The sequence below is a fragment of the Nicotiana sylvestris genome, chromosome 11 (genome assembly GCF_000393655.2).
Source record: "Nicotiana sylvestris chromosome 11, ASM39365v2, whole genome shotgun sequence".
NCBI lineage: Eukaryota > Viridiplantae > Streptophyta > Magnoliopsida > Solanales > Solanaceae > Nicotiana > Nicotiana sylvestris.
Genome location: NC_091067.1, coordinates 48,059,520 through 48,131,608, shown reverse-complemented (window position 1 = coordinate 48,131,608; position 72,089 = coordinate 48,059,520). Strand labels below are relative to the sequence as shown.

Here is a 72,089-nt window from a genome sequence, read left to right as displayed (position 1 = left end):
CGGTACAGGTCTTATATATATTGTTTAAAATGTTTCTGTGGAATTTGGTGAAAAACGGATGTCATTTGACGTGATTCAGACTTAAATTGCAAAATTGATGTTTAAAGAAGGTTTGTGAAAAAATTTCATTGATCTCGAGATTTAATTTGATGTTCATGATGTTATTTTGATGATTTGATGACACGAATAAGTCCGTAGGATGTTTTTGAAGTTTTGTGTACACTTGGTTTGGAGTTCCGAGGGCTCGGGTGAGTTTCGGGTAGGTTCCGGGGTGTCTTAGGCCTAAAAATAGAGCTGTTGCAGGCTCAAAGGGGTGTAGGACCTCTAAACAAGGCAGTGCGGTCCGCACAATATGGACCACGGCCGCGAAGGAGCTTGTGCGGCCGCACTAGTTTTGGTGCGGTCTGCGGTGAAGAGCACTTCATTGGTCTGACTTTGGAAGCCTATATCTTTTGATCCATAAGGAATTATGAGATGATTTAAAAATAAAAGTTGTAGCCCTTCATGTCTAGTTTCCAAAAAGCTAAAGAAATCACAATTTGGAAAGGTGTAGAGAAGGTTATGGCCAAAATACCAAGACCTATCACTGCAGAACACATGAAGCCTGTGCGGCCATGGTTGGTTTTGTGCAGTCCGCACAGGGCACCTGGGAACAGTATATTTAGACGGAATTTTCAGTTATTTTACATTTTTCAAAATCCCAAAAACATGAAAGGCGATTTTTCAAGCAACCTTTCTTCTCCAAATCAATTATAAGTCGTTTTTAACTAGTTTTCTTCAATCATTAACATCTTTTAACATGATTTCAACTTCAAATCAATGATTTTCATGGGGGAAATTGGGCGTTTTGGGTAGAACCTAGGTTTTTCAAAAATTGGGGATGAGTAATCAGGTTTTGGTTCAAACCTCGGGTTTTGACTACGTGCGCCCGGGGGCGATTTTCACTTTTTGGGTAAAACTTTGGAAAACTCATTTTCATGCATTCAAATTGATCCTTTAGCGTTTATTAATGTAATTAAGTAACTTTTGGCTAGATACGAGCGAATTGGCGGTGGAATCAAGGGGTAAAGCTGTAATTGAAAATTGAGTGGTGTTCGAGGCATCGAGGTAAGTGTTCGGTCTAACCTTAGCTTGAGGGATTAGGAGTTGTGTCCTATTTGCTATTTGCTTCTTGTTGAGTACGACATATAGGCATGGTGACGAGTATCTATACATTGGTGTCGAGCTTGACCGTGGAGTCTTAAATTGAAATTTGTTGAGTTCTTAAATGATACTACGAATGCTTTAATTGATGATTCACGATATTGAGCAAGGATTAAGTTTGTTTTCGTAGAAATTACTAAGTTGAGTATTGGTGATAGCCTAAATGGTTAGATGTTGGATTAAGGTTGGTTAGAGCTGTTTCTCCCTTGCCGGGACGTACTTATGTATATTGTCGATTCCCGTGCTGGGATAGTGTGGTTTGTTAGTGATCCCTTACCGGGATTGATGTTATGATAATTGTTGACTGCTTATTTGGAACGGGTTGCGCGCCGCAATATTTATATTATATATATGGATCGGGTTGCACGCCGCAACATTTATATTATATATATGGATCGGGTTTCACGCCGCAACATTTTTATATATGGATCGGGTTGCACGCCGCAACATTTTTATATATGGATCGGGTTGCACGCCGCAAAATTTATATTATATATATGGATCGGGTTGCACGCCGCAACAATATTAAATGATAAGGGATCGGGTTGCGCACCGCAACAATATTGTTATTGTATTTGTTGTAGATATTGAATTGTCCTTTCATATCTTATTAAGTTGCTGTTGGATTTCATATGTTCCCCGAAGCATGTAACCCCTCCCATTTAAATTGCTTATTCCTGTTTATTTCTGCCATATGTTATATAATTGCACAGGTTTATCTGGAGTCCCATCCTAGCCTCATCACTACCTCACCGGGGTTAGGCCAGACACTTACCAACATATGGGGTCAGTTGTGCTGATGCTACACTCTGCACTCTATGCAGATACCGGAGCAGTATTGGGATAGCAGTATCTTGGGAGCCAGCCTTCAGTCCACAAAAACTCCAAGGTAGCCCTGCAGGCATCCGCAGGCCCAACATCTCCTCTATCTTTTATTATGTTTTGTTTTCATTTGTAGCTGAGACAGACAATGATCTTTCTTTCACACATTTGTATGTAGTAATCATAGTTAGTCCGTGAATGTTGTGGTACCGGTTTCTGGGTAGAGACATATGTTGGCTTTCTTTTCCTTCGTATCGATTTTGGTATTATAATTGTCTAAGTCTTCCGCTTAATTTTATCTTCCGCTATTATTTAAATGTTGATCACCTAATAATTTATTTGGTTAAAAAGGGATAAAATAAAAGAGATTGAATTTTCCGCATTTCGTGGCTTGCCTAGCTTCTACGAGTAGGCGCCATCACGACCCCCGAGGGTGGGAAATTCGGGTCGTGACAAGTTGGCATCAGAGCTCTAGGTTACATAGGTCTCACAATTCACGGACAAGCTCAGTAGAGTCTGAGGGATCGGTATGAAGATGTCTGTATTTATCCCCCAGATGCTACAGAGTTAGGAAAAAACTTCACATTTATTCTTCCCTATCGTGCGGTTTGGTTTCTCAATGCTAATTGAATTTCTACTCCGTTCTTTCACAGATTGCAAGAACACGCGCTTCCTCATCCACCACTCAACAGCCCGAGCCCCCAGTAGCAGCTCCCACGAGGGGCAGAGGGCGAGGCTGAGGTCGTTCTAGAGGCCGAGGCAGGGGCAGAGCTCAACCCCGAGCAGCAGCACCAATAGCGGAGCCTCAGGTTGACTTTGATGATGAGGTTCTGGACCCAGCAGTTCCGGTGGGCCCAGCTCAGGTCCCAGAGGGGTTTATTATTACTCCAGTTCTTCAGGATGCTTTGGTCCGACTAGTGGGCCTCATGGAGAGTGTCACCCGAGTAGGCTTGCTTCCCGTAGCACCAGCCATCTCTCAGGATGGAGGAGGAGCCCAGACTCCTACTACTCGCACTCTGGAGCAGGTAGCTCCCCAGATTCAGACTCTAGCGGTTCAGCCAGTTGGAGCAGTTCAGCCAGGTATGGTAGCTCAGACCGACGATGGGGCGGCTATGCTCGCCAATGCTTTGTGGAGGCTAGATAGGTTCACCAAGCTCTTTATTACCACTTTAAGCGGTGCATCTACTGAAGATCCCCAGGATTATCTAGACAGTTGTCACGAGGTTCTCAAGAACATGGGTATTGTTGAGACCAATGGGGTCGATTTTGCTACATTTCGCTTGTCTGGATCCGCCAAGACTTGGTGGAGAGATTATTGCTTGGCTAGGCCAGCCGGATCGCCATATTTGACTTGGGAGCAGTTTATAGTGTTGTTTCTGGAGAAGTTTCTCCCCATTACTCAGAGAGAGGCCTACCGGAGGTAGTTTGAGTGTCTCCAGAAAGGTTCCATGACGGTTACCCAATATGAGACCAGGTTGATTGATTTAGTTCGCCATGCTCTTGTCATACTTCCTACCGATAGAGAGAGGGTGAGGAGGTTTATTAACGGTCTTATTTAGCCGATTCGTCTTCAGATGGCTAGGGAGGTTGGGAGTGAGATTACCTTCCACGAGGCGGCCAATGTGGCTAGGAGAGTGGAGATAGTTCTGTCGCAGGGAGGTGGTCATGGGTTGGATAAGAGGCCCCGTCATTCAGGTAGATTCAGTGGTGCCTCGTCTGGAGGCAGAGATTCGTATGGTAGAGGCCATCCTCCTAGGCCCTTTCAGTCAGCTCTTCAGGTTTCTCACGGTGCTCCAAGCGGCCGTGGTACTCACATGTAGTATTCTGATAAGCAGCCCTACAGTGCACTACAAGTTCCTATCAATGCACCGCCGCTCTAGAGTTTTTGGGGTGGTCATTCAGGTCGCCAAGGTCAGTCTCAGTTTCCTCAGTCGCAGCACTCAGGTGGATGCTATAAGTGTGGTGAGTGTGGTCATATCCGGAGGGCTTGTCCGAGGTTGGTGGGTACTCCATCGCAGCAGCAGGGTTCCCGTGATATGATTCAGGCACCAGGTGTTCCACAGACCGCCCAGCCAGCTAGAGGTGGGGGTAGAGGTGCTAGAGGTGGAGGTAGAGGTATTAGAGGTGGAGCTCAGGTAGCTAGAGGTGGAGGCCAGCCAGCAACAGGTCATCCCAGAGATGTAGTTCAGGGTGGTGGGGCCCAGCCCCGATGTTATGCTCTTCCAGCCAGGCCCGAGGTTGAGGCTTCAAATGCGGTTATCACAGGTACGGTTCTGGTTTATTATAGAGATGCTTCAGTGTTATTTGATCCAGGGTCTACATACTCGTATGCATCATCTTATTTTGCACTGTATCTGGTTATGCCTAGTGATTCTTTGAGTGATCCTGTTTATGTGTCTACAACGGTGGGTGATTCTATTGTGGTAGATCAAGTCCATCGCTCTTGTATAGTCATGATTGGGGGTCTTGAGATTCGTGTAGATCTGTTGCTTCTGGACATGGTCGATTTCGATATTATATTGGGGATGGACTGGTTATCACCTTACCACGCTATCTTAGACTGTCATGCCAAGACTGTGACCTTAGCCTTACCGGGTCTACCTCGTTTAAAGTGGAGAGGGACTCCTAGTCATTCTACCCGTAGTTTTATCTCTTATGTGAAGGCTCGACGTATGGTCGAGAAGTGGTGTTTGGCCTATTTGGCATATGTTCTTGATTCTAGTGCCGAGGTTCCCTCTATTGATTCTGTGCCAGTGGTTCATACGTTTCATGAGATTTTCCCTTCAGACCTACCGGGTATGCTACCAGACAGGGATATTGACTTTTGCATTGATTTGGCTCCGGGCACTCAGCCCATTTCCATTCCGCCGTATCGTATGGCCCCGCCTGAGTTGAAAGAGTTGAAGGAGCAGTTGCAAGACCTACTTGAGAAGGGTTTCATTAGACCCAGTGTTTCGCCTTGGGGTGAGCCGGTGTTGTTTGTTAAGAAGAAGGATGGGTCGATGAGAATGTGTATTGATTACCGGCAGTTGAACTAGGTTATGATCAAGAACAAGTATCCATTGCCGAGGATTGATGATTTGTTTGATCAGCTTCAGGGTGCCAAGGTATTTACTTGAGATTTGGCTACCATCAGTTGAGGATTAGGGCATCCGATGTCCCTAAGATAGCTTTCCGCACTCGGTACGGGCATTATTAGTTCTTGGTGATGTCATTCGGGTTGACAAATGTCGTAGCAGCTTTTATGGAGTTGATGAACCGAGTGTTCAGGCCTTCCTTGGATTTGTTCGTGATAGTCTTCATTGATGATATTTTGATCTATTCCCGTAGCCAGGAGGAGCACGAGCAGTATCTCAGAGTAGTTCTTCAAACCTTGAGGGATAGTCAGTTATATGCTACGTTCACAAAGTGTGAGTTCTGGTTGAGTTCAGTTGCATTCCTAGGTCATGTTGTATCAGCTGAGGGTATCTAGGTCGATCAGAAGAAGATTGAGGCAGTCAAGAATTGCCCTAGACCAGCATCAGCTACAGAGATTCAGAGTTTCTTGGGATTGGCAGGCTACTATCGTCGGTTCATGGAGGGGTTTTTGTCTATCGCAGCCCCAATGACCATATTGACCCAGAAGGGTTCCTAGTTCAGATGGTCGGATGAGTGTGAAGCGAGCTTTTAGAATCTCAAGACAGTTCTGACTACGAAACCGGTGTTGGATTTGCCTACAGGTTCAGGACCTTATACAGTTTATTGTGATGCATCACGTATTGGACTTGGGGCAGTATTGATGTAGGAGGGAAGGGTCATTGCCTATGCTTCGCGGCAGTTAAAGATTCATGAGAAGAACTACCCGGTTCATGATTTAGAATTGGCAGCCATTGTTCACGCATTGAAGATTTGGAGGCATTATCTGTATGGCGTGGCATGTGAGGTGTTCACGGATCACAAGAGCCTTCAGTATTTGTTCAAGCAAAAGGATTTGAATTTGAGACAGAGGAGGTGGTTGGAGTTGTTGAAATATTATGATATCACTATCTTATATCAATCGGGAAAGGCCAACGTGGTGACCGATGCATTGAGTAGGAAGTCAGCCAGTATGGGCAGTCTTGCTTATATTTCGGTCAGTGAGAGACCGTTTCCTTTGGATGTTCAGGCTTTGGCCAATCAGTTCGTGAGGTTGGATATCTCTGAGCCCAGCCGTGTGCTAGTTTGTACAGTCGCTCGTTCTTCATTATTGGAGCGTATCCATGATCGGCAGTATGATGATCCCCATTTGTGTATCCTTAGAGATACGGTGCAGCGCGGAGGTGCCAAGCAAGTTACCTTAGATGATGATGGAGTTTTGAGATTGCAGGGTCGAGTTTGTGTGCCTAATGTGGATGGAATCCGAGAGTTGATCTTAGAGGAGGCCCATAGTTCCCGGTACTCTATTCATCTTGGCGCCGCGTAGATGTATCAGGATTTGTGGCAGTATTATTGGTGGCGTAGAATGAAGAAAGATATCGTTGCATATGTGGCTCGATGTTTGAATTGTCAGCAGGTTAAGTATGAGCATCAGAGGCCTGGCGGATTGTTTTAGAGGATTGAGCTTCCCGAGTGGAAATGGGAGCGGATCACTATGGATTTCGTTGTTGGGCTTCCGTAGACTCGGAAGAAGTTCGACACAGTTTGGGTCATTGTTGATAGGCTGACCAAATCAGCGCATTTTGTTCCTGTGGCAGTCTCCTATTCATCCGAGAAGTTAGCTGAGCTCTATATCCGAGAGATTGTTTGTCTTCATGGTGTGCCTGTGTCTATCATTTCGGATCGAGGTACATAGTTTATCTCACAATTCTGGAGAGCGGTTCAGCGAGAGTTGGGCACTCAGATTGAGTTGAGTACAACATTTCATCCTCAGACGGACGGGCAGTCCGAGCGGACTATTCAGATTTTGGAGGATATGCTCCGAGCTTGTGTTATTGACTTCGGAGGCTCGTGGGATCAGTTTTTACCTTTAGCAGAGTTTGCCTACAACAACAACTACCAGTCGAGTATTCGGATGGCTCCTTATGAGGCTTTATATGGTAGACGGTGTCGGTCTTCGGTTGGATGGTTTGAGACGAGGGAGGCTCCGTTGTTAGGTACAGATCTAGTTCAGGAGGCCTTGGACAAGGTCAGGGTTATTCAGGATAGGCTTCATACAGCTCAGTCCAGGCAAAAGAGTTATGCCGACCGCAAGGTTCGTGATTTGGCATTCATGGTCGGTGAACGAGTATTGCTTCGAGTGTCGCCTATGAAGGGCGTGACGAGATTTGGGAAGAAGGACAAGCCTAGCCCTAGGTTCATTGGCCCGTTTGAGATTCTTGATCGAGTGGGAGAGGTGGCTTATAAACTTGCATTGCCACCGAGCTTATTAGCCGTGCATCCAGTATTTCATGTGTCCATGCTTCGGAAGTATTACGGCGATCCATCCCACGTGTTAGATTTCAGCACTGTCCAGTTGGACAAGGACTTATGTTATGAGGAGGAGCCGGTGGCTATTCTAGGCTGGCAGGTTCGTCAGTTGAGATCAAAGAATTTTCCTTCTGTTCGTGTTCAGTGGAGAGGTTAGCCTCCTGAGGCATCGACCTAGGAGTCTAAGTTCGATATACGGAGCCATTATCCCCATCTTTTTCCTGACTTAGGTACTTCCTTCTTCTGTCTGTTCGAGGACGAACGGTTGTTTTAGAGGTGGAGAATGTGATGACCCAAAAGGTCATCACTTGTGTTGCAATGAAATTCTACGTTTCGAGGCCTTAAAAACCTCCCTTAGCACCACCTCAATTTGTGTGCGCAGTCCGAGCGTATAGCCGGAAAGCTTAAATGTGAAAATCTGTGAAAAATGATAAGTTTTGACTCTAAAATGAATAAATTTGACTTCGGTCGACGTTTTGGGTAAACAGACCCGGACCCGTGATTTGACGGTCCCAGAAGGTCCGTAGGAAAATATGGGACTTGGGCGTATGCCCAGAATCGAATTCCGAGGTCCCAAGCCCGAGAAATAAATTTTTAAAGAAAATTGTTTTCTGAAATTATTTAAAGAAATTTGAAATGAAATTTTCTTAGAACATGTTGATATCGGGCCCGTATTTTTGTTCCAGCGCCCGGTACAGGTCTTATATATGGTTTAAAATGTTTTTGTGGGATTTGGTGAAAAACGGATGTCATTTGACGTGATTCGGACTTAAATTACAAAATTGATGTTTAAAGAAGGTTTGAGAAAAACTTTCATTGATCTCGAGATTTAATTTGATGTTCATGATGTTATTTTGATGATTTGATGACACGAATAAGTCCGTAGGATGTTTTTGAAGTTGTGTGTACACTTGGTTTGGAGTTCCGAGGGCTCGGGTGAGTTTTGGGTAGGTTCCGAGGTGTCTTAGGCCTAAAAATAGAGCTGTTGCAGGCGCAGAGGGGTGGAGGACCTCTGAACAAGGCATTGCGGTCTGCACAATATGGACCGCGGCCGCGGAGGAGCTTGTGCGGCCGCACTAGTTTTGGTGCGGTCCGCGGTGAAGAGCACTTCATTGGTCCGACTTTGGAAGCCTATATCTTTTGATCCATAAGGAATTTTGAGATGATATAAAAACGAAAGTTGTATCCCTTCGTGTATGTTTTCCATAAAGCTAAAGAAATCATAATTTGGAAATGTGTAGAGAAAGTTATGGCCAAAATACTAAGACCTGTCACTGCAGAACACATGAAGCCTGTGCGGCCGCGGTTGGTTTTGTGCGGTCCGCACAGGGCACCTGGGAACAGTATATTTAGACGGGATTTTGAGTTATTTTTCATTTTTCAAAACCCCAAAAACATGAGAGACGATTTTTCAAGCAACCTTTCTTCTCCAAATCAATTGTAAGTCATTTTTAACTAGTTTTCTTCAATCATTAACATCTTTTAACATGATTTCAACTTCAAATCAATGATTTTCATGGGGGAAATTGGGTGTTTTGGGTAGAATCTAGGTTTTTCAAAAATTGGGGATTTAGACCTCGATTTGAGGTCCGATTTCAAAACAAATTACATATTTGAACTCGTGGGGGAATGGGTAATCAGGTTTTGGTTCAAACCTCGGGTTTTGACTACGTGGGCCCAGGGCGATTTTGACTTTTTGGGTAAAACTTTGGAAAACTCATTTTCATGCATTCAAATTGATTCATTTAGCATTTATTGATGCAATTAAGTAACTTGTGGCTAGATACGAGCGAATTGGCGGTGGAATCAAGGGGTAAAGCTGTAATTGAAACTTGAGTGGTGTTCGAGGCATCGAGGTAAGCATTCGATCTAACCTTAGCTTGAGGGATTAGGAGTTGTGTCCTATTTGATATTTGTTTCTTGTTGAGTATGACTTATATGCATGGTGACGAGTATCTATAAGTTGGTGTCGAGCATGACCGTGGATTCTTAAATTTAAATTTGTTGAGTTCTTAAATGATACTACGTATGCTTTAATTGATGATTCACGATATTGAGCAAGGATTAAGTTTGTTCTCGTAGAAATTACTAAGTTGAGTATTGGTGATAGCCGAAATGGTTAGATGTTGGATTAAGGTTGGTTATAGCTGTTTCTCCCTTGCCGGGATGTACTTATGTGTACTGTCGATTCCCTTGCCGGGATAGTGTGGTTTGTTAGAGATCCCTTGTCGGGACCGATGTTATGATTATTGTTGACTGCTTATTTGGAACGGGTTGCACGCCGTAACATTTATATTATATATATGAATTGGGTTGCACGCCGCAACATTTTTATATATGGATCGGGTTGCACGCCGCAACAATGTTATGATGGATAGGGTTGCACGCTGCAACAATTATTATATTGGATCGGGTTGCATGCTGCAATAGTTATATATGTGGATCGGGTTACACACCTCAATAATATTAAATGATAAGGGATCGGGTTGCACGCCGTAAAATTATTGTTATTGTATTTGTTGTAGATATTGAATTGTCCTTTCATATCTTATTAAGTTTCTGTTGGATTTGATATGTTCCCCGAAGCATGTACCCCCTCCCATTTAAATTGCTTATTCCTATTTATTTTCCGCCATATGTTATATAATTGCACATGTTTATCTAGAGTCCGATCCTAGCCTCGTCACTACCTCGCTTGGGTTAGGCCAGACACTTACTAGCATATGGGGTCGGTTGTGCTGATGCTACACTCTGCACTCTGTGCAGATACCGAAGCAGTATTGGGACAATTGTAGCTTGGGAGCCAGCCTTCAGTCCATAGAGACTCCGAGGTAGCCCTGCAGAATCCGCAGGCCCGGCGTCTCCTCTATCTTTTATTATGTTCTGTTTTCATTTGTATCTGAGACAGACAATTATCTTTCTTTCAGACATTTGTATGCAGTAATCACAGTTAGTCCGTGAATGTTGTGGTACCGGTTTCTAGGTAGAGACATATGTTGGCTTTCTTTTCCTTTGTATCAATTTTGGTATTATAATTGTCTAAGTCTTCCGCTTAATTTTATCTTCCGCTATTATTTAAATGTTGATCACCTAATAATTTATTTGGTTAAAAAGGGCTAAAATAAAAGAGATTGAATTTTCCGCATTTCGTGGCTTGCCTAGCTTCTACGAGTAGGCACCATCACGACCCCCAAGGGTGGGAAATCCGGGTCGTGACACTGAGTCGGGAAAAAAATGGGGATAACAGCTCCGTATATCGGACTCGGACTCTTAGGTCGATGCCTCAGGGGGCTGACCTTTCCACTGAACACGAACAGAAGGAAAACTCTTCGACCTCAATTGACGAACCTGCCGGTCTATTATGGCTACCGGCTCCTCCTCGTAAGATAAATCCTTGTCCAACTAGACAGTGCTGAAGTCTAACACGTGGGATGGATTGCCGTGATACTTCCGAAACATGGACACATGAAACACTGGATGCATGACTGATAAGCTAGGCGGCAATGCAAGTCTATAAGCCACCTCTCCCACTCGATCAAGAATCTCAAACGGACCAATAAACCTAGGGCTATGCTTGCCTTCTTCCCAAATCTCATCAGGGCCTTCATAGGCGACACTCGGAGCAATACCCGCTCATCGACCATAAATGCCACATCTCGAACCTTACGGTCTGCATAGCTCTTTTGCCTAGACTGAGCTGTACGAAGCCTATCCTAAATAATCCTAACCTTTTCCAAGGCCTCCTAAACCAGATCTGTACTCAACAACCGAGCCTCCCCCGGCTCAAACCATCCAACCGGATATCGACATCGCCTACCATACAAAGCCTCATAAGGAGCCATCTGGATACTCGACTAGTAGTTGTTGTTGTAGGCAAACTCTGCTAAAGGCAAAAGCTTATCCCACGAGCCTCCAAAGACAATGACACATGCTCGGAGCATATCCTCCAAAATCTGAATAGTCCGCTCAGACTGCCCGTCCGTCTGTGGGTGAAATGTTGTACTCAACTCATCCTGAGTGCCCAACTCTCGCTGAACTGCTCTCCAGAAATGTGAGGTAAACTGCGTGCCTCGGTCCGAAATGATAGACTCGGGCACACCATGAAGACGAACAATCTCCTGGATATAGATCTCGGCTAACCTCTCGGAAAAATAGGACACTACCACAGGAATGAAATGCGCTGACTTGGTCAGCCTATCAACAATAACCCACACTGCATCGAACTTCCTCTGAGTCCGTGGGAGTCCAACAACGAAGTCCATAGTGATCTGCTCTCACTTTCACTCAGGAATCTCAATCTTCTGGAACAAACCACCAGGCCTCTGATGCTCGTACTTAACTTGCTAACAATTTAAACACCAAGCCACTTATGCAACGATGTCCTTCTTCATTCTACGCCACCAATAATGCTGCCGCAAATCCTGATACATCTTCGCGGCACCCGAATAAATAGAGTACCGGGAACTATGGGCCTCTTCTAAGATCAACTCTCAGAGTCCATCCACATTAGGCATACAAACTCGACCCTGCAATCTCAAAACTCCATCACCATCTAAGGTAACCTGCTTGGCACCTCCGCGTTACACCGTGTCTCTAAGGACACAAAAATGGGATCCCATCATGCTGCCGATCACGAATACGCTCCAATAACGAAGAACGAGCGACTGTGCAAGCTAGCACACGGATGGGCTCAGAGACATCCAACCTCACGAACTGATTGACCAAAGCTTGAACATCCAGAGCAAGCAGTCTCTCACCGACCGAATTATAAGCAAGACTGCCCATACTGGCTGACTTCCTACTCAAAACATCGACCACCACATTGGCCTTTCCTGGATGATATAAGATAGTGATATCATAATCTTTCAACAACTCCAACTACCTCCTTTGTCTCAAATTCAACTCCTTTTGCTTGAACAAATACTGAAGACTCTTGTGATCCATGAACACCTCACATGCCACACCATACAGATAATGTCTCCAAATCTTCAATGCGTGAACAATGGCTGCCAATTCTAAATCATGAACCGGATAGTTCTTCTCATGAATCTTCAACTGTCGCAAAGCATAGGCAATGACCTTGCCATCCTGCATCAACACTGCACCAAGTCCGATACGAGATGCATCATAATAGATTGTATAAGGCCCTGAATCTATGGGCAGAACCAACACTGGTGCCGTAGTCAGAGCTGTCTTGAGCTTCTGAAAGCCTGCCTCACACTCGTCCGACCATCAGAACTGGGCACCCTTCTGGGTCAATCTGGTCATTGGGGCTGCGATAGATGAAAACCCTTCCACGAACAAGCGATAGTATCCTACCAATCCCAAGAAACTCCGAATCTCTGTAGCTGATGCTGGTGTAGGCCAGTTCTTGACTGCCTCAATCTTCTTCGGATCAACCTGAATACCCTCAGCTGATACAACATGACCCAGGAATGCAACTAAACTCAACCAGAACTCACACTTCGAGAACTTAGCATATAGCTGACTATCCCTCAGAGCCTGAAGAACTACTCTAAGATGCTGCTCGTACTCCTCCCGGATGCAAGAATATATCAAAATATCATCAATGAAGACTATCATGAACAAATCCAAATAAGGCCTGAACACTCTGTTCATCAACTCCATAAAAGTTGCTGGGGCATTTGTCAACCCAAATGACATCACCAAGAACTCATAGTGCTCGTACCGAGTGCGGAAAGCTGTCTTAGGGACATCAGAGGCCCTACTCCTCAACTGATGGTAGCCAGATATCAAGTCAATCTTTGAAAATACCTTGGCACCCTGAAGCTGATCGAACAAATTGTCAATCCTCGGCAATGGATACTTATTCTTGATTGTAACCTTGTTCAACTACCGGTAATCAATGCACATTCTCATCGAACCATCATTTTTCTTAACAAACAACACCAGCGCACCCCACGTCGAAACATTGGGTCTAGTGAAACCCTTCTCAAGCAAGTCTTGCAACTGCTCCTTCAACTCTTTCAACTCTAGCAGGGCCATGCGATACGGCGAAATAGAAATAGGTTGAGTGCCCGGAGCCAAATCAATGCAAAAGTCAATATCCCTGTCGGGTGGCATAACCGGTATGTCTGAAGGGAAAACCTCAGAAAACTCACGAACAACGGGCACAGAATCAATAGAGGGAACCTCAGCACTAGAATCACGAACATATGCCAAATAGGCCAAACACCCCTTCTCGACCATACGCCGAGCCTTTACATAAGAGATAACACTACGGGTAGAATGACTAGGAGTCCTTCTCCACTCTAAACGAGGTAAACCCGATAAGGCTAAGGTCACAGTCTTGGCATGACAGTCTAAGATAGCGTTGTAAGGTGATAACCTGTCCATCTCCAATATAACACCGAAATCGACCATTTCCAGAAGCAACAGATCTACACGAGTCTCAAGACCCCCAATCACGACTATACAAGAGCGATGGACTTGATCTACCACAATAGAATCACCCACCGGTGTAGACACATAAACAGGATCACTCAAAGAATCACTAGGCATAACCAGATACAGTACAAAATAAGATGACACATACGAGTATGTAGACCCTGGATCAAATAACACTGAAGCATCTCTATCACAAACCAGAACCATACCTGTGATAACCGCATCTGAAGCCTCAGCCTCGGGCCTGGCTGGAAGAGCATAACATCGGGGCTGGGCCCCACCACCTTAAACTACATCTCTGGGATGGTCTACTGCTGGCTGGCCTCCACCACTAGCGGCCTGAACTCCACCTCTAATACCTCTACCTCTACCTCTAGCACCTCTACCACCACCTCTAGCTGGCTGGGCGGGCTGTGGAATGCCTGGTGCCTGAACCATGGCACGAGAACCCTGCTGCTGAGAATAGCTCGCTGTTCGAGGGCAATACCTAGCAATGTGCCTCGTGTCGCCATAAGTAAAACAAGCCCTCAACTGCTGGGGCTGACGACCCTAGAAACTCTGAAGCGGTAGTGCACTGATAGGTACTGGTGGTGCACTAAAGGACTGCTGATCAGAATACTGCATCGGAGGACCACAACTACCTAAAGCACCGTGAGAAACCTGAAGAGCTGACTGAAAGGGCCTAAGAGGATGGACTCTACCATATGAATCTCTACCTCCAGACGAGGTACCACTGAATCTACCTGAATGACGGGGCCTCTTATCCAATCCATGAACACCTCCCTGTGACAGAACCATCTCCACTCTCCTGGCCACATTGGCCACCTCCTGGAAAGATATCTCATTCCTAGTTTCCCTAGCCATCTGAAGACGAATCGGCTGAATAAGACCATCAATAAACCTCCTCACCCTCTCTCTCTCTCGGTAGGAAGTATGACAAGAGCATGGAGAGCTAAGTCGATGAACCTGGTCTCATACTGGGTAACAGTCATAGAACCCTGCTGGAGGCACTCAAACTGCCTCCGATAGGCCTCTCTCTGAGTAATGAGGAGAAACTTCTCCAAAAATAGTTGTGTGAATTGCTCCCAAGTCAAGGCTGGCGATCTAGCTGGTCTAGCTAAGCAATAATCTCTCCACCAAGTCTTGGCGGATCCAGACAAGCGAAAAGTAGCAAAATCGACCCCATTGGTCTCAACAATACCCATGTTCCTGAGAACCTCGTGGTAGCTATATAGAAAATCCTAGGGATCCTCAGAAGAAGCACCGCTAAAAGTAGTAGTGAAGACCTTGGTGAATTTGTCCAATCTCCACAAAGCATCGGCGGACATAGCCGCTCCGTCGCCGGTCTGAGCTACCACACCCTGCTGAACTGCTCCAATTGGCTGAACCGCTGGAGTCTGAATCTGGGGAGATACCTGCTCCGGAGTGCGAGTAGTAGGAGTCTTGGCTACTCCTCCAGCCTGAGAGATGGCTAGCGCTATAGGAAGCAAGCCTGCTTGGGTGACACTCTCCATGAGGCCCACTAATCGGACTAGAGCATCCTGAAGAACTGGGGTAGCAATAAACTCCTCTAGGACCTGAGTTGGGCCCACCGGAACTGCTGGGGCCGGAACCTCATCATCAAAGTCAACTTGAGGCTCTGCCTGGTGCTGCTGCTCGGGGCTGAGCTCTACACCTGCCTCGGCCTCTAGCATGGCCTCGGCCTCGCCCTCTACCCCTCGTGGGAGCTGTTGCTGGGGGCTCGGGTTGCTGAGCGGTGGATGAGGAAGCACGTGTTCTCGCCATCTGCGAAAGAACATAGTAGAAATTCAATTAGCATTGAGTAACCAAACCGCACGATAGGGAAGAATAAATATGAAGTTTTTCCTAACTCTGTAGCCTCTGGGCATAAATACAGACGTCTCCGTACCGATCCCTCAGACTCTACTAAGCTTGTCCGTGAATTATGAGACCTATGTAACCTAGAGCTCTGATACCAACTTTTCACGACCCGGATTTCCTACCCTCGGGAGTCGTGATGGCGCCTACTCGTAGAAGCTAGGCAAGCCACGAAATGCGGAAAATTCAATCTCTTTTATTTTAGCCCTTTTTAACCAATACATTATTAGGTGATCAACATTTAAATAATAGCGGAAGATGAAATTAAGCGGAAGACTTAGACAATTAAAATACCAAAATCGATACGAAAGAAAGGAGGCCAACATATGTCTCTACCCAGAAACCGGTACCACAACATTCACGGACTATCTATGATTACTACATACAAATGTCTGAAAGAAGGAAACATCGTCTGTTTCGGATACAAGTGATAACAGAACAAAGTAATAGATAGAAGAACTGTCGGGCATGCGGACGCATGCATGACTACCTCGGAATCTCTGTGGACTGAAGGCTGGCTCAAAAGCTACGATCCAAGAGCTGCTCCGAGATCTGCACATAATGTAGAGTGTAGTATCAGCACAACCGACCCCATGAGTTGGTATGTGTCTAGCCTAACCACGGCGAAGTAGTGACGAGGCTAGGACCAGACTACCACATAAACCTATACAGTTCAATATATACAGCAGAAAAGAAATACAGAAGTAAACAAGTAAAGATGCGAGGGGGAAACATGCTTCGGGGAATAATAGGTAAAAACCTAATATCACGAGGATTATAAAGGGATCAAAGTCCAACCACTAATAAGAATAAGGAAACAAAAACAGATTTCTCCAACCCGATCCCATTTCCTGTATCTTGTGGTAGGCGTACCACCCACTCCCATTTCATCATATCTTGTGGTAGGCATACCACCCGCTCCCATTCATCATATATTGTGGTAGGCATACCACCCGCTCCCATTTCATGATATATTGTGATAGGCGTACCACCCACTAGGCGTACCACCCGCTCCCATTTCGTGATATATTGTGGTAGGCGTACCACCCGCTCCCATTTCATTATATCTTGTGGTAGGCGTACCACCCGCTTCTATTTCGTTATATCTTATGATAGACGTACCACCCACTCCCATTTACAAGCCAACAATAATCACAAGGAATCCCGGCAAGGGAACAATAAAATCAACAAACATCCTGGCAAGGGAACAATGATATCGCAACAATATCCTGGCAAGGGAACAATGATGTTACGACCCGAATTTCCCACCCTCGGGAGTCGTGATGGTGCCTAATAGTGGAAGCTACACAAACCAATCAACTGAACTATCTACCTTATTTCCATTTTAATCCGATAATGGTTAAGAGCCAACAATTAGATAACAACAGAATTGAATAAGCGGAAGACTGCATTGTACAGATTTAATAATACTGCTAATACCAAACCATAACAAATCTACCCAAGACTGGTGTCACAACTTCACAGACTATCTAGGAGTACTACAAATAAACGTCTGAAAGAAATAAATACAATATTGTCACTGGAAATACATGAAAGAAACAGGAATAATAGATAGAAGGAGACGCGCCAAGGCGTGCGGACTACCTCGGATCGCCTGATGAACAAGAAAACAACAATCTCACTGCGGTCCGAAGTCTACAACACTGGGATCTGCCCAAAAGAGTGCAGAGTGTAGTATCAGCACAACCGACCCCATGTGCTGGTAAGTGCCTAGCCTAACCTCGGCGAAGTAGTGACGAGGCTAGGACCAGACTACCAAATAAACCTATACAATATAGCGTACAAAAATAATAGGAAGCAGATATCAATGATGGCAACAATGACCAACCAGTGATGTAAATAGCAGGCCACAAGAACACCATAAATGTTTCTCAACAAATAATAGATACAAGTGCAATCAATTCATCAAGTCCTTCAAATATAAATCTTTCGCCTATAAATCCTTCAAGTAATAATCTCCAAGATAATATGCTTTTCAATGAATATATATCGAATATATTTCCTTTAAATAAAATATCTTTCAAATAAGCATCTTTCGAATATAATTCTTTCGAGTAAATGTCACCTTGTGATGCCTCATTCACTTAACATAAAGTAGAGTACAACTTCCAACCCAATTAGGAAATCAACAAGAAAATATGAAGTTATTTTTAGAAATCATTTGATAAAGAAGATACCCTTTTCAATTAAGGTACAATATCGAATGAATCCTTCACCTTTAATACAAGAAATCAATAAATCAAAACATAGTAGAAATTCCTTTTTTTGTAAAGTACAACCTCAAACGGTTTAAGGAAAATTTAGTTGAGAAATCAATTGAGTTAAAAAAAATGTAACAATTGTTGAAATTTGGAGTATTGAACATATATAAAAAAAAGTAAAAATAGAATATCAAGAAAATTATAAAGGAATCAAAATCCAATCACTAACAAGAATAAGGGAAACAAAAGAATATTTCACTTTCTTTTCACATCTTGTTGCAGGCGTGCAACCCGATCCCATTTCATGTATCTCGTGGCAGGCGTGCCACCCGCTCCCATTTCATGTATCTCGTGGTAGGCGTACCACCCACTCCCATTTCATTATGTCTTGTGGTAGGCGTACCACCCGCTCCCATTTCATTATATATCTTGTGGTAGGCGTACCACCCGCTCCCATTTCATTATATATCTTGTGGTAGGCGTACCACCTGCTCCCATTTCATTATATATCTTGTGGTAGGCGTACCACCCGCTGCCAGTTACAAGCCAACAATAATCACAAGGAATCCCGGCAAGGGAACAATAATATTTCAACAACATCCCGGCAAGGGAACAATACTATCAAAACAAACATCCTGGCAAGGCAACAATAATATCAAACAAACATCCTGGCAAGGAAACAATAATATCAAACAAACATCCTGGCAAGGGAACAATGGTGATAATAATATATGAAGCGCAATAAACCATAACGGAGTAATAACAATTATAATACAAGACTCACGGACATGCTTGACACCAACGTATAGATACTCGTCACCATGCCTATACATCGTACTCTACAGTTAACATGTAGCAATTAAGACACAACTCCTAATCTCTCAAGCTAAGGTTAGACCAAACACTTACCTCGCTTTGCAACTAATTCAAAATTCCAACAAGCCTTTGCCTCGCAAATTCGTTCGAAGCTTTAAATCTGGTCATAATAATTCAATATACTCAATATAAATCGTACGAATTAATTCCATATGGAAATACTAATTTTCCAACAAAATCCGAAATTTAACTCAAAATTGCTCGTGAGGCCCATGTCTCGAATTCCGACGAAACTTACAAACGATAACCCATTCAACCACGAGTTCACCCATACAAATTTTATCAAATTCGGATAACAACTCGACCTCCAAATCTAAAATTTTTATTTTTGGAAGATTTTGGAAAAATCTTGATTTCTTCCATTTAAATCCGAATTAAACGATGAAAATAACCATGGATTTATGTAATATAAATACTTTCGAGTATAGGACAGTTACTTGAGTTGAAATCGTGAAGAACACCTCAAAATTGCCCAAAATCCGAGTTTGAAACTCAAAAAAATGAAAAAAAAACGTGATGTTCGTCCTTTAACTGCCCGGAATTTTCGGGGGCACTATTCATGTGTTTTTACTGTTCACGGGATACTTTTCACGTGGTACTATACATTTGGTACTGTTCATTGGTACTATTCACGGGGTACTATTTCTGCAAATCTTCTGCTATTTTCCCAAGTCCGAAATCACTCCGAGACACCTCCGAAACACTCCCGAGCCCTCGGGGCTCCTAAGCAAACACATGCACTAACTCAACAACATCCTACAAACTTAACCGTGTGATCAAATCTCCAAACTAACATCATATACAACGAATTAAGCTTTAAAATCCAAGAATTCTTTCAAATTTCATAAAACATCAAATTTTCCATTTTGAGTCCGAAACATGTCAAACGACGTCCGTTTTCAACCAAACTTTATAGAAAGTGCTTAAACCATATATAAGACCTGTATAGGACACCGGAACCAAAATATGGGTCCAATACCATCACTTTCTAATCAAATTTCATTTCCATTTTCCTTAAATATTTTCAGAAAACAATTTTACTCAAAAATTCATTTCTCGGGTCTGAGACCTCGGAATTCGATTCCAGGCATACGCCCAAGTCCCATATTTTCCTACGGACCTCCTGGGACCGTCAAATCTTGGATCCGGGTTTGTTTGCTCAAAATATTGACCGAAGTCAACTCAGTTGAGTTTTAAAGCTCCAATTCATAATTTAATCCATTTTTCATACAAAAACCTTCCAGAAAATTATTCGGACTGCGCACGCAAGTTGAGAAATTATTGATAGCTCTTTTCAAGTTCTTAAAACACCAAGATGATTATTTAATTTAAAGATGACATTTTGGGTCATTACATTCTCCACTTCTAAAACAAACGTCCGTCCTAGAACGTATTAAGAATTATTCTCAAGTTACCAAATTGATGATTTTACTTTTACACAATTATTCGCAGTTGATCCCACATTATCACATTCGACATAAGTCCGACAACACCATTTCAATTGAGATCATTTCCTTTATCCATATTCGTAAACTTCAAGACCAAATTTCTTACACTCCAATCATTTCTAGAAAGGTCCAATTTTTACGTCAACACACGATATTAGTCCCGACTGGCTATAGAAACTCGTGCCTATGCACCCATCAAATATGGGGTATTACATTCTCCCCCACTTAGGGCCATTCGTCCTTAAATGAGAAGAAGAGTCCGTCTTCAAACACATAATGTAACTTATCTCTTTCTTTGCACATCTCAATATCCCAAATTTTTCTAACTCCCAAATTTTTCAGAAATTTCGGCAGAGTCTCCCTTGTAATTAGGCATATCCACCTGTCAGAGTAACACCAAAACAACTCCTAACAACATGTCCACAACCCAACAACGCAACACAAAGTATATATCAATAACACTAATCTCCGCATTACAAGCACGGCATTATCACAATGATACCTTGACATAAAACGCACCATATGTATGACCATAACCACATCTCTGGTCTTAATGGTTGCTCATAATAGATTACAACAACGCCAATTAACCTCATGTTAACAAAATTTTATTTCAAACCTCCAGATTACTAACAACAAGGCATGGGGATCTTATAATTACTTACCCGAAGTAACGAATCACAATTTAACACCACCTGGGCTCTCACCTTGTAGGCTAAAACTCAATAGTTACAATACAATTTTGGCAAATTATGCACAGAAATATTCATACAAAAATTTGCATGCCGTCCACTTATATATGATATTATGGGATCGTGTGGCACGCCGTCCACTTATATATATATATATATATATATTTATATATCATGGGAACCGAAGTTTCTTCTATTTATTTCCGATATTTCATTTTTACCTGTTACTCCCCGATAGCATTTCCCCTCCTAGTTTTACTTTGTATTGTCTTGTTATTGTTTTTTTCTTGAACTTGTATATATATCTGTACAGGTTAATTGTGGTAGGTCCGGTTTAGCCTCGTCACTACTTCGCCGGGGTTAGGCCAGACACTTACCAGCACATGGGGTCGGTTGTGCTGATGCTACACTCTATGCATTTTTGTGCACAGATCAGGGAGCAGCTTACGGACCTCAGCAGTAGGACTTCTGGGAGCTATCTTCAGTCCAGGGACTCTCGAGGTAGCCTAGCTGGCGTTCGCAGGCCGAAGTCCCTTTCCATGTTTATCGTTTGTTCATCTTGTATCAGACAAACATGATGTATTTCCTTTCAGACATTATTTGTAGTATTCTGTAGTAGTCCGTGAGCTAGTGACACCAGACCTTGGGTAGTGATGTGTATTAAACTTCCGCTTAAATTTTGTCTCGTTTATTATATTGTTTGAAGAAAAGCAGGAAAGGTGTTTTAAATATTTGGCTTGCCTAGCTCCGATAGTAGGCGCCATCACGACACCCGATGGTGGAAAATCCGGGTCGTGACAAGTTGGTATCAGAGCACTAGGTTACTTAGGTCTCACAACTCACGGACAAGCTCAGTAGAGTCTGAGGGATAGGTACGGAGACGTCTGTATTTATCCCGCAGAGGCTACTGAGTTAGGAAAACTTCACCTTGTTCATTCTTGTCGTGCGATTCTATTTCTCAAGTACTGATTGTCTTTCCACTCTGTTCTTTCGCAGATGGCGAGGACACGTGCTTCCTCTTCTACCGCGCCACAGCCTGAGCCCACAGCAGCAGCCCCTATTAGGGGCAGAGGGCGAGGTCGTGCCAGAGGGCGAGGTCGGGGCAGAGCTCAGCCCCGAGCAGCATTTCCAGCGACGGCGCCTCAGGTCTATTTTGAGGAGGAGGTTCCGGCCCCAGCTATTCCAGTGGGCCCAGCTCAGGTCCCAGAGGGTTTCATAGCCACTCCAGTGCTTCAGGATGCTTTGGTCCGACTGGTAGGCTTTATGGAGGGCATTTCTAGAGCGGGTTTGCTTCCCGTAGCTCCAGCCACATCTCAGGCTGGGGGAGGAGTTCAGACTCCCGATACTCGTACTCCAGAGCCGGTAGCTCCTCAGGCTCAGGTTCCAGCAGTTCAGCCAGCCGTGGCAGTTCAGCCAGCTGTGGCAGCCCAGCCAGGTATTGCGGCTCAGTCCAGCGATGGTGCGGCTATGTCCGCGGATGCTTTGTGGAGGCTTGATCGTTTCACCAAGCTCTTCACAACCACATATAGTGGCACCCCCTCAGAGGATGCTCAGGATTTCATATTCAGCTGTCATGAGGTTCTACGGACTATGGGCATTGTAGAGACCAATGGGGTCGACTTCGCCACTTTTCGCCTGGCAGGATCCGCCAAGACTTGGTGGAGGGATTTCTGTTTAGCCAGGCCAGCAGAGTCGCCATCATTGACCTGGGATCAGTTTTCAGAGTTATTTCTGGGGAAGTTTCTTCCAGTTACTCAGCGAGATGCTCTTCGCAGGCAGTTTGAGCGTCTCCAGTAGGGTCCTATGATGGTCACCCAGTATGAGACCCGGTTCATTGATCTTGCTCGTCATGCCATTGTGATACTCCCCACCGAAAGAGAGAGGGTGAGGAGGTTTATTGATGTGTTGGCCCAGCCGATCCGTTTTCAGATGGCCAGGAGTGCCGGTAGTGAGATTTCATTTCAGGAGGCGGCAGATGGTGCCCGCCGGATAGAGATGGAACTTGCTCAGGGAGGTGGTCATGGGTCTGATAAGAGAGCCCATCATTCTGGTAGATTCAGTAGTACCTCGTCTGGAGGTAGGGATTCTTATGGTAGAGGCCATCCTTCGAGGCCCTTTCAGTCATCTCTCCAGGTTTCTCATGGTACACCAGGTGGTCGTGGTTCTCAACCGCAGTATTCTGACCAGCAGCTCTTCATTTCACCATCAGCACCTATCAGTGCACCACCACTTTGTTATTCTCAGCAGCCGAGGGCTTGTTATACTTGCGGCGATGTGAGTCATATTGCTAGATATTGCCCTCGAGCTTCCAGCAGCTCGCAGCAGTAGGGTCCTCGCCCGATGATCCAGGCACCAGTTGCCCCACAGCCTGCCCAGCCAGCTAGAGGCGGGGGTAGATGACATAGAGGTGGAGGTAGAGGTCTTAGAGGTGGAGCTCAGACCGCTAAAGGTAGGGGTCAGCCAGCAGCAGATCGTCCCAGGGATATGATTCAGGGAGGTGGGGCCCAGCCCCGTTGTTATGCTTTGCCAGCCAAGCCAGAGGCTGAGTCATCAGATGCTGTGATTACAAGTACTATTCTGGTCTGTGATAGGGATGCTTCTGTGCTATTTGATCCCAGATCTACGTATTCATATGTGTCGTCCTATTTTGCACCCTATTTGGTTATGCCTAGTGACTCGTTGAGTATTCCTATTTATGTGCCAACACCGGTGGGTGATTCTATTATGGTCGACCAAGTTCATCATTCTTGTATCGTAGTGTTTGGGGGTCTTGAGACCCGTGTTGATTTATTGCTTTTGGACATGGTCGACTTCGATGTTATATTAGGGATGGATTGGTTATCCCCGTACCATGCTATCTTAGATTTCCATGCCAAGACTGTGACCTTAGCCTTACCAGATTTACCCTGTTTAGAGTGGAGAGGGACTTCTGGTCATTGTACCCGTAGTGTTATCTCGTATGTGAAAGCTCGGCGTATGGTCGAGAAGGGATGTTTGGCCTACTTGGCGTATGTTCGCGATTCTAGCGCGGAGGCCCTTTCTATTGATTCTATGCCCGTTGTTCGGGAGTTTCCTGAGGTTTTCCCTTCAGACTTATCGGGTATGCCGCCCGACATGGATATCGACTTTTGTATTGATTTGGCCCCGGGCACTCAGCCCATTTCTATCCCGCCATATCGTATGGCCCCACCAGAGTTGAAAGAGTTAAAGGAACAGCTGCAGGATTTGCTTGAGAAAGGTTTCATTAGACCCAGTGTTTCGCCTTGGGGTGCCAGTGTTGTTTGTTAAGAAAAAGGATGGTTCCATGATAATGTGCATCGATTACCGGCAATTGAACAAGGTTACAATTAAGAATAAGTATCCACTGCCGAGGATTGAAGATTTATTCGACCAGCTTCAGGGTGCGAGGGTGTTCTCGAAGATAGATTTGAGATCTGGTTATCATCAGCTGAGGATTAGGGCGTCTGATGTCCCTAAGACAGCATTTCGTACTCGGTATGGGCATTATGAGTTTTTGGTCATGTCATTTGGGTTGACCAATGCCCCAGCAGCATTTATGGAATTGATGAACCGAGTGTTCAGGCCCTATCTAGATTGGTTCGTGATTGTTTTCATTGACGATATTCTGATATACTCCCGCAGTCAGGAGGAGCATGAGCATCACCTCAGAGTGGTTCTTCAGAACCTGAAGGGTAGTCAGTTGTATGCTAAGTTCTCAAAGTGCGAGTTTTGGTTGAGTTCGGTCGCATTCCTGGGTCATGTCGTATCAGCAACAGGTATTCAGGTAGACCCGAAGAAGATAGAGGCAGTCAAGAACTGGCCTCGACCAGCTTCAGCTGCGGAGATTCGGAGTTTCCTGGGATTAGCAGGTTACTATCGTCGGTTCGTGTAGGGGTTTTCATCCATTGCAGCCCCTATGACCAGATTGACCCATAAGGGTGCCCAGTTCAGGTGGTCGGACGAGTGTGAGGCGAGCTTTCAGAAGCTAAAGACGGCTCTAACTACGGCATCGGTATTGGTTTTGCCCACAGGTTCAGGGCCATATATGGTCTATTGTGATGCATCTCGTATTGGGCTTGGTGCAGTGTTGATGCAGGAAGGCAAAGTCATTGCCTATGCTTCGAGGCAGTTGAAGATCCACGAGAAGAATTATCCGGTTCATGATCTCGAGTTGGCAACCATTGTTCATGCCTTGAAGATCTGGAGGCATTACTTATATGGCGTGACGTATGAGGTTTACACTAATCACAAGAGTCTTCAGTATCTATTCAAGCAGAAAGAGTTGAATTTGAGGAAGAGGAGGTGGTTAGAGTTGCTAAAAGATTATGATGTTACTATCTTATACCACCCGGGGAAGGCCAATGTGGTGGCCGATGCATTGAGCAGGAAGTCCGCCAGCATGGGTAGTCTTGCTTATATTCCAGTCAGCCAGAGATCGCTTGCTTTGGATGTTCAGGCCTTGGCCAATCGTCTTGTGAGGTTGGATATTTCTGAGCCTAGCAGAGTGTTAGCTTGCACGGTTGCTCGTTCCTCACTATTAGAGCGTATCCGCGAGCGGCAGTTTGAGGATCCCCATTTGTGTGTCTTGAGAGACACGGTACAACGTGGAGGTGCCAAGAAAGTAACCTTAGATGATGATGGTGTATTGAGATTGCAGGGGCGAGTTTGTGTTCCCAATGTTGATGGGATTCGAGAGTTGATCTTAGCAGAGGTCCACAGTTCTCGGTATTCTATTCACCCGGGCACCGCGAAGATGTATCAGGATCTGAGGCAGCACTATTGGTGGCGTAAGATGAAGAAAGACATCGTTGTGCATGTGGCTCGGTGTTTGAATTGTCAGCAGGTTAAGTACGAGCATCAAAGACCTGGTGGTCTATTTCAGAGGATTGCACTTCCCGAGTGGAAGTGGGAGAGGATTACGATGGATTTCGTTACTGGACTTCCGATGACTCGGAAAAAGTTTGATGCAGTTTGGGTCATTGTTGATAGGCTGACCAAGTCAGCGCATTTTGTTCCTGTTGCAGCCACCTATTCGTCCGAAAGGTTAGCCGAGATTTATATCAGGGAGATTGTTCGCCTTCATGGGGTGCCGCTATCTATCATTTCGGATCGGGGTACGCAGTTTACCTCGCATTTTTGGAGAGCGGTTCAGCGAGAGTTGGGCACCCAGGTTGAGTTGAGTACAACATTTCATCCCCAGAAGGACGGTCAGTCTGAGAGGACTATTCAGATTCTTGAGGACATGCTCCGAGCCCGTGTCATTGATTTTGGAGGCTCGTGGGACCAGTTTTTGCCTTTGCCAGAGTTCGCCTACAACAACAGCTACCAGTCCAACATTCAGATGGCTCCGTATGAGGCGTTGTATGGTAGGCGATGTCGGTCTCCAGTTGGATGGTTTGAGCCGGGAGAGGCTCGATTATTGGGTACGGATCTGGTTCAGGAGGCCTTGGACAAGGTCAGGATTATTCAGGATAGACTTCGTACAGCTCAGTCCAGACAAAAGAGTTATGCAGACCGCAAGGTCAGAGATGTTGCTTTCATGGTTGGGGAGCGGGTATTTCGCCTATGAAGGGCGTGATGCGATTTGGGAAGAAGGGCAAGCTTAGCCCTAGGTTCATTGGCCCATTTGAGATTCTTGAGAGTGTGGGAGAGGTGGCCTATAGACTTGCCTTGCTGCCTAGCTTGTCAGCCGTGCATCCAGTTTTTCATGTATCCATGCTTCGGAGATATCACGGCGATCCAGCCCACGTGTTACATTTCAGCGCTGTCCAATTGGACAAGGATCTGTCATATGAGGAGGAGCCGGTAGCTATACTAGACTGGCAGGTTCGACAGTTGAGGTCGAAGAGTTTTCCTTCGGTGCGTGTTCAGTGGAGAGGTCAGCCTCCTGAGGCATCGACCTGGGAGTCCGAGTCTGATATGAGGAGCCGTTATCCTCATTTATTTCCTGACTCAGGTACTTCTTTCTTTTGTCCGTTCGAGGACGAACGGTTGTTTTAGAGGTGGAGAATGTGACGACCCGAAAGGTCATCACCGTAGTTCTTCCTTGTTCCGCGCTTTCAAGGCCTTGAAAACCTCGCTTTTAGTTGACTCAATTGGCGTGCACAGTTCGGGCGCATAGCCGGAAAGTTTTTATGTTAGAATATGTGAATTATGTGAAAAATTTGATGAATTTTGATATTAATATGCATAATATTGACTTCGGTCAACATTTTGGGTAAACGGACCCGGACCTGTGATTCGACGGTCCCGGAGGGGTCCGTAGAAAAATATGGGACTTGGGCGTGTGCCCGGAATTAAATTCCGAGGTCCCAAGCCCGAGAAATGAATTTTTGTGTGAAATTGTTTTTCTGAAAATGATATGAAAACTTGAAATGAAAATGAGTTAGAAAATATAGGTATCGGGCCCGTAGTTTGGTTCCGCGCCTGGTACAGGTTTTAAATATGTTTTAAGCACTATCTGTAAAGTTTGGTTAAAAACGGACGTCATATGACGTGTTTCGGACTAAAGTGGAGAATTCGAGTTTTATGAAAGTTGAGAGAAAAATCATGTGTTTTGAGGCTTGATCCTATGTATATGATGTTATTTTGGTGATTTGATCGCACGAATGAGTCCGTAAGATGTTTTTAAGATCATATGTATGTTTGGTTTGGAGCCCCGTGAGCTCGGGTGAGTTTTGAGTAGGGCCCGAGAGGTTTTAGACTTAAGAAAATGCAGGTTCAGGTGTTGCAGAAACTAGCGCGGCCGCGGTCATTTCCGCGCGGCCGCGGTCATTTCCGGGCGGTCTGCGCTGGAGCCGCGCGGCCACGATGCATTTCTGTGCGGTCCGCGTGGCTGAGTCTGAGGGTTAGGGTTTCAGGTTAACCAGTGCGGCCGCGCACCAAAACAGTGTGGTCCGCGCTGGAAGGATTCAGAGAAGCCCCAATTTTTCTCCCACTCGGCGCGGCCGCAAAACATTTTTGTGCGGTCCGCGCCAGGTCCTCAGAAAGGTATACAAGTTCGGAAAATCTCAGTCATTTTTAACTTTTCAAAAACCCAAAACCTAAGAGGCGATTTTCCAAACAACTTTTCTTCTCCAAAACGATTGGTAAGTGATTTCTAACTTAACTTCTTTATCCCTTAACATCTTTAACATAATTTCAACTTCAAATCAAAGATTTTCAGGGGTGAAATTGGGTGTTTTGGGTAGAACCTAGGTTTTCTACAAATTGAGGAGTTGGACCTCAATTTGAGGTCCGATTTCAAAACAAATCATATATTTGGACTCGTGGGAGAATGGGTAACCAGGTTTTGGTCCGAACCTCGAGTTTCGACCACGTGGGTCCGGGGGTGTTTTTGACCATTTTGAAAAAAAAAACCTTGTAAAATTTATTTTCATGCATGGGGAGTGATTCATTTAGTAATTATTAATGTAATTAAGTAACTTATGACTAGATTCGAGCGGATTGGTGGTGGAATCAAGAGGTAAAGCTATACTAGAAGCGTGAGTTGAGTTTGGAGCATTCGAGGTAAGTGTTTGTTCTAACTTTGGCTTGAGGGAATAGGATTAGGATGTTATTTGCTACTTGCTAATGTGGAGTACGGTGTATAGGCATGGTGACGGTTATCTATGCACCGGAGTCTAGCATGACCGTGAGTCTTAATTGCTTTTAATTCGAATAACGTGACACAACCTCCTTGTTTATTTGATGAGTTTCATATAATGTGAACGGTTGAGGTAAAATTGTGATTGGTGTACTTTTGGAGTGTTAGCTCGAACATGAATGTGTTAGTTGAGGAAGAATGGATTTAAAAAGAGAATGTGTTGTGATTACTCCCTTGCCGGGATGTGTAGACCGATATATATACTCTCCCTTGTCGGGATATTTTGGGCTGTTAGTTGTACCCTTGCCGGGTTAAAGGTATTGAGTTGTTATTCTCCCCTAATGGGACTCTCCTTACAAAATCAGATGTTTCGAATTATATTATGGGATCGTGTGGCACGCCGTCCACTTATATATGATATTATGGGATCGTGTGGCACGCCGTCCACTTATATATGATATTATGGGATCGTGTGGCACGCCGTCCACTTATATATGATATTATAGGATCGTGTGGCACGCCGTCCACTTATATATGATATTATGGGATCGTGTGGCACGCCGTCCACTTATATATGATATTATGGGATCGTGTGGCACGCCGTCCACTTATATATGATATTATGGGATCGTGTGGCACGCCGTCCACTTATATATGATATTATGGGATCGTGTGGCACGCCGTCCACTTATATATGATATTATGGGATCGTGTGGCACGCCGTCCACTTATATATGATATTATGGGATCGTGTGGCACGCCGTCCACTTATATATGATATTATGGGATCGTGTGGCACGCCGTCCACTTATATATGATATTATGGGATCGTGTGGCACGCCGTCCACTTATATATGATATTATGGGATCGTGTGGCACGCCGTCCACTTATATATGATATTATGGGATCGTGTGGCACGCCGTCCACTTATATATGATATTATGGGATCGTGTGGCACGCCGTCCACTTATATATGATATTATGGGATCGTGTGGCACGCCGTCCACTTATATATGATATTATGGGATCGTGTGGCACGCCGTCCACTTATATATGATATTATGGGATCGTGTGGCACGCCGTCCACTTATATATGATATTATGGGATCGTGTGGCACGCCGTCCACTTATATATGATATTATGGGATCGTGTGGCACGCCGTCCACTTATATATGATATTATGGGATCGTGTGGCACGCCGTCCACTTATATATGATATTATGGGATCGTGTGGCACGCCTAGCTCCGATAGTAGGCGCCATCACGACACCCGATGGTGGAAAATTCGGGTCGTGACATTTTCCCTTTTGATTTTTTAAAGTTAGTAATTAACTCTTGAATTATAATGGCATTATCGGAGGCTCTTCTATGTTTCATAAAACTTGTTTGGAAGGGACTGATAATTTGTTCCAGAAAGGGCTTAAGACGATTTGCAAGAATTTTTGTGACCGTCTTGTACATTGTATTTCAAAGACTGATTGGCCTAAAGTTTTTTATATTGTTTGTATTGGGAAACTTTGGAATTAGACAAAGATATGTTTTGTTAATGTCATGAGGGATTTGCTGGGTGTTGAAGATATCATAATAAAGGTTTGCACTGAATTTCCAATAATATGCCAATATTTTTGAAAAAAGAAAGGGTGTAGGCCATCCGGCCCAGGCGCTTTAAAGGGTTTGAAAGAGAAGATTGCTCTCTTAATTTCACTATCTAACAAGGGATTATCTAATGTTGATAAATCCACCTTATGATTAGGAATGAAGATATTCGAGAGAAGGTGGGCGTGGCCCCCATAGAGGACAAGATGCGGGAAGCAAGACTCAGATGGTTCGGGCACATTCAGAGGAGGAGCACTGATGCACCGGTGAGGAGGTGTGAGCGACTGGCTGTAGTGGACACGCGGAGAGGTAGAGGACGACCTAAGAAGTATTGGGGAGAGGTGATCAGACAGGACATGGCGCGACTTCGGATTACTGAGGACATGGCCCTTAACAGGGAATTATGGAGGTCGAGTATTAAGGTTGTAGGTTAGGGGAGAGTTGTAAATATTTCTACATCACAATAGAGTGAGACTAGCTGGTTAGGAGTTAGACTAAGAATGTCATTGGTCATCTATTGATGCAGGGCTTTACCTGCTAGTCTTACTATACCAGTCATCTTTTTCGTATGTCGTATTATGTATTTCATATCTATTGTATTGCTATTATTGTATTGCTGTTATTTTATTATGCATTTTTATGGTACTAATATATCGGCTTCTGTTGCTTTTTGAGTCGAGGGTCTCCTGGAAACAGCCTCTCTACCCTTCGGGGTAGGGGTAAGGTCTGCGTACATATTACCCTCCCCAGACCCCACGTGTGGGATTATACTGGGTTGTTGTTGTTGTTGTTGTAAAATTAATTCCTTCTTGATTATATAAAAAGATACTGATTTTGGACCAAAATGAAAAGGCTAAAAAGTTACTTATTATAGACCGGAAGGAGTAAAGGGAATGCCCGTTTCTACTTTCTATATGTCCCAATCAGCGACACTTCAATTAGTTTTGAGATATCTTAAGATATTTAATATCATTTCATAGATATCTTATTGAAAAATTGTTCTATAAAAAATTTACAACTTTTAAAATTTTAAATTGATATTGAAATTAAAGTTTTAAACTGTGATGAGACGTTCTTATAATTAAAATAAATTTTCAACTATTTATTCTATCATTCTTCTACTCAAAATAGCATCTTAAACATAGGTCCAATAAAGCATTGTATACAAAACGAGTCAGAGAGTATACTATAAATCACGACTGTTTATTATATATATATAAAGGAGGGACTTGACAAGATGATGTGGCATATCCATAGTGTAGGAATTCTATTTATCTTTTTTTCTTATTTTTTTGACTTCTTCCTCTAAATTTTCACACAATAAACTCAATTACTAAATATAAATAAATAAGTTTCAGTTACAACATCATAATAACAACTAATTAGAGAAGGAGCGTTTCAAAATTCATTGGAAACGTTTCAAACCAAAATCTTCTATTTCACTAGACACAGAAAATAAATTAACTATCAACAAAATGCCTTCAATCCCAACGCTTCCAAAAATACAGAATAAATCAACAATCAACAAAGGAGAAAAATTCAATCCAACAACCATATCAAGCCTGAGAAGAAATCAACATGGCAGAACGCTAATATCGTCGGTCAGAAAGATCTGAATGTACAAAGCTTCACCTTTGTTTGGTTTTTGACTTTATGTATTTCTCAATTAAATAACTGTATTGAAGTTGTACTTATATGATTGTTGCAAGAGGGAACAAACAAATTATAAAGAAAGGAAGAACCACCGGTCAACGACTATCTCCCTCCCCACATTTCTTCTCCAAGGTAACTGTATAATGACCAACTCTAATTGGTATAGTTCAATTTTCATGAAAGATGTAAAATTATTTAAATTTAAAAAATGTATGTCTGTATCTTATATTCTTGGTTTTTCTTCATTTTGGTTTTGTTTATAGTAAAAAAGATTGTATCTTTGATTATTTTGTTGTCCATTGTGAGATTTGCTTACTCTTGAATGTGTTCGCTTAATGGATTTTTCATCTAACATTTTATGCATTGATATTAAGATGTTTATTTTCTGTATGATCTGTTTGCTCAATCAGCTTCGTGAATGTTATTTATCAATTTTTCCTTTTTTTTTTCTTTTTGCCTTTTTCCCATCTCATTTTGCCGTCGTAAAAGATTTTTGGTTCTTTTACTTTCCCCTCCCCTACTTAAAATATTTCACACAGTAACTGCCAGAACTTTAAATTGAAAGAGGTAACTAAGCATTTTGGTCTTTTCGTCTGGCTTTATTTTATATAGACCCTTTTAGTTTTTTTATGTTCAATTTCTTGTGGTTGTTATTGTAGCTGTTTTATCATGACCATTGAAAACCAAAATTTTTTTTGTAAAGAAAGACTATTTCCTATTGTTGTTTCAGATTTATTGGAGAAATTTTGATGTTGGTATTTTGTAGGAATACTGAAGAATCAAGTTTTGAGTATGGCAAGTATTTGGCCTCAAACACGTGATTTATGCATCTAAATCTTTTTAACTCTGCATTTGTGACATAAGTTTCTCTCTTTTTTTTTTTGAGTTTAATTTCTGTAAGTGTATTATTGTGCTTATAGGTTTATGTTTTTGCTCTTCCTGATTCTCATTATTGGTGGTAATGAATTTTATTTTTCCTACAATTGTCTATGTAGACATGTACTCGATATATTACTACTATGTTAACTCTAAGATTTCAAGGTTCTTCACGCAAATTTCTGTAGATGTATACCTGATATATATTTAATTTTATCTTGGCTTAGGATTTCTTTGTAGTGAGTACATAAGTGCTGTTGAGACAATTTCTCCCTTTTTAATCTATTGCTTGCATTAATCCTTTTGGTCATTTATACTTGGGTCATGTTGGATTTTTTGGGGCTCAAATTTGCTTGTGAGGAGGATTGCAGAAACAAAATGCGACGTAACGAAGAAGAGCAGGACTCCACTGCTCCATTTGCTTGATATTTGGCAGTAAGGTCAAGAAAAAACTCATGGACCATGTATCATTGTGGTTGACCACTGGGTTTAATTATGGTAGCTAGCTCTCCTCAGATTCGTTAGAACCCTGATATTTTTTTTTATTCCATGGGCTGTTAAAAAGTTCTATTTTCCTTTGTACTTAAATTAGAATAAAGAGAATTTGACTGATCCCTACTTTCCTTTGTACTTAAATTAGAATGAAAAAGGATTTGAATGACTCAGGGTTAGCTTGATAAGAGTTTCAAATGTAATGTAGTTATATTCCTCCAACACTACGTAAGGCGGACACACTAGAAGCACTAATATAAGTTCAGTTTTTATACGTATGAGTTGCCTTGAGATAAAATTATTGGTGCCACACGCTTGATTTTTACAGTGTATATTTCCCTTGCTAGAAATGTTGTCACCATAGCTTTTATTATTAATTGTATATTCTGAGACAGGTGTTCATTTCTGTATTTGGTTCTTGCTTTAAAAATTGCATATGATGAATTGTATAATAACCAAAGAACTGATACTATGCTCAACATGAAATTGGTTCTTTCATATCATACAGCTATAACCCCTTTTCAGTAAAAAAATAAATAAATCAATATATTGCAAATGAAACTAATTTGAAGGCTAAGAGATAAATCTTTGACCTGTAATAATATTTGATGGGCACCACAATGCTCTACATGAACTTATTTTTGCAAAGTTATTTTTGTGATAGGATACAAGGATACAAAAATTGAGGTAGAGATTGAGAATAGTGAAGTCATATTAGTCAAAGTGAAGCGCCATTAATAGCTATATACTCTTTATGATAGTAAACAAAATAAATCAATTTGATATACTCTCTATATGTAAAAGTTTTTCTGATAATCCTCTCCTTTTATTCTATTTTCCTATTTTGTTTTAAGAAGACAAAAACTGAATTTTTTATGTTAGTTAGTAAATTATTATTTAAAGTTTTTTTTTTTTGTTTCTTAAGTAGTACTATAATAATAGGGAGGATTCACTTCATTTAAATGAAGCTGGAGGCATTATATCTGAAGTTACGACTTTCATTTTCAAGTGAGTATAGATGAAATTTTAACTTTTATTTGTATAAAAGACTTTAATGTTAATTTACTTTTACCAATTTTAATAGGCCATTTATCCATTGTAATAGTTCATAATAAAATCATCAAGAAATTTTTAATTAGTAAAGATTGATTTTCTTTTATATGCCGTTACTTATTTAGCCATATTTTAATTTTTTTTTAACGATCGCGCGAAGCGCGAGCAAATTTACTAGTTAAAAATATTTATGACGCCTTTTGCCAAATTTGTTAAAAAGAAAAACAAATAATGTGATAAACAGAGTTGAGTACTTTGTATTTAAAGAACTCTAGAATATAAATCCTATATTTCTGTCACAAATTAATAGACCTTAATTTTGTATCGTAGCTCATCTAAACTTATATTTCGAAAGAAATCATCCCACAGACTTGTATTATAGAGAGGATTAGACATCTAAAAGTTACACGAAAAATACTATTACAAGCTATGCCTTCCTAGAGCAAATAGATGATTAATGTATAAAAAAGAATTCTATTCTCAAATTAAATTAAATGCCTGGAGGAACCAATATGCTACCTCCTATGAATACAAAAAATGGATAAAAGAGCATAATAGTTTACTCACAAAATATAACTTTCAGAAAAAGAAAAAAAATAAGTCACATTCAAAAACGAGTTTTGTTTACCTTGAAAATGGTAACTACAATTATATTTGATTTTGTGGTTCTAAAAATACGTGATTTATTTTAATACTAGTTGTAGGGCAGTAGATGCTAAATGTAAGTAAAGAAAATTAGAAATGCAAACCAATAGGGTCACGAGGCTGGGCCTCGAGCTGGCTGGAGCAGAGCCTCGAGGTCAAGATGGGACTAATAGCAATGAACAATTGATAAAGAATTAATGATAATGAGGGCCTCAAAGATGGCCTTATGCAATTAATAATGAGCAATAAATGAAGAACAATGGATGAGCAATGGATGAACAATGAAAGAATAAACAATAAATGTGAAGAACAATTGTGTTAGCAAAGAGCAGGGAATGTTGTATTGTATTCAATGTGAGTGTATTCAATGATTGTCCAAGAGGCTTTACAAGATGATAAGGGTCCCCTTTATATAGGAGGAGTGAATCCCAACACAGTACATGACTAATAAATGACGAACAAATGCTACTAATACAGCTGTATAACGGCTCAGTACGGATTTGTACTATTCTTGCAGACTCTGTCAGTCCTCATCGTGTGCCCTCGGGGGTTTTTTGCCTTTCAATAACGGACATCGATTTTCATACTACCTCGAGGCAAACCATGGTGAGTCTTCGACATACCTTTGCGAGGTGACTGCTTCGAGGACGGGCCTTGGACCGTGCTTTGATCCTACCGAGGCCGGGCTTGAACTACCACAGAAGCCTCAAATCGTTCTTCTCTGATTTCGACCATATACAGATAGTCCCCACGTTTCTTAGAATAGAATGATATGAAACGACTTTGACCTCAATTTTCTCGAGCCTCTCATGATGATGTCATGCTTGTGACGTAAGCGTTCGAGGTGACTGAAACATCCCATCGGTTCGTCTCCCTAGAAGCATTGAACATACCGCCGGTTCATTTTTTCAAAAGCGGTAATTGCGCCGCCGATCCGTTTCCCCAAAAGCATTGATTGCGTCGTTGATACGTTTTCCCAAATGCATTGATTGCGTCGTCGGTTACGTTACTATCTCTCTATAAATGGGGATTGCTTGAGGCAAGACTTCACTCAGTCTTTCTTCAACAGCTTTTAGCCCTTTCCTTCTCTACATCCTCCCCTAACTCCTATTTCTATGGTTCAAACCCGTGATCGTAAGGTCATACGGCAACAGCTATGTCAGTTACGCCATGGCTCTTTTTCAGGGTTTTTCCCCACTGAGTGAGATTATACTAAGTTGTTGTTGTTGTTGTTTTTGTTGTTGTTGTTGTTCCGAAATAATGAGAGAGAGGCCTCAAACTCTTCCCGCATCAGAAGATATATGGACTGTAAACCGCTGCTCATCTCTCTTAACTTCAACCTGGTGTGGCGCTTCACTCCTTTTTCTTTCCATGGAGTGAGGTAGTGCTATTTACTAGCTTTTGCATCCCACACCGGTGCAATGTATCAAGAAGTGGCTTCACAATAGTAGTGCTGACGAGACCCATACTCGCCAAGCTTTTTTACCGGGCCACAATTTTTCTTGCTTGTTAAAAGCTTTTGCTCTTTGATAGGCTATAGCCTTTTCCTCATCTATTGCTGCTTCGGAGGAGGTTCTCGAAGACAACGCTCAGAAGACCGAAATGGGGTCCCCGAGGAAACGGTTCTCGAAGATGTCGCTCCCGAGGATATACCCCCGAAAGTAGATTAGGATTTTCAGCTGTTGTTTTTTGCTTCTTTGTTTCTGTGTGAGGACCCCTCGTGGGCCTTTGTAATCGTCTTTTATTAATATATGAGTTTCCTTATTTTGCCTTCAGCTTGTGTTGGACTCCATTTTGCCTTCGTTTGTGAGAAATCCAATTGTATCACTTTATCAATCGGTCCGAATACTGGACCCAGCCATAATAAACCCTTAGGTTTTTAAATGGTTAATATGACATTCCTTGGATCTCTCTGCTATCCCTTAGACTAAGCCTGTATTGATTTGATGCGAACTTAGGTCGCCGGGACTTCTAGGTCCGAACTGAGTGAGAGCAGGATCTAGATTGTTGAAATAAAGCCTAGCCTTTTTAGGCCCCGCTGATAGTCCTCGAGTGGTAAGCTTCTCGAACTAAAGCATCTTTTAGATTGCGCAACTGGGCAGGCATTTGCTCGATCATCTGAGAATAAAGATAGCCCTTAGGATTTTACAAGTAACCCCCGAGCGAGAGTTTGTTCGAACTCGGACAGCCCGTATTTAGCGAAAATTTGTTCAATCTTAAAATAAAGATAACCCTGAGGCCTTATAAATAGTCCTTGAGTGAGAACCTACTCGAACTTGGGTAGTCCGTGGGCTTAATAGTCGAGTGAGCTTTTGCTCGAACTCGAAGTGAAGATAGCCTTGAGGCTTTATGAATAGTCCCCGAGCGAGAACTGGCTCGAACTCGCGTAGCCTTTGGGCTTAATAGTCGAGCGAGCTTTTGCTCGAACTCGAAGTGAAGATAGCCCTGAGGCTTTATGAATAGTCCCCGAGCGAGAACTGGCTCGAACTCGGGTAGCCTTTGGACTTAATAGTTGAGCGAGCTTTTGCTCGAACTTGAAGTGAAGATAGCCCTGAGGCTTTATGAATAGTCCCCGAGCGAGAACTGGATCGAACTCGGGTGGCCTTTGGGCTTTAATAACCGAGTGAATGACTACTCGAGCCCAACTCGTAGATTGTTCTTAATAACTTCGGATAATCCGATTCCCTACGCTTTGGTTCTGACGGCAACATCATGACGTAAGCGGTTGAAGTGACTGAAGGGTTTCTTTGGTACAATTCTCAAAATCATTAATTGTAGGCAGCCAACGGTCGGCCTTTTGGCTTCCTCAGCACGTTCAAACGACCTTTATAAATAGACAAGACCCCATAACTTTGACTATATTACTCCCTTAGTGCTTCCAAGATCTCATTTAGCCCCTTTCGATTTCCTTGGACTCTCCCTGTTCTTTTCTAATGACATTTTTCATTTTGTCGGATCCTTCGCTTTAGAAATGGGAAAAACCTCTAACTGTTCCTTAAAAGGAAAAAGCTTCGTCGTCTTCTCGAATGACTAAAGGTAAATCGGTAGTTCCTCCTAGTATCGAGGAGTGTACTCCCGGGTGTTGTGATACATCTACTAATTTCCAGGTTGAAAACCTCTCCTCTGTTCCGGGACGATGAGAACCCATGTCTTGATATATCCGTTTAATAACTAAAATCGAGAAGGTGAAGGTCGACTGTCGTTGGGGGAAGGCGGTGTAAGTAGAGATTCCTTCATGAGGAGAAGACATAACCAAGCACAAGGACGATTTCCTCAGTGTATACACATATCCTTTCACCTTAGGTCCGGTAGAAACCTCTTTACCATCGATAGATCCAGTGGTCCTCGATTTCTGCAGCCAATATCAGGTGACACTTGGACAAATCTATCCATCATTTTGGCGTATTGTTATAGGTATTTCTCAAACATGGTTGAGGGGATGCCTTTTACCCTCGACCATCTAATTAGACTGTATAGCCCTCGACTTTACCGAGGTGGCCTGATTAAGCTGAAACGTTGATCCCCGAAGGACTTTTTTTCTAGAATCAATGAAGACAATGAACGATGGTGGATAAGCTGCTTTGTCCAAGTCAGGACCTCGGACCTGATCCCTACTGAGAGAATGCCATTCCCCGAGAAATGGAATATAAATCGTAAGTAAACATGTTTCGCTGATTGAATACCTTTTCTTGACTTTGAATTAACTTTCTTCGATGATACAACTGTCGAGTGGTACCCCAGTACTGTCAACAATCTCCTGGGCTGGGTTCAACGACTTGATTCGATCTGCCCGTATTCTAAGCGCGTGTGTTGCGATCTGGCTAAGACCCTTTGGGAGGCCAAAAATCATGGTGATTATTTTATCCCTGTTCATACTTGAGCTCTTTAGAGAAGATATCTCTTGCTAGTATTCTCACCCTTTGTGCCTATACAAGCCTTGGAAAGGCCGTTTTGATGAGGGAACCCCCGCCTGCGGAAGCAGATACCTCCAAGCCTGCTAAGGAAAAAAAGAGAAAGAAGAAATTACCGGCCGGGTCTCCAAAGCCAAAAAAGGCTAAAGTTCAAAAGCCCGATGCTGATTTAGTGGCCTTAACTCGGGAGGCGACCGAAAGTCTTTGTGGTGAGGGCGAAGGGAGTGATGATTGCCCGCTGTTACTTAGGGGGAGAAAAAGTGTTGCTGCCTCAAAATCTACTGAGTCAAAGGTGACTGAGCCGGATGCCGCTAGAACTGAGGCCGCCGAGGTGGTCCTGGCCCTAACTGAGGGAATTGTTAAAGGGGGCTTAGACGAAATCCTCGGGCTGACCAATGACCAAAACACATCGGGTGCCGAAGGGAACCTGGTTGATTAACCTGAAGAAATCAATAATGAAGTCTCTCGCAGAAGGGAGAAGGCCCCCGTCAACCCAGTCGAGGTGATCAACGTAGATGAGCCTCTGGTGGGCCCATCATTCTCTCCTGGGCAAATACGGGATGCCCAAGATATGAAAACTTCCATCGTGGGGGCATCCCCCCGAGAGAATAGTATGTTTGAAGGATATTTTGTCGGGGTTGAGGAAGGCCCCGATATCGATGCCTCATTGATCTATAAAGAAGACGAGAAGCTTCGACAACAGGTAATCTTGATTTGACCGCTGCATTTTGAGTTTCGATTCTTGCTTTTTTGACTCCCTTCTCCTGTGTTTTTAGGCCTTAAAGATCTCTAACCAAGCCTTTTCCAAGTCACAAGCAGAGTTGGCACGTTGTGAGGACGAATTTAGGAAGCTCATTTCTGAATTGGACAAACTCAAGGCCCTTCATGCCTAAAAGGAGGGGTAGATAGGTGACCTTCGAGCTCATTTGGAGAGGATATTTCGAGAGCGGGCCGATCTTGATGAGCAGGTAATACGAACTCCATGGGCTTATTTTTGTGCTTCAGTTAATTGGGTGGTTGATATCTTAATTTGACCTTTTTAGCTCAAGCGAAAAGATGATCTAATACATGAGGAGCTTAAAGTCAGAGATACTGAAATCCTTGGGCTGAAGCAACGCATGGATAAGGTGTCTTCCGATAAAGAATCTCTTCGAGAGAAGCTGACCTCGGTTGAGTGCCAACTTTAAGGGGCAAGGGGAGAAAGCTTCAAGTACAAAGCTCTCTATGCTGAACTAGTTGTTGAGCTATCTGCAACTAAGTCCGAAGCTGCTATGCTCATGTCCTCATACCGAAAAGATGTTGCTGCCGCAAATGCTCGAGCTAGGAAGGTGTCCGAAGAGGCTGAGCTTAAACTGTCCTGAGCCTTGTAACATGCCCAATTGAGATCTCGGAGACAGACTCTCGAGGATGTATATGCAGGGGGTATTTTTCTGCCGAGATCGATAGGACGAAGGCCCTATAGAAAGAATTGGCAACTCTGCTTTCTTTCGATGATAGTTCACCAGTGAATCGACCAGTGGCTTGGAGGATGATGAAGATGATGGTGAAGTCCCCGAGGGGGAAGGGGTCGAGGACCAGGCCGTTGAAGGCACAACTTCTGAGGGAGCTCCGTCTAGTCAAGTAACCTCGGTGGTAGATTAGGTTTTCCTTTGTTCCTTTTTGTGTCAGGGCTCCAGGCGTGAGCCATGTAAATGCATCTTCGTGAAACTTTATCATATATATATATATATATATATATATATATGGATTTTTGCTTTTCGTCATTTTTTGTTTTCCCTTTGCCTTTTTGGAATAAATTTTGATGCTTGACGATAACCAGTTTTATGTGTCGTACTTATGATAGAAACCCCTCAGGTTTTCATGCTCGATGAGCGATTGATAATAGTCGATCATTCGGTGTTCGATCCTCGATTCAAATTTTGACTCGAGCTCATTGACCCTTAGGTTTTCAACATATTGGCCCTTAGGCTCTTTAGGCTGGCCCTTAGGCTCTTACGCATTGGCCCTTAGGCTCTTTAGGCTGGCCCTTAGTCTCTCACGCATTGGCCCTTAGGATCTTTTTAGATTGGGTCGATGCGACTGATAATATGTTATAGTTTTTCCCTCATTTTGGCTAAAGACTTTTGAAGTTTTGATTATGCTTTGGCATGTTTTATATTCTTCCGACTCTTCGACGGCTCAAATGAGAACCTCGATTATGAGTCGATATATGATGATAGCTGAGTACCTCGGGAGGCTCGCTCGAAGGTTGTGTTTTTGAAAACTTTTCATCGAAGGCTGATTGTTTTCGAAGCCTTTTTATTGTTCGAAGCTGATATTATTGAAGCTCATTTGCTTATGTCGAGGGTAGCCTGATTAACCAGTTTTTTTCGAAGTATTTTTGAAGTATTTGGAGGCCTTTTATGGCAGCGATCGAACGTCTCTGAGCCGCGTTATTTCGGCCGGAGCCTTTTGATATGACCGTAGTCTTTTGTTCGGTCGTAGCCTTTAATCCCCCAGTTGCGGTGACCTTGGTGTCCATATCGAGGGTATGACATTAGGGGTCTTACAAGTTCAAATATATAGCCTTGGCCTTCATATTGGGGTTATGCCTTTTTAAGGTCTTATAAATTTGAGTACGCCTCGTTGAGGTCTTATAAGCTCGGTATTGCCTCATTGAGGTCTTATAAGACTGGGCATGCCTTGTTGAGGTCTCACAGATTCGATGCGGCCTCACTGAGGTCTTACAAACTCGAAATTGCCTTGTTGAGGTCTTACGAATTCGAGTTTTCAATGACTTCGACGAGCTGACTGTCGATGACAATCCCCGAGTATTCGAGGATTTTGGCCAGAGCCTTTTGCGTGAAAGCATTGAATTTCTTTGAGTGTTTTGATAAGCAAAGAGTTTTCCTCAATTATTTGATGTATGCGTACATGTTTTTTTCCTTCGAAGGCCCAATTATTCTACATGGACACGGTTCATTCGATCGTTTGGCCCAATACACCATTCTCCTATCGGGGTCCTCCTAGGCATAGTTCGAGTTCTTTGAAGAGGCGACCTCCCAACCCCCTAGTATTTGTGGTAGATCGAAGAGAAGCCTTGAATATTTGATAAGTTCTCCTTAGGTAGCATATGGATGTTGCCTCGTTAAAAACCTCACTGGTAAAACCCATTCGGGATAAAATCCTGTCTAAGGGAAAAAGAGCGCAACGCATGCTTTAAAACTCAAGGTCTTCGGGCTGGAGGACGCTTCAATTTCTCTCAATCGAACACCTGCAATAAGTTAGTATAAAACATAAATAAAAAGGGAGAGGGTTGTACCTTAATAGTGGCATTCGAGCTTTGATAAATTTCAATTGCTTGTTTTGGGGATGCAGCATGGTCCTTTACTCACTCGTTTGGATGTAGCCAAAAATGTAGGTTGTGGTTGCTAGCTGATTTTTTACTTGCCTTTTGTCCTCTTTGATGTAGAGGGTGTCGATGCTGGTGCCATGTCGTGCACCGCGAACATCTATCTTTCTACATGTTGCTCCCCGTATACTACTTTTACTCCATCCTTGGTTGGAAATTTCATCGTTTGATGGAGGGTCGAGGGTACTGCCCTCATACTATGTATCCACGGCCTTCCAATTAAGGCATTGTATCTCATGTCACCTTCGATGACATGAAACTTGGTATCTTGGATTTTTCCGGCTACGTTGACCGGGAGAATGATTTCCCCTTTTGTTGTCTCGCTCACAATTTTGAATCCATTAAGGACTCGAGAGGCGGGTACGATCTGGTCGAGCAATTCAAGCTACTCCACCACCCTCGACCTGATTATGTTGTCTGAGCTACCTGGATCCGCGAGCACACGTTTAATCTGAATTTTATTCAAAAGAAAAGAAATTAATAGTGCGTCATTATGAGGCCGAGACAAGGTCTCGTTGTCCTCTTCGCTAAATGTGAGATCATCCTCTAGTATGTAACTCCGAGTTCGCCTTTCCCTGGTGATGGATATTTTTGTCCGTTTGAAAACAGGTTCTTGTGAGGCGTCGACCCCTCCAACGATCATGTGGATGACATGCTGTGGTTCTTCTGGTTCGTTTTTTCTATTCGCCTCTCTTTCCCGAAATTGGTTTTTAGCTCAATCATTGAGGAATTCTCGAAGGTGCCCCTCGCTGATCAGTCTGGCTACCTCTTCTCGAAGCTGTCTGCAGTCCTCGGTCCTATGACCGTGGGTGTCGTGATATTTACACACCAAGTTAGGGTTCCTCTGTGAAGGATCTGATACTACGGGTTTTGGCCACCTGACATCTTTGATTTTCCCTATGGCCGATATGATGCCCGAGACATTGATGTTGAAGTTGTATTCAGATAACCGGGGTGCCTCTACCGGCCCAGTGTGCCTATCGAACCCGACTTTACTCATGAGTCCCTAGGAATTTTAACCTCGATCTACCTTTCGATCATCTCGAGGCATGTTATGCCTTGGTGCATTTCTTCGATCTTCTACATACGACTGGTATCTTTCTTTGTTTGATCTTGGCTCCCTTTCTGTGAACCTTTTCTCCTTTGTAAAGAGCCTGTTGGGATATACTAAGCCCGATGGGGCTCCTAGTTGGTCATCTTCGACCCTGATCTTTGATTGGTACCTATTGTGCATATCCGCCCAGGTCACAGCGGGATATTCGATCAAATTTTATTTTAACTGCCTTGAAGCTACCTAGCTTCGTTCGTTCAAGCCTTGAGTGAAGGCATGTACTGCCCAGTCATCAGAGACTGGTGGTAATTCCATTCGCTACATCTGAAAACGAGATACGTTCTCTTTCTGTTTGATTTTGAAGATATCGGACTTCCTAGTAGAGACTTTGATGGCACCAGCGTGTGCCCTCACAAAAGAATCCGCCAACATGGCAAATAAGTCTATTGAATTTGAGGGTCGGTTATGATACCACATCATAGCCCCTTTCGACAGTGTTTCTCCAAATTTCTTCAACAAGACAGACTCTATCTCATCATCCTTTAAGTCATTTCCTTTTACCGCACACGTATAAGCGGTGATGTGCTCATTAGGGTCTATAGTCCTGTTATACTTCACGACAATGGGCATTCTGAATTTCTTCGGGATGGGCTTTGGAGCTGCACTTGATGGGAATGGCCTCTGTACGAACTTCTTTGAATCTACTCCCTTTAGAATCGGGGGTGCCCCAGGGATCTGATCGACCTTTGAGTTATAAATCTCCACCCTTTTATCATTATCTTCGATCTTCTTTTCTCCTGATTCGATTCTTTTGGTGAGGTCCTCGGGCATCTTCATAATAGCGGGGTCTGTTGCTGACCCGTTGTTGCTCGATCTCTCCGGCGCCTACTCGACTTGAGGAGCTGTTTCCGGTGCTACGGTGCTTGGGGTTTTTTGGTGACTGTGTAGCGGAACAATAGCCACTTGTTATGCTTGTAACATTTCAAAAATAACTTGAAGACTAACGTCTTTTTCCTCACCGTGCACACTCTCGTCGGTTGGAACTTATATCGACATGCACAACGTTTTGCGAGTTCACATCGATGGCGATTTGTGCTGGTGCTTCCCCTGAGTTTTACGGTGGTACACCAGCATCTGCTGGTGCTATCCCCGGGTTTTGCGGTGGTACACCGGCATCTGCTGTTGCTACCCTCGGGTTTTACGGCGATAAACCGACGTCTACCCCATTTTCTCTCTGAAGCCCAATATCGTTGTTTTCACGTGCATTTGCTGAGTTAGATATTTTTTACCTGAAATTAGAGATTCTTGGACAAGAAAAAGTGTGAAGAATAACTTGTGTTATCAGAAAACTAGCACCAAAATAACCATTATTATTCTTAGCCCCAAGGTGGGCGCCAAACTATTTACCTTGAAAATGGTAACTAGAATTATATTTAATTTTATGGTTCTAAAAATACGTGATTTATTTTAATACTAGTTGTAGGGCAGTAGATGCTAGATGTAAGTAAAGAAAATTAGAAATGCAAACCAATAGGGTCACGAGGCCAGGCCTCGAACTGGCTGGAGCAGAGCCTCGAGGTCTAGATGGGACTAATAGCAATGAATAATTGATGAAGAATTAATGATAATGAGGGCCTTAAAGATGGCCTTATGCAGTTAATAATAATCAATAAATGAATAACAATAAATGAACAATGAATGAACAATGAAAGAATAAACAATAAATGTGAAGAACAATTGTGTTAGCAAAGAGCAGAGAATATTGTATTGTATTCAATGATTGTCCAAGAGGCTTTACAAGATGATAAGGGTCCCCTTTATATAGGAGGGGTGAATCCCAATACAGTACATGACTAATAAATGACGAAGAAATTCTACTAATACAGTTGTATAACGGCTCAGTACGGATTTGTACTATTCTTGCAGACTCTGTCAGTCTTCATCGTGTGCCCTCGGGGATTTTTCGCCTTTCCATAACGGACATCGATTTTCATACTACCTCTAGGCACACCATGGTGAGTCTTTGACGTACCCTGCCGAGGTGAGTGCTTCGAGGACGGGCCTTGGACCGTGCTTTGATCCCACCGAGGTGAGTGCTTCGAGGACGGGCCTTGGACCGTGCTTTGATCCCACCGAGGTCGGGCTTGAACTGCCACAGAAGCCTCAAATCAGTCTGCCCTGATTTCGACCGTATACAAGTTTGACTTCAAAAATTAGTTTAAATTTCGAATTCAAACACTATTTTTTTTAATATTATAAAATGATGGATATTCATAACTCTTAAAGTAACACCAACTACTCTTCTCTATTGTGTTGATAAAAACCCACTACTTTCCACCTTTATATTTATGACTCCCAAACCTGCATTTTCTCCTCCATGATCCTCCTACGTAATCTCAATGATTAATGTCATGTTTAAGACTACTATATATATAGTATAAATAGAGGCGTGAGATGTAATATGTAATATGCACTTAAAAATACTTGAAAGAAATAAGAAGCTCTCATCTGTTGTCTTTCTTTATCTTTTTATTATTCTTGACTTTGATATATTGTACTAACTCTTTTAGCTTGATTTTACAATATTCATCAAATAATGCTTGAACACCTATGGTCTATTTGGAAAGATATGTGTAATTACCTGATTGTGTAATTATCAGGGATAATAATTATATACCCTAGTAATTACATAGTATAATAATTACAATGACATGTTTGTTTGCAAACGTAATTATAGTATAACTGTCTTTTTTAGCACCCTAATTCTCTTGTTGGCTTTGATACAATGAAATAAAATAGAGAAAAAGACCTTCAAGAGAATAAATAAATAAAACCATATTCAAGAGACAAACTCACCGTCATGTTTGGTTGGACAAGTGTAATTACATAGTTAAATAATCTTTTTTCAGTTTTACCTATCGAAATATATTAAATAATATATTAAACAATTATAAATTAATAAATAATATCTTAAAAGCAGCAAGAATCTTCCAAATAAATAATATTATTACTTAGATTAATTAATTGAAATTGCAATGGCGATTTAATTTTTTACTAACTCATTAATGTGTGATACATACATGCATATATATAAGAAATGCTATATATTATTTATAGTCGGGTATTTAAACTATATTTTCAAAAAAAAGAAGTACTAAATAATTAGTGACTAATATTGAAAAGAATTATCAATATCTTGACTATCTTTTAAATAAATAATATATTAACTTAAATTAATTAATAAAGTTTCAATTATGAATTTAAAACATTTACCAACTCATATAAGTAAAATATGAAATTTGTGATTTGTTATACCTTTTAAATAACAAAAAAATAAATATGAGTTTAGAAGGTAATTTTTCTTAATAATTACTGTATACTAAATGAATAGAAAACAAAGCTAGCAAAATACAAAATTGTATTTAACAACAAAGAAAAACAGAAAAGGAAGAAGCACAATATGAGAAGTTGCAAAATTATATGGAAGCACGCCAAAACCAACACGTTGGAAGGTTAAAAAATGAGAAAAGAGAAATGGAAAAAAAATATTATAAAAAGAATAGTACTTGATTTATTTGAAAAAAAAAAAAAAAAAATTAGAAAAGTTACATTACACTATAACTACCACAAGTTCTCACCTCGCCTCTAAGAATTGGAGAGTATAATTACACCCTCTCAATCACACCCAATTTCGTGCTGGTCAAATAATTATTTGGCTGGACAAACATGCCAAACTGTATAATTACACTCAATTTCGCCCCAACACAACTCCTAAGTGGGTTTGAAAACAGGCCCCTAAGGAATTTATAACTGTGAATATATTTCCTAATACATTATGAGAGAGTCAAGCCAGTCAGGCGATTTTATTGCCCATAGTCATAGACCTCGAAAAGACAACTCCGTTGATATTTGTAAACCCTAAAACAGATTTGGATTTTGCCTATATAAAGTAATACCAGCCTAAAAATGGATAACTTATCCCACTGCCTTTAAATGAGTGTAAGTGACGTGTATACAATTTTCTGATATTTTATAAGTTAGGTTCTGCGTAAATAAGTAGTAGCAGATCTTTATTTGCTTTACGATCTGTTGATGCCCTTCAAAGAAAGAGATACATCCGACTATACACAATAATTATTCCTATCAAAGGTTAAACAGATTGAGAGAGATCACCTAATATTTTAATCGCACTTCTTCAACTACCTTGAGTGCATTATGATTCATTTTCCCAGCACAATTTGCAATCGACAGCGTACAGACATAACAGTTACAACTACATACCATCTGACAACACGATGGCCGATAATGGTCACCACTGTTAAAGCTATATGTGCAGACATTGCGCAGATAGAATTGGAGGATCACTTTAAAGCAACTCAGAGAAACAAGTATTACATGAAGGAGTGAACGAATACAAAGCTATCCAACACCATCTTTAGCCCGGGCACAACAAATCTAGTCACCCGATACCACAACAGATCTGTGTATATGCATGCACCCAACCATTATATTGTCATTTTTCTCTACACATGCAGAAAATCGAAAGCACCAATGAAGGGAAAACCGCTTTTGATCTTCGCTCTAACAATCTAAAAGATATACTTCCCAACTAGCTCATTTCCATTTTATATAAAAACAGAGAAGGGTACACAGGGCCAAAAAGAAAAAATCCTATCCCAAATCAGTCCTTAAACTTTTGCACCACGACAGTATTTCTAACTTATTCAGGATCCTCAACTATTGGATGATAATTCATAACTGTGCTTCCTTTCCTTCGTATGTGAGAATAGCAAGCACGGCTCATCAAGCAGAGAGCATTTCAATCTTTATAAGGTACAGCGATCCATCCATACAAGCTGGGGCATCAGATATTTTCAACTAAAGACCCAAATAAGAAATGGTATGAGATTTCGAATTTATTTGTGCGCTTGCATGCTTTAAAAAAGCCTTTGCATCCAAATGTACAGCTGCCAGCAGAATCTTCATCATCTTTTTCTGAAGCTCTAGCTTAAAGAAGATAAGCACTCTATCAATAACAGAGCCTGAAAGACATGAACCAGTGAACAATCTACAAAGTACAGAGCCCATTTCCTTGACTAAAGGAGGAAGCAATTTACAGGTTCCTCTTCATTCTAGCAAAAAATCGGAGTAATACCAGTCTTTTTCCTCCTCATATGAAGGTTGCTTTTGTTAAACTCGCTTCTAAATACCCTTCAATAGTTCAATAAGTTTTCTGGCACGAATTTTACAATCGTCTACTTTTTGTGGGTTGAACGAAACTCTGAGGCAGTTTTACTTATTGGATCTAGCTCATATGATAGTTTTAATGTTTTAGGCCTGTTTACAAGTGTTCAGCAGGAAGCTGGTCTATTTCTTAGTTAGCTATCAATCCTTCTGGCATTCAACAAGTCTTAAGAGTTTAAATGCAGTTGTTGTCTCTAATTACTTGGAGTTCGGCAAAGGAAGAATTTTCAGATGACGAGATTCTAGGAGCCCTTCCCCTTTGCTTCTAATTTTGTGAAATTCTAGGCCTCCAAATCTGCGATTCAATCTTACCCTTTTAATTCACGATTCACAGCATTATTGCTAAGAAACATAGCAGCCCCTAAATTCAGAATCACTTTAAACATTTTGCTCATACTTGATAAATTATAGCATATATCTACACACAGCAAGTCTGAATTTCAGTGCTTCTACTAATGGAATGGTTTTGTTATAACTATTGCGGCATTCCTCAGCTTTCAAGCGAAAGTTATCCAAGGCTTTATTTCACCTAACTCTACAGGACAATGCTCAGTGATATCAACAAGCGGTGCTGGCACTTGTCGCGAGCCTATGCAGCAGAGAACTTGCCCTGCTGATAAATTAATAATTCATTCTTTAGACATGCTTAAGTTTTGTCTCCTCCTTCAAGGGGAGTGTTAATAAGGAGGATGTTAGGTCTTGGCAGGTGGACTAGGGCTCAAAAACGAACTTGTGACCCTCCTTCAAAAGAAATTTAAAAAGAAGGGAAGTAAATGGGTCCTCAGGACCATTATTTGGTCTCTTATAAACCTTCTGCAAGTACCTAAGTTTTCTCTGTTATTCGGGTACCCCTCTATTCTTATGTCATTCATTTTCTGCACTCATTCAAGAGATATCATAATCCTGCGGCTGACTTTCTTCACCACACAGCACTTAATGCAAAAATAACCATGTTATTTTTTCAAAATAACTTGTTGGCTTTTGAACTCTCAGAAATCCTATCTTACATGAACCAGCTTCATATAAACACAAGTATCGGATATGGGTACAAGCAGTATTTTTTTCCCTTTGCCAAGTTTTATTCTATTTTTGAATATCTCATGAAATATCCAGACCAGTGTCTAAATTTTTTATATAGATATGTCAAAGCAAATGAAAGATCTATGTTACCTAACTTATTAAAAGAGAAAAGAAAGATCTATGAAACCTAGCACAAAAAAGTTAATACTCATGCTCATAAAATGTGAAACTAGCAAGCTACCGAGCTTTGTTAAGGTTCTATTTATGCTGACAAGGCAAATGAGGAGAACAAAGATCTTAGGTTTCATTGGAATTTGTCCCCTTCAACTCTTTACTAGGTTCAGGAGAGCAGAAATATACGTGAAACAGTGATCCCACACTAAACAGTGTTTTTAAAAGCGAACAACGCAATAAGGGGACAAGGGCCATGAGACTTGAAGCCAAAAGCGAGAAGAAATCAAATGCTTCTCTGAAGTGAAGTGCACAATTTAGGAAAATCAGAAAATACCAAACATACATGAATTTAGTACTGCACTAATAGAACTGCAAAATTAAATAACACGATGGATGTATAAAAACAGGGTAGTTCCAAGACCAACTTTAAAACACATTTTCTCGAAGTAACTTTATGTTTAATCAAAGAAAAGCTACCAAAAATCCTAAGCATAAGACATATGAAGTCTCAAATGGGATTAAGAAAATCTCAAAAAACACAAAAAAGGATTACAAAGAAGAAATTAGTGAACAAGCACCTGCCAACTTAAACTTTACTAAGCAGACATAGCTCTCATCTTTTTCAGTCGCTTCATCGCAGGGGAGATAGTCCTCAGTATCTTGCGGCCTTTCTTTTTCTGTTTCATCTTCCTTGTGCATTGTGCCATCTCTCTTATGGGGCCGGGCGGCACCCCCTTCTTCAAAGCACTACCTCGGGGAGTAAGAGTTGGTGGCAACCGTAAGCTTTGTGGAGGCATTGGACTGTTTGGTTTCCATACCAGGTTGTTCTTCATAGAAAACCTAACCTTCTTTGCACTTTTCTCTGCACTCTTTGTAGCATCATGACTTTCACCATTTATGACAGGGATACAAGACTCTGCTCCCTGAGTGTTTTTTCCTCTCTTTCTCTTCTTTTTCACAGAAATTGTAGGTGTGTGAGATGAATTATCATCATCGTTGTCATCGTCATCTAAACCAACCTCAGCAGCAACCTTTTCAAACTGCATTTGAAGATTTGAAATCACATCTTCATTAAAAGTCACTTTGTTCTCAATGTCCGGCTCAGAATTGGAACTATCACCAGTAGCAGTAATCATATTCTCCTCTTTGTAGCCGCTAGAGCTTTTCTCCACAATAGAGGAATTATCTGAAAGCCCACTTTTTTTCTTTTTCTTCTTCCCCCTTTTACTACCACTCTCGAGCTCATTAGACCCATTTTCCTCAACCAAAGTGCCATTCTCAGAAACCTTTTTCTTCTTTTCTTTCTTCTTCGCCTTTTTACCGCTTCCATCCTCTGCTCTCTTCACCTTCTTGCACTTCCTTAATGTCTCATCACCAGATTCTTCCTCATTCTCATCTTTAGCCACTTCGGAATCACACGTTTCACCACTCAAACCATTCTCAATTGGTATTAATTGAGGCACCTCTTCTCCATCATCAACAACCTCATCAACGTCAGGCAGACTAATTTCAATCCCTAAAGCTTCAAACTCCTTCTCCAACCTCAAGAACTCCTCGTGCAACTTCAAAGCCACCTTCCTATTACCCTGAACACAATCCCCAGACGAACCTACTTCAAAGAGCATCCCCGAAAACCCCATTTTCAACGCAATAACCCCAAATGCCACATCACCATAGCTCTCACCCCCCTCCTCTGCACCTTTCTTTCTCCTCTCCAACAAACTCCTCCCCATCTTTAACAACTCATCAAAAACACAACTTTTCACTTTCCCAACCATAATTTTATCCTCAGACTTCCCCATCACACTCAAAAAGGGCTTAAACCAGCAACCAACCACATCATTACGAACCGGGACACAACATCCTTTTAGCTCATCAAGAAAAACAGAGGCAATATGATAATTAACACCATGACCCAACAACTTATCCGTCGCCAAAAACGCATTATTCTCCAAAACCTCAACACACTTCCCCATAACCTCCAAATCCCACTTACATTTCTTCATCAACTCAAACACTGAACCGACAAACTTCCTAATAAGTAAGTAAAACTTGTCCAATCTTAAATGGTCAATACCATTCCATTCGCGACGAAGGGTAATCAAGAAAGCAGAAAAATAATGGAAGCAAATACCTAAATCAAGATTTTTTACCAGAGAGCAGATGCGGTCGATTAGCAGAGCTTGAGCAGGGGCTTTATCGGAGTGCCAAAGACAGTAGAAAAGGCCCTTCCAAAGCTTCTTCATATCATCATCGGCGAGCTGAGTTGTTTGTGTTACCAGCCATGTTTGGAGATGTGCGAAGGCTTTCGACCTTATGGAAGCGTTGCATGAAGCTAAATGCTTTATTAAAGAAGTGCCTTGTGTTGCGTCAAGAAAGGTTGTTTGGGGTTTGATTTTGGATTCTCTGAGCCTCTTCTTGCTCATTGTTTAAGATCTGGAGAATAAGTGAAGCTTTCGTTAGGTTCTTGGAGGGGAGTCGGAGGAAGGGTTTTGGGGGAAAAAGAGAAGGATTATAGTCGTATGCTCCAATATAAAAACCTAGGGCTAAATTTGGGAGGAAATAATTTTTCTTTTTCTTTCGTCCCTTTTCCTTTTTGTCTCCGGATGGGAAAAGGCAGCTAAAGAACAAGAGGGCTTTCTGGACCTAATTTTGCATCTTAAAAAAGGTTTAAAAGTATTATTTTCTTGCTAAACTTAGTGTCAAGACAAACTACATCATTCAAATTAGAATAGAGAGAATAATAATAAAAACTTATTTTATTTTGACTTTCTACGAAATTTTCTTATTGTATATTTTTATGGTTGGGTGATAAGAATTGTACACGCAATGGAACTTGTTGGTGTCTAGGTGGTGCTCTCAAGTAAAAAAGAAATATAATTATGTTGAAAGGTCTGAGAGCCAAATTATACTTAACTAGAGGTTTCGAGTTCGAGTCATAAAAATAAAGTCATCTTTGGTAGGAAACACTTTACCACTTAAAGTAGAACTTTCCCGCATGAATCTAAATTAGTCAAACCCCAAATCAAATATGAAGCATCGATTGTGAAACCCAAAAAGAAAAAGTCAACTCATCATTTCAAAAATATTTTCATTTGTCTTTGAACGACATTTGATATTGGGAACTTTGACTGATGCAAGACGGCAATGTACTTTCAAAGTGAATATGATTTTGACATATTATATATGTAACAATCCAATATGTTGTTTTGAGTTCTAGGACCACGTTTACTTATTTGAGGCCTCTTGCAGGTTAATTTCATAATTTATGACTTGAGAGTATGGGTGGTATAGTTCCCAAGAGATTTGGGACGATTAGTTTCTAACGTGAAACCTTGCGTTGGGAAGAGTTGATCAAAATTAATATTTTGGGTAAACGAGCTTAGATTCATGATTTAAAGGTTCTAATAGGTTCGTATGATGATTTTAAACTTGTACGAGTATTCGATTTAGCATCTGAGGCTCGGGTATGATTTAAATGTATCTTGTGAAAGTTGAAATTTGAAGAACTGAAGAAAGTTCATAAGTTTGGTTTGCACCTTGATTCTAGTTGTGATATTTTCATATGTATTTGAAGCCCTTGGACAATTTTGTATAGGGTATATGGACTAGTCGGGATAGTTTAGAGGGATCCCGAGGGTCTCGATTGAGTTTGGGGATATTTGGGAATGGTATAGAAATGGAAAAATTGCATCAAATGTTGAGGTTAATGTGAACGCTCTCGTCCATCCTCTATTGCAGGTCACGATGAGGAGTGAAGCCTGGACGCATCGCGTTCGACATGGCATCCAACCCCTGAAGCTGAGATTTTAACTGTTTGTTATAAACTCTATTTTATACTTGGACTTTATTTTGTCATTTTGGGATCTAAGGAGCTTGGATTGAGGTAATTTTATTTAAAGTGATTTTCACCTAAGACGATCGTGTAAGTGAGTCTCACTCAAATATATGATTATAACCTGAATTTATCATTAATTTTGCCTTAGAATTAAGGATCTAAAAGAGAAAAAAAGAGGATGTTTGACTTGAAAGTTAAGAAAGTGTATTTTAAGATTTTGAACAAGGATTTGGATTCAAAGTTGGAAAGAAATTATATATACGGACTCGTGAGGCTATAGATCAATGGGATCCGGCTTTTGTTTCACGATTTGGCCATATGGGCTCGGAGTTGATTTTTTATTGATTTTTGAGATTTTGATAAAGATGGAAGCATTCTCATTGGGAATTAATTTTTATAGCTTTATTTGACTTACTTGAGTATTCTTTGGACTATATCGGACGTGTTTAATAGATTTTGAGCTAGAAAAGGCAGATTTTGAAGAATGGTGCTAGTTGGAAAAAAAGTAAGTATCTTGCTAAACCTCCACTTCAGATTTTTTTTTTCAAAAAAAGGACTTATGTGTTGCATGCTACGTGTCTGGGAATGATGTACATACGAAGTGACAAGTGTATATGTATCACGACCTCAATTTTCCTCCGTAGGATGTCGTGATGGAACTTAGTCTCTACGATTAGGTAAGCCTAACATTCAATAAAAGCTTGATCGAAATAATTAATAGAAATACTAAACAAGTCTAATAAACTCATAGAATCTCCCGAAACAGAATCTCAACAAACACTTTCTCAAAATTGGTGGAACTGAGTCATAAGCTCTACAGAGTAATACTAGAATGTCTAATACATCACTGCCTGAATGAAAATACAACTGGAAGTAAAGATAAGGGGAGGTGATTCCGAGGCCTGCGGACGCCGAGCAGACATACCTTGAAGTCTCTGTAAGTAGTTAACAGTCGATCACTAACGTTCGACGCGAGCAAACGTACCTGGATCTGCACAAAGAGATGTGCATAAGCGTAGTATGAGTACGCCATGATGGTACCCAGTAAGTATCAATTCTAACCTAGGTAGAGTAGTGACGAGGCCATGTCAAGACACCTACTAGGATATGAAATAAGTAGTGTGAAAACATAGTAAGGATAAATAATAGAAGGCGGAGAAATAACTGATACGAAATAAGTTAATAGCATGAACTAACATCGGAAATGTAAGCATGGAAAAAACATAAAGAAATCAATTAAAGAGAACCACAATGATCATATACGGAAAATACTGATGGAACAAGGAAGAACAAACAACAAGAAGTGTTCCCACCAAAACTCTTTGCAACATGAGATAGACAACAAGAATCACAATGAGGTATCACCTCGTATACAATAAGAATACCACCGAGGCACCGCCTCGTGTATATATCAAGAATCACAACCGGGGTACCGCCTCATATTCACAATTCACAATATCAATACAATATTTCTTTATACCGCCGCGTGAGCCTTATATTTAAATAGTTTTGAAAACATCTCGAAATAGTTACATGCACTTTAGCCCACCTTACGATGACGCGTAGCTTCACGTAATTTTATTACAAGCAACACACACATAAGTCCTACCTTATGTCACGATCCCAACCCCGGTCATGATGGCGCCCAATACACTGCTAGGCAAGCCCGACCATTCAACAACATTATCCCAAATTCTTATTCAGATTATAGATAAATATCACAGAGAATTTACTAAGTCATTTTATTCAAGTGTATAATTAATAATAAAATCTATGGAAGTTCAATTAAAATACCGCACCATAGCCCAACAGAATCCGGTGTCACGAATATGAGCCTCTAATACAGAATATCTACCTATTACAAGTTTGTCTAGGAAAAATACGGAATAAAAGATAGAGATAGAGGGGAGAGATCAAGGCTGCGAACGCCATGCAGCTACCTCAATACTCCCGGATACTGCCTGCTTAGCTAAACAATTCCTCACTTAGCCTGTGGTGTACCTGGATCTGCACGCAAGGTGCAGGGAGTAATGTGAGTTCTCCGACCCAGTGAGTAATAGACATAAATAAGGATGATAATAAGAACTCATGGAAAAATACAAAGTAAACTATAACTGGCAGTTTAGAACAACAAATAGTGAAACAACAAGTCAATTAAGTCAGAGTACCAAATACTGAGACAGGTATAACAGATAAAAACAAATGCATGAGTGCAATGCAATGCGTATGATGGTACACTCTAGTACCCACTACGGCGTGCAGCCCGAGCCATCCATTTATTTATCGTCGACGGCGCTCACTAGGGGTGTGTGCAGACTCCGGAGGGGCTCCTACAGCCCAAGCGCAATATCAAGCCATCTCGTGGCATCAAATCTAGGCCCTCGACCTCATATCAATCTCAGTATAATCACCCAGGCTCTCGGCCTTAATATCAATGTAATCAACCAGGCTCTCGGCCTCAATATCAATGTAATCAACCAGGCTCTCGGCCTCAATATCAATATAACACTGCTGCGACGCGCAGCCCGATCCATGCTCAGTCCAGAAATCATCATAAGCCCCTTGGGCATTTGTAAAACAGTAGTTCTCAGCCCGAAATATTATTTAGAAATATCATTTAAGTTTTCAAATCTTAGAAAGATGGTTGAGTTTGCAAAACAATATTTAAAACCTTGGACTGAGGTCAAATGATATGCAAAATATGCGAAAGCAGTGATATCAATCCCTGAAGGATTCAAATAATTGGCGAGAAGCCCAAATGTAACAATTAAATCCAAGAAAGGATGATTCTCAATTTAGTTCAAGTAGAAAACACGGTAAAAACATCTCTCGGGACAGACCAAGTCACAATCCCCAACGGTGCTCTACCCTACGCCCGTTATTCGGCGTGCAAGTCACCTCAATATTGAAATTCCGGGGTTTCAAACCCTCAGGACATCATTTACATCAATTACTCACCTCAAGACGGTCAAAGTCTAGCTCGTTATGCCCTTGCCTCTCAAATTACCCTCCTCGTGCGACGAATCTGCCCAAAATCACAACAAATATGTCGCATTATGCTAAAGAGACAATACCCAATCGAAAGCAATCGAAAAATATCAAAATTCACGAATTTGACAAAAACCCGAGCCCCGGGTCCACGTCTCAAAAAATCAAAAAATTAACATCACCGGATTCCTTGTCTCGCCACGAGTCTAACCATACAAATTTTACCAAAATCCGACATCGGATTGGCTTTCAAATATTAAAAATTCATCTTTAGGGAATTTTAGAAAATCATCCATTTCTCTTCAAATATCAATAATCTAAAGCCAAAAATGAAGATTTATTCATGAAATATAATCACAAGAGAGTCAAGAACACTTACCCCAAGAATTCTCATAACTTCTCGCTCAAAATTGCCCAGAATCCGAGCTTGAAGTCCAAAAAATGAAAGAAAATCGGACTGCTCTTTCTCTACACGGTCCAGAATTTTTGGCTACTGTTCACGCGTGTTAATGTACACGATACTGTTCACGGGGTACTGTACATGGTACTGTTCACGGGGTACTATTTCTGCAATTTTCTCTAATTTTCCTAAGTCCGAAATCACTCCGAGACACCTCCGAAACACTCTCGAGCCCTCGGGGCTCCTAACCAAACACATACACTAACTCAACAACATCCTACGAACTTAACCGTGCGATCAAATCGCCAAAATAACGTCATATACCACGAATTAAGCTTTAAAATCCAAGAATTCTTTCAAATTTCATAAAACATCAAATTTTCCATTTTGAGTCCGAAACACGTCAAACGACGTCCGTTTTCAACCAAACTTTACAGAAAGTGCTTAAACCATATATAAGACCTGTACCGGGCGCCGAAACCAAAATACGGGCTCGATACCATCACTTTTTAATAAAATTTCATTTCCATTTTCCTTAAATATTTTCAGAAAGCAATTTTACTCAAAAATTCATTTCTCGGGCCTGAGACCTCGGAATTCGATGATTCTTATTCCTATGAGTCACAAATAATAATACGAACATATCCCTTCAGTCGAAACTCAATTCGGAGCTCATTTTCTTAGTTCAATACCCATTTCGCTCGTTAAACAATTAACTCATGTTTCGCGTCAAAACCCAATCGCGACTTGATGAAATTAGACCAAACTTTTCAGATCACTCCTATAATTCATTATCAAAATTCCGGAAGTCTCAAAATCAAATTTCAATCTCTAGAACTAAAAATGGACTTTTGGATCATTACATGCTCATAATCGAAACGCCAAAATCTTCCAAAAACTCTTCCAAAACATATCCGAGCCTCATGAGACCCCGACCAAACATGCTAACATAACTCATAACATCATTCAAACCTGTTCCAATCATCAAAATACCTCAAACAACATCAAATTACCCAAAACTCATCGAATTCAAGCCTAAGTTTCCAAAAACTTCAGAAATACACTTTCGATCAAAAACCCGACCAAATTATGTCCGAATAACCTGAAATTTTGCACACACATCAGAAATGACATAACAAAACTACAACAACTCTCGGAATTCCATTCCGACCCTCGAATCAAAATCTCACCTGTCAACCGGAATTCGCCAAAATACTAACTTCGCCAATTCAAGCCTAATTCTACACCGGACCTCCAAAACCACTTCCGATCACACTCCTAAGTCACAAATCACCTCCCAGAGCTAACCGAACCGTCAGCATTCACATCCGAGTCCTCTAACTCATAAGTCAATGTCCGGTTGACTTTTCCAACTTAAGCCTTCTTAAAAGAGACTAAGTGTCTCATTTCTTATCAAAACCACTCCAGACCAACTCGATCACATAAGATACGGATAATAAAGCATAAAGAATATGAGAATGGGAAAAACGGAGCGGTAACCTATGAGACGACGGGTCGGGTCGTCACATCTTATGCCTCCGCATGCACATTTACCCCTAACCTTATAGTATCGTATGCGCGTTAATATCACATCACAATAATAACTAGCACCACAAGTGCCCATATGTCACAACTTACCAACAATGAACAATGTCAACGGTTCCACAACAATAGCCTAGGGCTCCACCACAACGTGTACAAGAATATCAACAATAAAAATGAATGTAAAATTCTTAGCAAGAAAGATATTTCAACAATTAACAACTTTGCCTCAATGTGATACGACGTTCGCAACTTCAACACCAATAACTCAACAATGAGAAAGATAATGTGTAACCATGAAACTAAATACAAATAACTCACAATGGAAGAGATAACATGACTTCAAATAAGAATAATAGCAATAGAAGAGATAACTTGTAATAATGACTTCAATCATGATAACCAACAATGAAAGAGACAATATGTAACAATAAAAAAGGCAACAAGTTCGACTAAAGCATAAGAGCCAATTATCAAGTAGGATGTAGAACAAGTATTAACAAAGTTATTTAAGACATGTAATGATAGACTAATAAAAGTGAGAATAGATTGACTATGACAATTTAGAACATGATATGACAATTCAATTAAAGCATAGAGAGGGTCTAAGTAGCCTAAACCGGTCATTATCACGTACAACCCGTGTACCCACTCGTCACCTTGCGTACACGGCTTTCACATAGAACAAATGACACAATCAATCTCATATCCTAAGGTGTAGTTTCCCGCACACAAAGTTAGGTAAGATACTTACCTCAACTAGGCACATTCAACTCTTGGAAATAGCTTTTTCCCTAAAATTCGCCTCCACACGGATCAAATCTAACCAAAATCGACTTAATATCATCAAACAATACAAGGGAAATCGATTACAATAGATAAAGCTAAGATATTTATACTTTTCCCAAAAAGTCAACAAAAATTAATCTAGGGCCTGCCCGGTCATAACCCGGGTCTAATCGTAGATTTTGACTACCATGACCCCACAAGTACATATACATGATTAGTTTCAAAATTCGAGTCCAAATCGACTCTCAAAACTCAAATTCTTATTTTTTAAAAACTTGACAAAGTTTCACTTTGATTCACATGATTTTTATGTTAAAATCTAAAATATATTGATGGAATATTATTGGAAATAGATTAGAATCACTTACCAAAAGTTTGTAGATAAAAATCCCCTCTCCAAATCACGTCCTATCGAGTCTAGGGGTTCTAAAATGAGAGAATATATTGAAAAATCCCGTCTCCCATCCCTTTGTAACAGCTGTAGTTGTCGCATTTGTGACATTAGGTTGGTATTCGCGAACCCCCGCAATTGCATACTAGGGCTCGCATTTGCGAACCCTGACAGCCTCGTTCATTATCGCAATTGTAACAAGAGGCTTCGCAATTGCGAAGCTGGAGATCTCGCAAAAGCGAGCAAATGCGAACTAAGCCAAAATCCTGCTAACTTCACAAATGCGAGGGGAAGTCGCAATTGTGGCATCTGTGCCCCCGCTGTCACCTTCACCAACTACAAGACCGGTGCTTGAAATTGCGATAACTGGGCACCAGCAACACCAACAGTTCAATTTCAATTCAATCCATTCTGAAACATGTCTGAAACTCATCTAAGCCCTCGGGGCTCCAAACGAAACATCCACATAAGTTTAAAAATATCGTGCGAACTCGCTCGCGTGATCAAAATACAAAATAATATCTAAAACTACGCATAGAACTCTAAAATGCATAAGTTTTAAAATAAAGTTCAAGAATCTCTAGAATTACAACTAAACGTCTGAATCCTATCAAACCAACTCCAAATGATATCAAATTTTGTAGACAAGATCTAAATAGCATAACAGACCTATTCAAAGTCCCAAAATAAAATTCTGAGCTCAATAGCTAAATGTCAACCTACGGTCAAACTTTTCAACTTCAAATTTCCAAATTTCGTCAAAACAACATAAAGCAACCTACAGACTTCCGAAAGCAAATCCGGGCACACACCCATGTCCGAAATCACAATACAAAGCTATTGAATCCATCAAAACACCGTTCCGGGGTCGTTTTCACAAAAGTCAAAGTTTGGTCAATATTCTAATTTAAACTTCTAAGTCAAGAATCAAAGGGTCCAATTCAACCCCAAAGTTTCCCGGAACGAAACTAACCAACTCCGCAAGTCATAAAAATCATAAACACACATGTGTGAAGCATCAAAAGGGGAAATGGGGCGCAATTACACAAAATGACCGATCGAGTCGTTACATTCTCCTCCTCTTAAAACAAATGTTCGTCCTCGAACGTGCATAAGGACATACCTGAAGTGATGAATAGATGAGGATAACGACTCCGCATGACGTGCTCGGTCCAGGTCACCTTTTCGACCGGATGACCCCTCCATTGAACCTTCACTAAAGCAATGTCCTTTGATCTCAACTTTCAGACCTGTCTGTCCAAGATAGCCACCGGCTCCTCAATATAAGTCAAATCCTTGTCCAATTAGACAGTGATGAAGTCTAAAACAAGAGACGGATCACCATAATACTTCCGGAGCATAGAAACATGGAACACCAGATGAACCACAGATAAACTAGGTGGAAATGCAAGCTTGTAGGTCACCTCACCATCCTCTCAAGGATATCAAAAGGTCAGATATATCTAGGGCTTAACTTGCCCTTCTTCCCGAACCTTAATACACCCTTCATGGGTGAAACTCGGAGCAAGAATCGCTCTCCAACCATGAATGCAACATCATAAACCTTCTGATCCGCATAACTCTTCTGTCTAGATTGGGGTGTATGAAGCCAATCCTGGATCAACTTGACCTTCTCCAAGGCATCCCAAACCAAATCTATGCCCAATAACTTGGCCTCTCCCGGCTCAAACCAACCAACTAGAGAACGATATCGTCTCTTATATAGGGCCTCATAAGGAGCCATCTGAATACTCGATTGGTAGCTATTGTTATAGGCAAACTACACAAACGGCAAGAACTGATCCCAAAAACCCAGAAATCCATAACATAGGCACGAAGCATATCCTCCAGTATCTGAATAGTGCACTTGGACTATCCGTCCATCTAGAGGTAAAATGTTGTACTCAACTCAACCCGTGTGCCTAAATCACGATGTACAAATCTTAAGAAACGCAATGTGAACAATGTACCCCGATCAAAGATGATATATACCGGCATGCCATGAAGTCGAAAAATCTCATGGATATAGATCTGAGCCAGCTGCTCTGATGAATAGGTAGTCACTACCGAAATAAAATGAGCCGACTTGGTCAATCTGTCCATAATCCCCATATCACATCAAATTTCTTCTAAGTCCAGCCCAACAACGAATACCACGGTGACACACTCCCATTTCCACTTGAGAATCACAAGTCTCTGAAGCAAACCGCCTGGCCTCTGATGCTCAAACTTCATCGGTTCACAATTTAGGCACCGAGCTACATACTTCACTTTGTCCTTCTTCACTCTCTTCCACCAATAGTGCTGCCTCAAATCCTGATACATCTTAGCGACACCTGGATTAATGGAGTACCGCAAACTGTGGGCCTTCTCAAGAATCAACTCACGCAACCCATCCACATTGGGCATGCACAACTGGACCTGCATCCGCAACACACAGTTATCTCTGATAGAAACCTCTTTGGCATTTCCATGCTGAACCGCGTCCTTAAGGACAAGCAAATGGGGGTCATCATACTGACGCTCTCTGATGCAATCATATAAAGAAGACCGAAAAACCACGCAAGCAAGAACTCGACTAGGCTCCAAAACATCCAATCTAACAAACTGGTTGGCCAAGGCACGAACATCTAGGGCTAGTAGCCTCTCTGCTAGTGGTAGATATGCTAAACTACCCAAGCTCTCCATATTTCAACTCAAGGCATCGACCACCACATTGGCCTTCTTGAGATTATATAGAATGATGATATCATAGTCTTTAAGCAAATTTAACCATCTCCGCTGCCGCAAGTTAAGATCTTTCTGTTTGAATAGATGATGTAGACTTCGGTGGTCAGTAAAGACCACACAAAGGACACTATACATGTCATGCCCCGACCTCGGGGAGTGCAACCGACACTCAATCGAGATCCCATGGTGATGGTAGGCTATCATTACGCATTTTAGTTGCTTATTGCACTTTAATTTACTGTACTCTAATTGTGTTTGAACTTTAATCGTTAGTGTTTTGTACTTATTGTGTGTTTTATGCCTTGTAGCAGTGGTTCTGAGCTATGTAGATGTTATAGAGCTAATTCAAGCTATTTGGAGCTTTGAAGTCTGAGTAAAAGCCCAAGGTATTAAGTCGGGATCATGTTCGGGGGTCGAGGACCAAGTCTAGATGTTAAAATGCAAGATTTGAGCCGTACTCTGAGAAATTTGCACTAGTGTGATGCAGGGTGCGAGGCATAGTAGTGTTTATTTGCTTCCTGTTGAATTGTTGAGCTTCCTGAAGATCTCCACTAGCATGTGGCATGGTGCGTCGCCCCATGCAGTGCGCTTGTGCAATTGTTACAGAGCCAATATCTTATTTCGGCTAGGAGAAAGTGTTTTCATCTGGGCCCGACCTTACTTGGTATAAATACATGGAAAAATATTATTTTCTTGACTTTTGACATACTTTAGACCTAAGGAGGCTAAGGAAGAGTTGGAGGAGCAAAGCACAAGGATTTCATCATTCCTTCATCACTCAAGACTCGAGTTTGGATTGAATTTATGTTTTCCTATCTTTTTATCATATTTGTAATGAATTACTCCATGTGTATGGAGTAGTTCCCTTTAGGGTTTGATGGATTTGGTCTATTGATATTTGTTGTGGATTATAACTCTAGTTTCATGCATTGAAGCGTTTTTGGATGATTTAATTGTTGCATCTATATTCACTTGTTCATGTAATAAAGAGAGGCATAACTTGTGATATTCTTGCATTATATTGTTGGTTGAATTTATTAATTCTTCTTAGTAATCGAAAGAGGCTAGCTGAATCATTGATTAAACCTAGTTAGGAGGATAATCGAGAGAGGTTCTTTTAAAGACCAATCCACTATGCATTCTTGCATATTTTCACCGAGCTTAAATTGGTTCATCTTTGAGGCTGAGACTTAATCGAGAGAGGAGTTTCTACTAAATGTTTGAACTAATAATTGAGTGAATTCGAGAGTCTCACTTGAATATTAGAAGTAAATTATCTAGAGTTAGATCCCAAATAATTATCTTGCACCTATACTATTAAAACCCTATTGATAACTAGGGATTCTAGCCTATTTTATGCTCCTTTTTGCTTAGAATTTGGATTAAAAGTGTGTACAAGTATTCCCGAAAGCTAACTTATTATGCTTGTTTGCAGTGTTTGGTCAAAAAGAGACAAGAAAGTCAAAACCAGCTCATAAAGGAGTGAAACCTGCACAAGTTCAAAGCTGAGTCAAAAGAGCGCTGACAGTGAAGAAACAGACGCGGAGGGTCCACCGCTGAGGCGGTCTTGATTACGCTCTCAATGGTGGCAAGGTTCAGAGAGTTGTATTTTGGGCTTAACAAGTTACCGCTGCCCGCGGTGAAATTGTGCGGCCACAGTCAAGTTATCGCCCTCAGCGGAAGTGAGAATCAGAGAACTAAAAGTGGAGCTCAAAATTGAAGACCACGGTCCGCGCTTGCTTTTGCACGGCCGCGGTAGTCATAGCATTGTAGCGGTCTATTTTTCGCTGTCAGCGGAATACTCGTAGGGGCAATTTTGTCCGGAAAATTTGGTTGTGTATAAATAGTTCTTTTTCAGATTTTTAGGTCATCTGTTATTTTGGAGAGCACGTGAACAATCGTTTTTAGCCTTTTTGAGTAATTTTAGAACATCTTTAGCAATTAATCTTAGATTTCAATCTTGCAATTACTTTTTATGGCTTATTTCATCTCCATCTTTGATTTTTTCTTTGATTAAGGGTAGCTAAACCCATTAGTTAGAGTTGTGGCTTAACCCTAGTGTGGGTATTTAATGGGTCTTCAATTTTAGGGCTTAAATATTTATGGATGAATGATATTTGGCTTGATTTATGCTTTAAATGTTGAATTGGTGGTTGCAAATACTGATTTGTGCCTTTTTGACTTAGGCTCTTCTTCAGAAAGAGAGACTAAGTCTAGGAAATCTAGGCTAACAAGGAATTGGGGTGCATTCAAGAGATTGATATCCCCAATTAAAGGGTTAAACCTAGAGATAGTAATACCCGACTTGAGCCAATTTTGCTTGCATTGTTTGAACACCCAATTGGGCTTGAGAAAGCTAGTTAGGACAAAGTCACTCAAACTACCGAGAGGTATAGAGTGAGTAGTTATGTGCAATGACTATATCATGATCCCAATTACAACAAGTTTGCCCTGAGTTTTAGACCTCGTTAGATACTCACCTAGGTGTAGGCCACTTCCCTAGTGCCTTCTTACCGATTGAGAAAACCTACAAAAATATCATACTTAGCTTATTTTCATTCTTCATTAGTGATTAAAAGTAGAATAGTGAACAAACAAAGAATGATTGTAAGTGCAATTAAGAACATCGCTTATTGCTAGATTAGATAGGAACCCAATTCCAAACCTATCTTAGCTCTCTGTGGATTCAATACCAACCTTGTGGGTAAAAGCTGCATCGACCACTCTTGTCATTCTATAGTGGTATAGGATTGGAGCCGATCACTTTTTGGCACCGTTGCCGGGGTGCTAAACGGTTCCGAGCGCAAGGAATGGAGCCCAACTTCTACTCAGACCCCGACTAGATATTCAGGGAAGTTTCCTTTACCTTATGATTTTTAATTGTATGTCATGGGGACATGCCACAACTTAAAGTGTAGGGTGGGGGATATGTTGTATGTATGTATGTATATTAGTTTTAGTTTTTTTTGTTAGTTATAGTAGTTAGAGATAGAAAAATTAGAAAAAACTAAAAAATTTAAAATTTTTGATTTTTCCCGATGATGGATGTCATCGACAGGTTTTTGAAGGATTAAAGTCGAAGGAAAAAGACAAAAAGATTTTCTTTTGTAGGTAGTGTAACAATTCCCCCTTGGTTTTTCTTGTGTCGCGATTCTTTTCCAAAGGTTTTGTTTGAACCGGGTGTAGTTAGTTTTTATTTTTGTTAGGAGTAGGAAACCTTGTGCTATTATTTGAATTGAAAGCAATATATATTAACTTTGTTATATCTTGAGAATAGTGAGTTCTTTAGTTGTGACGCTTAGGCTCAGTTTTTAACTCTTGTCTAAGTACCTTAAATTGTATGATCATAACTTTGTTTAACTGCATTGACTAGAGTGTCTTGATGAGTCCAATCCTGAGTGAGTTATGTGCCATTTGTGTGTGAGGTTTTGTGTATTCTATGCATTACATTTGATGTCTAGAACTTGCCCTGTGTGTTTGCAAAGCGAAATAGTAGTTTTATTCAGTCTTGGAAGTGATATAGGCGTTTCTTTGTTGAGCGAGATATATGTGTTTACCAACATATTTGTTATGTATCTTAGTTAACCCCTTTGAGTCTGTTATCCTGTTTCTTTCGCAACCACATTACAAGACCTACCCATTTGTTTGAATTGACTATCTATTTGAACCTTGTACCTCTCGTGAGCACTTGAATCGATATAAACTTTATAAGAGTTGAAGTGTGGGGTTGTTGGGTTGGCTTTCGAGTAGAACTATTGAAATAGGAGAAATGTGCAATGTATAGAAAAGTGAGAGCCACTTGAATTGAAAAAAGGGAAAAAATAGTTGTATTGTTGGGAAAAATTATTCATTGATAAGTGATAACTCTTGATGTAATTGTGCTTAAAGAAGTAGGGAGTTAATATATATTGCTGTGAAGGTGGAGTTATGGTTTGACATAAGTGTGGGGTTTTGAAAGTTAAAGTGTGTGTATTAAAGTGCTTAGGGAGGTGCAGTCATTCTTATATCTAAATGTATCCTACCCATCCCACAGCCTACATTACAACCAATTAAAGTCCTACTTGATCCTTGACTGAATGAGCTCAATTAGTAGAGTAGTACACTACGGGAAAGCCTATGGTACATCTTTTGTGGCATATGAATATTGTTTCTGAGAGTGAGTGAATTCTTTCTATCTTGAGTTCCCAATTGTTCTTAACTTTTATTGTGTGTGGAACTACTCTCTATTATTGCGCGATGGCACTTGATTCATGAAGGAAATGTAATGTCATTGACCTTTATGTTAGATTAAGTGAGCGAGTTGTGAATAATGCATGATACTTGTGAGTCAAATCTTGAGGCAAGGATGTTACACTATTGTGCTTGGTCTATTTTAAATATTCTTGGTGTGATGAGTTAGGAGAGTTGTTTGAAAAAGTCGTGTTTATATAAAGTGTAGTTTGATTGCTCGAAGAAGAGAAGTGGTTTATGTGTGGGGTATTTATGGTAGGCTATAATTACGTGTTTTAGTCGATTATTGTCAGTGACGGATCTAGAATTTGTAAGTCATGGGTGCTAAACTATTATTTATCTGAAAATTACTATTAAGAGTGGGTGCTCAAGTGTATATTTGTAAGAATTACTAGCTTTTTATATAAATAATAGTTCATTATTCCAAAAGTAATGAGTGCTTGAACACCCATAACCATCAACGTACATCCGCCACTGATTATTGCACTCTAATTTACTACTCTTTAATTGTGTTTAGGCTTTAATCATTAGTGTTTTGTTCTTATTGTGTGTTTTATGCCTTGTAGGAGTGATTCCGAGCTATGTAGATGTTGTGGAGTTAATTCAAGCTATTTGGAGCTTTGAAGTCTAAGTAAAAGCCTAAAGGATTAAGCCGGGATCGTGTTCGGGGATCGAAGACCAAGTCTAGACATCAAAATGCAAGATTTGAGCCGTACTCTGAAAAATTTGCACTAGTGCGATGCAGGGTGCGAGGTATAGTGCGAGGCATAGTGCGAGGCATCAATGTATTTTATGGGTGGAGTAGGGTTGATGGTAGATGTATTGGTGAAAAAATAGACTCGCCACGTGGACTACTGATGTGCTGACAGATGGCGAGAGTCAAAGCAATAAAGAAGAATGAGGTTTAGGAGAAGCATGTGTAACACATCCACGGGTTTATCTACAAAGATACCGCAACTGACAACTGGAAAAGAAGAGATAGGAGCGTGATGCATGATTAAACACTACAAAGAAGGAGAACTCATTAATAGCCATGCATATGGAAATAAATCAACATAATTCCTAATTGTACGCGATTTAATATTATTACCATAACCGTTACAAATTATACAAGTAAAGGGAAATTAATGTAATAAATATTAGTAACGAGCCAAGAATTAAGTAGGGCAAAGTAGTTACATATTATACCCTTATATAAACCTCCGTTACTATATTTTGTACGATCATCAAGGAATTCACAAAATTATATTGTCAATCACTTAAATTTTATTCTCCGCTATTTGAAGAATTTGGTTCTCTTTTCTCGGAAGGAAGCGGCAATTATCAATAAGATTTTTCCCCTTATTCTCTCAATATTTTATTATTTCTTGTTCGTCTATATTAGGAAAAGTGAAGTAAAATTGATTATTAAAAATTCGAATTATTCTACTATTTGCTTTGACCACAAAAACTATTTTTTGCTTAAACAAATTGGTTCCGTTGCAGGAAAATCTTAAAAAGTGTTACCTTCCAATTGGAAGTGGTTCTGCTACCGGGAAATCTAGTAATCTTTTAACTTTCTATTTACATATTGTGTCTTTAGAAACAAATTATGTCTACTACAAATGAAATTGTTTAGGTGGAAGATGGACGACAAGGATGGACTCCTCCACATCACACACCCACACACACTCTACCACGTTCACGAGAAAATTCACCTGTTAGATCTGCTAATCATAACTTTGGACAACAAATTGACGAATAATCAAGAAATTTATTACTCAACGGATTGGTGAAGCCTTGCGTGCCTGCGCAAGTGGGTTACCGAGTGTAATTCAGGCTCCACCACCAGTTAATACAACTATGGAAAATGGCTCATTCAGGGCTTGAATACTCTAAAAGTGTTGAAATACCAAATAATTCTAGAGCCGGAGGGTCAGGTACGCCAAATAATTCTAATTTACAAAATCTAGTACTGACCTTGTAGAAACAGCTCAAGAAACAAAACAAATGGATAAAACAGATAGCGGCAGTACCACCCGTGATTAAAGGAGTAGATATTGACAAGTATTCATAGCAATCATGGAAGCCAAGTACATCATCGTTACTGATACCAAAAAAGTTCAAGATGCCTGATATCCTCAAGTGTGATGGGACTACGGACCCACGAGATCATGTCATTGCATTTAGTACAGGATTCAAGAGCAACGATTTAATCAAGCAAGAAATTGAATTAGTATTGGTGAAGAAATTTGGTGAAACCCTTACGAAAGAGGCACCGACATGGTATTCTCTCTTACCTGAAAATTCAATTGACTCATTTTCTGAGCTTGCAGCTTCATTCATAATAGCACATTTAGAGCTCAAAAAGTAGAGAAGAGAGTAGAAGATATCTTAAAGGTAAAGTAAGGGAGTACAGAATTGCTCAGGAAATTCGTGAATCGATTATAGCAAGAAAGAATGATGTTACCCAGTGTACCTGATAATAGGCAGCAATGGCATTTGCAAGTAACTTGAACGACATAAGTACTTAAGCCATGAGAAGGTTAAAGTAAAGCTGACAGAAATTTCCTGCAGCTACTTGGAATGATGTTTATAACAGGTACATTACAAAGCTACGAATAGAAGAAGATACGGTGTCCCAACAAAAAGTGGAGGAGAGGTTCGGACCTAGGCACTTAGAATCAGAAAGGAGATCCGAGAAAAATAGGTACGAGCCTTACATGGGACCTGCAAGACGAGATCTTCGGTCAAAATTAGAACAAGCACGGTTTGATCAGAGATCAAGGTAGAAAAAGGCAAGTTCTTCTTCTCGATTTGTAAAGAAACAGGATGTAACAAGAAGCAACGATCAAAATTCTCGATAAAAAATAGGAGATTATAACTTTAACGTTAGTACTTCTGAGTTAGTACCTGTGTTAAGAGGTATGGGTAATAAGATGTGATGGCCAAAAGAGATGAGATCAGATCCCAGCAAGAGAAGCTAGGAATTCTGGTGTGAATTCCATAATGATCATGGTCACAGAACAACAGATTGCAGGCTTCTACAAGCAGAGGTTGATTATTTAATGAAAAAGGTTATCTCACTAATCTATTTAGTAAGAAAGGAAAACAATCATATACGAAAAACATACGAGAACCACCAAAGCCTTCATCGCCAAAAATGACAGTGAATGTAATAACTGGGGGTGAGGAAGTTAATGGAGTTACATACACGGCATCAAAAAGTACAGCCAAGATCTCAGTGACCCACGACAAGTTGATTAGACAAGTTTTTAAAGGAGACAACATAATATTTGACGGTGAGGATTTAGATGGGTTGTTCATCCCTCACAGTGATGCGCTGGTAATATCTTTACTTGTTCATGATACTCATGTCAAACGAGTTTTGATTGATCCAGGTAGCTCTATGAATATTATATTATTAAGAGTGGTTAATATGATGCAAGGGACTGATCGTGTGGTACCCAAGGCTCGATGTTTATATGGTTTTGACAATTTAAGTGTGATAAAAAGGGAGAAATTACATTTTCTACCTTTGCCGAGGGTGTCGTGAAAGATACCAAATTATAAGTGGTGGATGCAGACATGGCTTATAACATAGTTTTAGGAAGGCCATGGATTCATGATATGGATACAGTTCCATCAACTTTGCATCAGGTAATCAAATTCTCTTCACAGTGGGAAATTCGTCAGATCAAGGGGGTGGGGGGGGGGGTTCAGCAAGCAACACAAGAAACCAAGACATTCGCTGTGGCTAGTGGAACATCCAAAGACAGAGATGAAAAATAGCAATTACAGTTCTTAGTTGAGGAGAACTTGTCTTTTACCCCAACTAAAAGTACGAGGAACGAAGCAGATATAGGTGCGAGACCCCACGTGATCCAGGACCCAAAGGAGAACAAAACTATTAAAACAACTACGGAAGAGCTTGAAGTTGTTATATTATTCGTCCACTGGCCTGACAGAAAAGTCTATGTTGGAAGATGAAAAGTAAGTTAATTAAATTTTTACGTGCTAACGCTGATTGGTTTGCGTGGTAGCACTAAGATATGACAGGTATTCCATTGGAGGTAATGAATCACAAGTGAAAATAAGTTCCATTACACTCCTTGGTAAAGCAAAAGAAACGAAAGCAAGGAGCATTCAAAAATTAGGTAATTCAAGGGGAGGTATAGAAACTTCTAAAAATTGGTTCAATTCGAGAGGTAAAGTACCCTAACTAGTAAGATAATATTGTTTTAGTCCCAAAAAAAAATAAGAAAATGGCGAGTATGTGTAGATTATACTGATCTGAACAAAGTATGCCCCAAAGATTCATTTTCTTTACCATAGATAAATCAACTAATTTATTCTACTGCTGGTCATGAACTCTTAAGTTTTTTAGATGAGTATTCTGGATATAATCAAATAAAAATGGAAAACATAGACGAGGAAAAAACTTCTTTCACTATAGACAAGGGCACTTATTGCCTTTTGACTTGAAGAACGCTGGAGCTACGTACCAGAGGTTGGTGACCAAAATATTCCAAGAGCATTTAGGGAAAACCATGGAAGTCTACTTCGATGACATGCTAGTGAAATCGGCACAAACATAAGATCATCTCAGGCATCTGAATGAAACCTTTGAAATACTCTGTAAGTATAATATGAAGTTGAACACCGATAAATGCACCTTTGGTGTGGCTTCAGGTAAATTTTTAGGCTTTCTTGTCTCTAACAGGGGAATTGAAGTAAATCCGGCTCAGATTAAAGTGATCAAAGAGATACCGGATGTGCTCACAAGTAAAAAGGAAGTACAAAGATTAAGAGGGAGAGTCGCAGCTTTGGGGAGATTCATATCTAGATCCTCGGATAAGTGTTATAAATTCTTCTCATTATTGGAATAAAAATAAATTCAAATGGACTGATAAATGTCAACAATTTTTGAAGATTTGAACGCGTATCTGTCAAAACCACCTATATTGTCAAAGCCAAGAGATGGAGAGAGATTACTCATCTACTTAGCTATAAGAAGTAGAGGCAAGCACGGTACTGGTGCGATAAGAAAAAGGTATGCAATCTCCAATTTACTATTTTAGTAAAATCTTTGTTAGGTGCTAAGACACGATATCCTCATCTAGAAAAAATAGCACTAGCATTTATAATGACATTTAGAAAGTTATGACCCTATTTTCAATGTCATCTTGTTTCTGTCGTAACTACTTTTCCATTAAGGAATATTTTACATAAACATGAGTTATTATGAATATTAGCTAAATGGACAATAAAACTTAGTAAATATGATATTGTTTATCAGCCATGAACTGCCATAAAGTCACATGTACTAACAGATTTAATAGCAGATTTCAGTTCAAGCTTACTTCCTGAAGCTAAAAATGAGGTATGGATATTTACCGGGTCTAATCTAGGGACTTGGATATTATATACTGATGGATCCTAAAATGTAAAAGGAGCATGTTTGGGTATTGCCTTAATTTCACCTTCAGGAGAAATTATTAGGCAAAGAATAAAATGTTATCCAACAACTAATAAT

General features: G+C 41.0%; 1 protein-coding gene and 1 long non-coding RNA gene across 2 annotated transcripts; one reads left to right on the top strand and one right to left on the bottom strand.

The window, feature by feature from the left end:
• Positions 1-31,552: 31,552 nt before the first annotated feature.
• LOC104249431 (uncharacterized) lies at positions 31,553-33,297 on the top strand. The gene is made up of 2 exons (XR_716747.2): positions 31,553-31,774; positions 31,866-33,297. It is a non-coding gene; the product is annotated as an uncharacterized lncRNA (long non-coding RNA).
• A 16,746-nt stretch (positions 33,298-50,043) lies between these two features.
• On the bottom strand, positions 50,044-52,233 carry LOC104249432 (uncharacterized). The gene has a single exon (XM_009805860.2). The coding sequence runs from the start codon at positions 52,090-52,092 to the stop codon at positions 50,263-50,265; it is 1,830 nt and encodes a 609-aa protein (XP_009804162.1). The 5' UTR covers positions 52,093-52,233; the 3' UTR covers positions 50,044-50,262.
• Between the last annotated feature and the right edge of the window lie 19,856 nt (positions 52,234-72,089).

What these genes read in the sequence shown, in the direction of transcription:
- LOC104249432 (XM_009805860.2), bottom strand. Translation starts at nt 52,092, where the DNA reads ATGAGCAAGAAGAGGCTCAGAGAATCCAAAATCAAACCCCAAACAACC.